We start from the raw sequence: 72089 nt of genomic DNA, 5'->3' as shown, positions 1-72089 counted from the left end.
AAGAAACTTACTTACTTACTTACTTACTTACTTCCTTACTGGCTTTTAAGGAACCCGGAGGTTCATTGCCGCCCTCTCATAAGCCCGCCATTGGTCCCTATCCTGAGCAAGATTAATCCAGTCTCTACCATCATATCCTACCTCCCTCAAATCCATTTTAATATTATCTTCCCATCTAAGTCTCGGCCTCCCCAAAGGTCTTTCTCCATCCGGCCTCCCAACTAACACTCTATATGCATTTCTGGATTCGCCCATACGTGCTACATGTCCTGCCCATCTCAAACGTCTGGATTTTATGTTCCTAATTATGTCAGGTGAAGTATACAATGCGTGCAGCTCTGCGTTGTGTAACTTTCTCCATTCTCCTGTAACTTCATCCCTCTTAGCCCCAAATATTTTCCTAAGAACCTTATTCTCAAACATCCTTAATCTCTGTTCCTCTCTCAAAGTGAGAGTCCAAGTTTCACAACCATACAGAACAACCGGTAATATAACTGTTTTATAAATTCTAACTTTCAGACTTTTTGACAGGAGACTAGATGACAAAAGCTTCTCAACCGAATAATAACAGGCATTTCCCATATTTATTCTGCGTTTAATTTCCTCCCGAGTGTCATTTAGATTTGTTACTGTTGCTCCAAGATATTTGAATTGTTCCACCTCTTCGAAGGATAAATCTCCAATTTTTATAGTTCAATTTCGTACAATATTCTGGTCACGAGACATAATCATATACTTAGTCTTTTCGGGATTTACTTCCAACCCTATCTCTCTACTTGCTTCAACAAGAATTTCCGCGTTTTCCCTAATTGTTTGTGGGTTTTCTCCTAACATATTCACGTCATCTGCATAGACAAGAAGCTGATGTAACCCGTTCAATTCCAAACCCTCTGTGTTATCTTGAACTTTCCTAATGGCATATTCTAGAGCGAAGTTAAAAAGTAAAGGTGATAGTGCATCATTCCCAAGAAACTAGTTCGATTAATTAAAAATGTGTTTCAATGAAACTTACAGCAGAGTCCGTACAGGCCAGTTTCCATTTGATGCTTTTCCAATTCCAAGCAAGGAGATCCACTATCACCTTTACTTTTTAACTTTGCTCTAGAATATGCCATTAGGAAAGTTCAGAATAACAGACAGGGTTTGGAATTGAACGGGTTACATCAGCTGTTTGTCTATGCGGATGATGTGAATATGATAAGGGAAAATGCACAAACGATTAGGGAAAACACGGGAATTTTACTTGAAGCAAGTAAAGAGATAGGTTTGGAAGTAAATCCCGAAAAGACAAAGTATATGATTATGTCTCGTGACCAGAATATTGTACGAAATGAGAACATAAAAATTGAAGATTCATCCTTCGAAGAGATGGAAAAATCCAAATACCTTGGAGCAACAGTAACAAATATAATTGATTAAAGTTCTCGTTAACACTTTGTTAAAAACATAAAATTTACTCTGTCACACGTTAAAAGTGTTAAAATTGTTAAAAAGGTATTTACCTTCGACAGACGGCCCGTTTCGACGCTATTTGTCGTCGTCTTCAGTGTCTCTTGAACCACTCTTGACGACAAATAACGTCGAAACGGGCCGTCTGTCGAAGGTAAATACCTTTTTAACAATTTTAACACTTTTAACGTGTGACAGAGTAAATTTTATGTTTTTAACAAATATAAATAGCACTCGGGAGAAAATTAAACGCAGAATAAATATGGGAAATGGCTGTTATTATTTGGCTGAGAAGCTTTTGTCATGTAGTCTGCTGTCAAAAAATCTGAAAGTTAGAATTTACAAAAACAGTTATATTACCGGTTTTTCTGTATGATTGTGAACCTTGGACTCTAACTTTGAGAGAGGAACAGAGATTACGGGTGTTTGAGAATAAGGTTCTTAGGAAAATATTTGGGGCTAAGAGGGATGAAGTTACAGGAGAATGGAGAAAGTTACACAACGCAGAACTGCACGCATTGTTTTCTTCACGTGACGTAATTAGGAACATTAAATCCAGACGTTTGAGATGGGCAGGGCATGTAGCACGTATGGGCGAATCCGGAAATGTATAAAAAGTGTTAATTTGGAGACCGGAGGGAAAAAGACCTTTGAAGAGGCCGAGACGAAAATGGGAAGGTAATATTAAAATGAATTTGAGGGAGGTGGAATATGATGATAGAGACTGGATTAATCTTGCACAGGATAGGGGCCGATGGCGGGCTTATGAGAGGGCGGCAATGAACCTATGGGTTCCTTAAAAGCCATTTGTAAGTAAGTATTTTAAATACCTCAAAGAGTAACAGCCTGAAATTAGTGACATTATTTTCGGTATAGCCTGTAGGCCTATATGGTACATTGCTTGTGACATAACTTTCCAGCTCTCCCTCATTTCATCTATCATCTTCAATAATAAAAATAAGCTGGGATGAAATCTGAGGGTAGTACAGGTTTCCGTCCACACCTGTGGAGGAACGGTCAGCGCGTCTGGCCGCGAAACCAGGTGGCCCGGGTTGGAATCCCGGTCGGGGTAAGTTACCTGGTTGAGGTTTTCTCCGGGGTTTTCCTTCAACCCAATACGAGCAAATGCTGGGTAACTTTCGGTGCTGGACCCCGGACTCATTTCACCGGCATCATTACCTTCATTTCATTCACACGCTAAATAACTTAGATGTTGATAAAGCGTCGTAAATTAAACCATTAAAATAATAAATAAATAAATAAATAAATAAATAAATAAATAAATAAATAAATAAATAAATAAATAAATAAATAAATAAATAAATAAATAAATAAATAAATAAATAAATGTTTCCGATGCTGATATAGGAAGGGCTTGTGGTTCAAGGCCCCTGGGGCTTATCAGTCTGCTCGTCCGCGAAATGGGACCTGGCTATATCAGAGGCTGAGGCAGGATGGCTCAACTGTCAGCGTCGGGTTCACGAATGCCACTTAAACCACCTGTTGGTCTTGGGTAATCTTTGCATACATAGGGCGTACAATGAACCAAAGCGTACCAAGTATACGGACTCGTTCTGGGGTTCAGTCCTCGTAAAGCCAGCTAGCTTACGTCATAACGACAATGACCTTTCGTTTCAATAAATGAAGGACTGCTCATCGATGCATCAAAATGATTCTGCCCCAATTAGATTACAGATGCTGTAAAAATATGGTTTAGAGGTAGACGTCAGATTAGGTTTACCATGGCCTAAAAGTAATAAAATGGTAGCGTTCTAATAAATTTGCTGGCCAGTAAGAATATTGCGACGGCCGGCCGACAAAGAAAAGTAATATCTAATTGGTATCATTAATCGTTTTAAACCAAATTATTACAAGAAGTTAAACACGCTTTGCGGCTTGTACAAAGAATCTGACAAATTGCTCTCGCAATAGAACACAAAGTCTTTTACAGTTCTGTAACACGAAATTCTTCATAAAAGCTCGGCATCTCGGACAGCTGCCATCAATGATTCAAGAGAAATTTCAGCTTCAATATTTTACTGATCAGAAACTTGAACCACAGATAGTGGTAATATTTATTTAACGGCTATTTTAACTGCAGAGATTTTTCAACCTCCAAATTCAATGTGCGCGTTCAATGGTCGAAAAATGTTTGAGTTTTCTACACCCGTTCGAAACAGAATCTCAGATCGAATATATTACTGTACCGGTCAGAAGACAGAACCGGCTATCGTCGTTTAATAATTAGTTTAACGATGCTTTCAAGTATAGAGGTTATTTAGCATCCATCTTCAAAGCAGAAGAGAAATAACCTAAAATTTTGCCTGTAGTTCTCAATTGGACCACATTTTGCAGAAAGGAATCAACCCACAAACAAATTTAATGTCTCAATAATTCAATAATTCGAAGGATCTCTATTTTTAACAGATATTAAATTTCGGAACATGTATGATAAGACTTTCTTGTGTTAAATTCTAACGTACCTTGTTTACATGTTTCGACCTATTTATGGGTCATCCTCAGAACTGGTCGTTGTTGGCCTTGGCGCTTCTTGTTCTGTTTCCTGTGAGGGTGCGTTCGTGTGGTATAGTGTAGAGTCAAAGAGTGTGTGTGTTCTGAAATAGAGTTGTGTGTTGAGAATTTCATTGGGGTGTGTTTTCGTGTGTCTGTATATTTCATATTGTTCTAGTGTGTTTAGTTTCTGGCTTTTTGGTTGGATGTGTAGTATTTCCATGTCTGTGTTGATGTCTCTGTGGGTGTGGTTAGCATTTGTCGTGTGTTCTGAATATGTGGAGGTGTTTTGTAATTTTGTTATGGCTGTGATGTGTTCTTTGTAAAATGTTTGAAATGATCTGCCTGTCTGTCCTATGTAGAAGTTGTTGCAGGTGTTACATTTGAGTTTGTATACGCCTGTGTGGCTGTATTTGTTTGTTTGTGTTGTTTGTGTGTTGAGATGTTTTTGTAGAGTGTTATTTGTTCTGTATGTGATGTTGTAGTTTAATTTCTTGAATGAGGTTGCAATTTTATGTGTGTCTTTGTTTTCGTATGTTAGTGTGATGTATTTTTTGTGTTCTTGTGTTTGTGTTGTATTCTTATGTTTTTTGTAATTATGTTTTGTCTTACATATTATGTTGTCTATTATGTTAGGGTTGTAACCGTTTTCTTGTGCTATGTATTTGATTGTGTTTAGCTCTTCGTTGTAATCCTGTTGGTTCATTGGTATGATGAGTAATCTGTGTACCATTGTTCGGAATGCAGCTTGTTTGTGTTGTGTTGGGTGGTTGGATGTGTTGTGTATGTGTGTTGTTGTTGTGGGATTTCTGTATACTTTGAATGTGTGTTTGTTGTCTACTTTTGTTATTGTGATGTCTAGAAAATTTATGGATTTGTTGTTTTCAATTTCTAATGTGTAGTGTAGCTTTGGGTGTATTTGGTTTATGTGTTTATGCAGATTTTGGATCTGCCAAGACCAACAACGACCAGTTCTGAGGATGACCCATAAATAGGTCGAAACATGTAAACAAGGTACGTTAGAATTTAACACAAGAAAGTCTTATCATACATATTCCGAAGTGATACAGTGTTAAAATTTGTGTAATCAAGATGTATAATATTAAATTATTATTTTTTTTATTTAACGACGCTTGCAGAAGTGTGACAGTTGCACAATGTCCAACACACTTTGTGCAGAGGTGCACTCATTACGGGTGACTAAGTGGTCGGGATCCGACGGAATGAGTGCACCTCTGCACAGAGTATTTTGGACATTGTGTCACTGTCACACATCAGTGACACAGTGTATGAGGGTTGACCACTAAAGAGAAACTGAGAGACGAAATTTAAACTGAAAGGATTCAATCTGCCATCGGAACTGGAATCGGTGTGGCTTAGTGGATAAAGCGTCAGAACGTAGAGCTGAAAACCCGGGTTCGAGTTCCGATGCCGGAGAGAATTTTTCTCCGCTCCACCCATATAACGCAGAATTTTTGCACGGAAATATCATATGAGCCGTTGAGAACAGAAGTAGTGTAAGTCAAAAATGGGTAATGAGGGTTAAAGTAAACATTCTGTAAAATACAGCGCAAAATAGCAATTAATATTCATTTTATTTAAACTATTACAGTCTTACTAATAAACCGTGTATAGTTTTTATACGAAACTTATGCAGAGTTGAGACAGAAAACGTTACTAATAAACCGTGAATAAGCTATGGAAGTATAAACAGGCTGTAACTATACAATGGGAATTGCTTTGCAGTAGTTATATACACGAAACCCCTTGTTTAAGCGTTGTATATAGGGAAAAAATGGCCGCCCCTCTAACAGCTGTTCGTATCGACTGTCATTTTATGATGATGTTTACCTTGTAACCACAGAAGAACAAAGCAAAGATCATAGAATTATTAGAATAATATTGCTGCAGCTTGTACTCTTTGACCAAAATGTAGTGTGGTAATCGATTAGAGCCAGTTGTACTATCGATATTTAACATGCCACACTAGAGCGCTCTACCGGATGCAGTAGAGAACCTCAGATATTCTATTACCTTTCGTAACGAAGGTAATGACGAAACTATGACGTAGCTGTGTAATAGTTGTACTGTTATACACGACGTATGTAGTGATTATTAGTAAGGAATTTACACACGACTTATAAACAAGCTACTCATTGTATAAGTATAAGACAGTTAAACGTCTGTATATAGAGTTTTTATTAGTAAGACCGTTAGTAGTCAGTGGATAGCACGAAGAACATATTAATAGCTACTTTGCGCTGTATTTTACAGAATTTTTACTTTAAACCTCATTACCCAATTCTGACTTACACCACTTATGCTCTGAACGGCTCATAGCCTATGTACTTCGGTACACTACAATAACATGGTATTAAAGAAATCTACGTGCAATGCTCTAGAGTCGAGGCGAATAACGGCAATTTAAGGACTCTGCCATAGCATAATAACATATCCTCATATAAACTGACTCACAGATACAGAATATGAACAAAATCTAACCATAATTAAGGAGAAATCGTTGTATATATTAAGGATGAGAGGCAGACAGATAAGTAGCATAACTATAACCAATGATTTTTTTTTTCTGGAAAAAAGTTTACCGGAACTCTATCACTCGATCACATTATACAACAAAAACGTAGGTTTAAAAATATTAGGCCTACATACCTTATATTACAATAAGTTCCAAACGGAGTTAATCGATTTTAAGCATAACGGAAATTTTGCGATTTCGAGCTATAGTTTCAGGATCAATAACGGAAGATGGCAGCACTATAGTCCCGTCGCTCTAATTTCCAGCAGCCAATTGCGTTGCAGGTCGGCTACATTTAAACGTGTGCGTATTGTGATTCGCTGATTCATTTCTTAAGGCTCGATAAATACTTAATATAATCGCCCGCCATTTTAGCTCTTTAGTTGGCGTTCGTAGAAAGCACACGAAGACATTATTTGCCGCTCAATTATTTGCTGAATTCCATTGCGTTTGATTTATTAGTCTATCATAGGAGTTACGATATGATAATGTTTAACTTTGTTGCAAATAGATTCCTCGTATGGTAGCTCGGGAACGTAAGAACAAAAATGGCGAATAATACTACCTACCTAGACTTTATAGAGCCTTCACTTTCTAAGACGTAAGCAAAGAGGCGGAGTCACGCCGGAAATAACAGCGTCGGGACTATAGATTGCATGAGTTACTTTTGCATCAACGATAATGATGAGAAAATGTAAACCTTTGGACTCGGCAGTGGCGGCAGTTTTAATTTTAATTTTCGCTTATAAAATATATCGCGTTGAAATTTCTAATGGCAAAAAGTTTACCGGAACGCGTTCCGGACCGTTCCGGCTGAAAAAAGCGCTGATAACAACGTTTACAGCATCAGATATTGTTTTTGAGAAGTTTTCGTTTGATAAAAATTAAAACTTGCGTGTTGGTACAGAGTTCGGAAGAGGAACGAGGACTATAAACAATTGTTGGCTATTGACTCAAGAATTTCCTTTCTCAAAATGATTACGTGAGACCGTAGTTCTTGAAAAAGAGTCCTTTGAATACCTCTTCATATCTCCTGCATACGTAATCCATAGAGCGGCGTAGCATAGCCTATCCTATGGAATATTGTTGTCTGGGGTATGCACGGTTCTTCTTCTCCATGTTGGTTTTTTCTTTAGTGCTGAACCACTTTCTTGGAAGATGGTACCCATATTTTAATCGAATGAGCTAATGTGACAGGATCGTGGCGCCATAAACTGGAATGACCACAAAATTCATCCTAGCAGCCTCAAAACTACAGTTCTATTAGAGCTGAGACGAGATGTTATGGCACCAACATGCGCGAAGTTTTAAATTGCCGGCCAGCAGGGTAGAGGAGTGGGGGTTGTTTGGGTTACGGTTCTCAAGCTCAGAGCGGCAGGCATATCCGTGTCATCTCTTTCCAAAAACATTCGTCTTACCTTAGTATCACCACTTTCCTACTCAAGAGTCCGAAGATACCTAATGGAATTACGCCCGCTATTCCATCTTTATATTCTTATTCTCCGTCCGAATCAGACGACTGATCTGTGCTGGAATCAGATGTCCCTAAGTTTATGGAAATGTTCTCCAAAATACTGTCCATCGCGTGCTCACTTTCAATGTAATTGTTCTCTACTTTCTTCACATAATCATACATTGATATCCATTCTTGGAAGAAGCGATTGCAGAGTCGGCCTCTGCTTATGCGTAGCGTAGAAGTTATAGAGGAGTCTTCTTATGACTTCCTCATCAAAACTGTCTACAGCTGCAACAATTTTCTTCTTCGGCTGTGATTTTTCCGGACTGGAGAAAGATCTGCTGTTCCTGCCTCAATATTTTTCCCTTCTTTCCTGATTCTTGCCAAGATTCGCTTTGAAATACCAATGGCAGCCAGTACCCTTGCACACACGCTTTTCAATGGAATTGGTATTCCGTTTACAGCCTCTTCTGACATGAATTTGCATACATTGTATGCTATTTCATGTCCTTGACTATGAACTACTCTATGATTTCACACCTTAGACAATGCCATAATGAGGGCGGTCAGAAGGAGAATGTTTTCAGTATTAGCAGTAGCGGTAGTAGCAGAACGATCTGAACACTCGGAATGCTAGTAACCAACTAACCCAACACCCCTCCAGTTTAGTGTGAGGGCGAGTCCAAGCAAACGAACTAAAATGCGTCCCTCGCGCCGATGCCATAACTTCTCGTCCGGGCTCTAAAAAGCTTTTAATTGCAAAACCACGTTGTGCACGACTTCACCTTCCATGATGACTAAGGCCCGGTTTTATAAATAAGGCTAATCTAAAGATTATGTTAAACCTAAGTTAAACTTAACCATGAGTTTAACTCAACGTGTCGTATTACAGAGTTTAGGTTAAGGTAAACCATTGTGGAATACGATTGGTATTACTGCTAGGAAAGAAAAGAAGACGATCGCAACTGTTTAATTATATTATTGATTTAAAATAGTCGACGCTCGTGCAGAATCTTCATTAAGAAACATCTTTGTTCTTCGATATCAGAGAGAGTATCATAAAAAAACTAAAAAGGACCAATACCGCGTACTTCAGTATGCTTGTCAGACTTAACCTCAAATAGTTTCTTAACGCTGGCTACTAACGTTATACCCCCAAACACAATGCAGCCAAACTAAACCTTGCATGACCATCCGCAACGTAACTCCATGCAGAATCAACTGAGTAAGGAATAATAATATTAGTGTGTGTATTTTATGTGTTGTCTAGAATATTTGAAGAGTCCACAGCAAGAATGATGGATGTAATTTGAAATAAATTTTTTCAGGAGAAGCAATTGAAAGTTTGAAATGCTTAGTGCGCAAAGCTTAACTGTGATTTTCCGATCATTACTGGACAAAGACTAGTGGGCGGTTTCATCAACCTTCGTTATCATTATAACGTCTCGTTTAATAATTTAACGACACGTTAGTCAATTTTTGTGTTTCACCAAACATCGTTATTGCTAACGCATCTATAAACTCATCGTTAATTTATTAGGACCTAATTCGTCGCGTTAAAGCAGTAACGATGGGTTAAGAAGTCAACAACATGGCGGACGTATTCGATGTTGAAGTTCCGCAACATAATGACGAACTTCTATGTGTTGTAATAACACTTGGAATAATCATTTTGAAGATTTAAGTGATAAAGAATTTCACGAAAGCCACACATTAAGGAAATAGGTAATAAGAATGATTCTAGAAGTAACTGAATATAGGTTAGAATACGACAGATAGGAATCACCCACCTAATACCTTTGCAACAGATTCTTCTCGCTTTAAGATAATGTTACGGGAAGTTTTGAAATAGTAATTGGTGATATGAACGGGATGTCAAAAGATGTATTGTCTAGATAGACTATGTGAATAAAGTATCAGATGTATCAACATTACGACCACAATACATTCATTATCTTTATAATAGGCCTACAGCTAAATTTCCTGTCGTCATTGACAACGATAGAGTGTGTAGGCTACATGTTCCAATTATATCTCCTGTCAGTAATATGGCCAAAAGATTCCGCAACAGAAGATCCTATTTTTCATTCAATATTCAAACAGTTTCATTTGTAAAGTTCCGCATAAAAATTGTGACTAAACTATCGCTGAGGTAGTTTCCTTCGTGCTCTGCTTATACATCTTGCACATATGAAACTGTGACAGGTTAGGTTTGGTTAGTTTAGGTTTTTGTTATGCCTTGTATATACGATCAATTGCATCTCCACAAAAATATAAATAAATAAATAAAATTCAACGATTTTCAATTCCGAAATCAGCAGAATTACCTCAGCGCTAGTTTATTAAAATTGTAATAGGTTAGAATACGACAGATAGGAATCACCCACTTAATGCCTCTTCAACAGATTCTTCTCGTTTTAAGATAATGTTACGGTCAGTACACGATAGCACAAAATTCCAAAGATGTAAGAAGATGCCTTTTTAAATGGAAAGATTGCAAAGAGATTTTGCTTTTAGGATGCAATGGATAATGGATACCCCTTAAAATCCAATTTAATGACACCGCTTCTGAATTCTACCACACAAGCAGGGAAAAATTGTTACAGGGTACATAAATCTACATCAAATACAGTATAAAAGTAGTATGCAATTTATGGAAGAGTCGATTTCCCATCCTAAATTTAGGCCTAATAATAACTATTGTGGCATCGATTCTGAAGCTGTTTACCTTATCGTCCGCAAAATTTTTTTTATATTTCCTTTAGAAGTTACAAATTAACTGCTATACATTCCTATTTAAATTTGGAAGCATCTGGTTTTTAAATTACGGTATGACAACATACTGTATTTAAGAAAAATATCAAGAATAAGAACTATTAGATGTTCTTAAAATTACAGCCTCTTACACATTTGCCTATGATTGCGTCCTCATGCCAAACAAAGTCAGCCGTGATCATATGTAACCAATGAAATTCGCGATTTCGAAGCCATGGTCGTATGAGAAATAAAACATGCAAGATATAAGTACAAAATCCCCAGGTTAGTAAACGCACGTTAATTTTAAAGAAACGAGGCATGGTGAAACAGTCAACTTTTAAAGATCTCTTTAAAATTAAATGCTCCGTTTATTGACAAGTCGTTTGTGCTAATTTAAAGGAGATTGGTGAAACCGGCCATAGGCCTATAAGTGTTAATCCCATACAAGTCTCTATGTACATTCTATATGTCTTAAGTTATACATTGACAGTCTTGGTTCATTTTCGACAAGAAAGTGACATCCATCATTCTTGAAGTGGACTCTTCATTTATGAAACAGAATTCAGTCAAACAATAAAATTATTTTTACGAGTCTAGTAAAATTAGGTAATACTATTAGTGTGTTTATAAATCAGGCCCCATAGTAAATTTTACCAGGAGACTGTCTGCCACACACAGTAGGACAATGCGCAATAGATTTATAGTAGATTTACGGACATTTCCGAAATCTTCTGTCCTTTTCAGTATGCCTACTACCGGAGGAAAAATAGCGCAGCGTAACTAGTAACTGATGAGAGATTCAACAGAATGTTTTCCAAAATAAAAAAGAAACCATTTATCTTTTCAAATAATCTTTAAATTCAAACCCTAAAACACATATTTTTGCACTTTCTCGTTTTTCTGTTGCATGTTGTATCCGAGTTTCAATTTTTCGAAACAAGGTTAGGACTATAAGCCTAATTCTGAAGGTTAGGACTGTCTGCTTCGAAAGCCTCAATCTGTTTTAAAACTTATGTTCATTTATGTATATTTCAAAGTGGTGCACTCTATTTCGAAAAATTCTTGGCCGCCGTGGAATATTAATCACTCACATATAGTTCTTGGAAAATATCTGCAATATCCATGGGTATTGCGGGAACTGCTATCTTGCACTGTTGAGCCTTGAACTGCACTTTAAACGGCAGAGAACTGCCGATGAAATTAAACTTAAGTTAACTCAAGATTAACTGGTAGTTAAGGTTTATAATACGAAGCAGAACGAAAAACTTAAGTTTAAACTGAACGTAAGGTTTAAACGGTGTTTATGTTCGACCATGCCGAAATGTAGTAATTATACACCTGGTAGCAGTCCTTTAATGCATGTCATTAAAGTACACCTATTCATTAAAGTTCAGGTTTTCGATTATTCTCGGATATGCAATCGAAAGACAATTAGGGAAATGTCACGGAGGCTGGAAATCCAATACCGTCGCAGAAGGTTATGTTCTGTTACTATAATAATTAGCGTTAATTGTAAATAATGTACAAATAAATTCAATTTTTCATCTCGTTTTTCAATTCTAAATCAATTTCCAGGTTATATCAAGACTAATGTTCTCTAGGTTATATCAAGGTCAATGATATTCGTGCCTCGGAAAAAATCAATACATTCGCGTCTGCGCACATCTCACAATAAAGGTCAGTTCCGTTCGTCACTTAACATAACCATAACATGAAAACTTATGAATAATTTCAAGTTAGAAATATGGTCGAGCATAAAAAGTCGTATGAAACTTGCCTATAATGGTAATTAAGACGCTCGTATGAAAATTATGAAACTCGCTTGCGCTCGTTTCATAAACAAACATACGTGCGTCTTAATTACTACCATTATAGGCTCGTTGCATAATGTACTATTATAATACTGGCCCTTAATGGCATTTTATTGGCAACATAATGTACAGAATATTTATCACCCCTCGGCTGTGGTGTGAGAGATACACGCTCCTTAAAATTTCCCGTTCCTCTGTCGGACTCTATATAAAAAATGGCTCTAATATATTATGGTCGACGATGCATGTCCAGAGATTAACACCGTATATAAACTTAAGCTTCAAATTCTAGCACTGATTTTCAATGTTGCTGTAATAATTATTCCAGCAGGAGTTGTTAATTAGCGTAGTGACAAGCTAAGCGATGTTTAATTTGCGCTATTAATCGTATTTTATGAATTTTCTATGCATGCGATTTGAGGAATAGGATTGCCTGTTCAATTATAACCTCTTTACGTCGCTTAAAATAATATAGAAAATATTTGGTGCATTATTAAAAAAATATATAATATATCTCGGGCTATAATGAAATATGCATAGCACCACGAGATCTGAAAGACTTATAGATCATAGCGAAAACGAGCTTAAAATATGATGTACAAACAGCTATGATTTTGATCCGATCTTTATGTCTGAGTTCGTTCATAAATCCGTTGGTTGCTAATGAAACGCGCTGCGATGCGTTTTTGTTCCCAGGTTGATATGGTCGTCACTGTATAGCGAACCCGCATGCTGCCCGGACCATCTCAATGTGGGAGGAGGGGCCCATGGTCTATATATATCTACCGCGGCGCGAATCAACAAACAGTTCTCGCGTTCGAGAGCGTCGGCACATTGTTGGACTTGGGATGGCACGCCTCATTCTGAAGGTAACGTCTGTCAACTGCTTTTGTAATATCGGCGTGTTTCGTAATTTTGTTATAGTTCGTGCTGGTATAATGATTTGTGGCTCTCTCCATTATTTCAGAGAAGTGTTGTTAGTTCTACACATTTATAGCAATATTTATTAGTGTTTTCGGGGGGAGGGGTAATTAAGAAGATTCGAATAGGTCTACTTAAATTACTAGTTAAATACGAAAATATCGTTCAAAGATATTAATTCAAATAATTTGCCAAAATAAATGGGATTCATTAAAAACGAGTGTAGAAAAATGTGCATTTTTATAAATTTGTGCAGTACACTAAAATATTTTCAGTTTACAGAATAATGTCATTCATCTGAATATGACTTTATGACTTTCGAAGGACAAGATATGAATAATTAAAGAAATCTGTTCCAAAATATGACACGAAAATAAAAATAAAAAAAATATATGAAATAAAAATTCCATGGTATTTTTGTTCCTGTGCGTAAATATATTTCTACATGACAAACTAATATTACGAACGTTTCATACTTAATATAAATAGTATACATTTTGTTAAATAGAATGTTTAAATACGTAAATTATATTAATCAGACAAACGCTTTCGAAAAATTGTACGCTAATTAATCAAATAAAAAATGATGTATGCAAATTTATGGAGACGAAACAAAACTATATAAATTATATTAGAAAAATGTTCCATTTTTGCTAATTATAAGTTACATACAACGAAATAATATAACAAGACATTTTTCGACAGAAAAATAGTCCATGATATTTTATTATTGTGGGCAAATATATTTGTACATGACAAATTAATATTTCAAGTGTAATAATAATAATAATAATAATAATAATAATAATAATAATAATAATAATAATACTTTATTGTCAGAACAAAGATACATATTATTTTTTTAATATAAAAACACTCTAGGACCCCAAAAAGAGTAAGTTACTCAGGGGGCATTCCACATAATGTTAAGATATTTTATTAAATAACAGAGTAAAAAGTAAAAAAAGAAACAGGTATCACAATAATTGAACTTTAAATTTTCTCTGTTAACAGCAATATTTTAATTGAGTTTTTGTAATAAGGAGCATAATATGGAATATTATTCCATATAGATATATATGGTAAATTAGTATTTAAACACGTTAATTATATTGATCTAATAAATATAAATATCTGAAGACAAAACAAAATATAAATTATATTAACGAACTTTTCAATGTATCTTAATAGCTACATACAACAAAATAATATCAGAAATTTTCGAAAAGTAAAATGTTTGACTGTTTTTGGTAAATATATTTCCTCGTGGAAAATTAATATCACCGGTGCCCAACTTCATACATGTCTATTTCAGTAATACAGCATTTAAACACGTAAATTATATTGATCTGACAAATGCTTTTCAAAAATAATATCTTAATCATTAATTAAAATTTAAAATGCTATATGAAAACTTATGAAGACTAAATAAAAAAATATAAACGATATTCATAAACGTTTGAATGATTGCTAATTGTCAAATGTAACAGATTAATGACACAAGAAACTGACATAATATTGTTTTATTAATTTGATACAAAACATATAAATGATATTGTTCAGAAGAATAATTTCGAAGGAAAACGCACGAAGTAGGCTAAATGAAATGTACTAAATATCCCATGCAAATTTGACAGAAAACAAGACAACAAATAACAATGTGCTGATGTTTATTTTAATGAGTGAAAATATTCAAGTAACTAATTAATACTATATATATATATATATATATATATATATATATATATATATATATATGGGGCTGAGAGGGTTAAAGTTACAGGAGAATGGAGAAAGTTACACAACGCAGAACTGCACGCATTGTATCCTTCACTTGACATAATTAGGAACATTAAATCCAGACGTTTGAGATGGGCAGGGCATGTAGCACGTATGGGCGAATCCAGAAATGCATATAGAGTGTTAGTTGGGAGGCCAGAGGGGAAAGGACCTTTGGGGAACCCGAGACGTAGATGGGAAGATAATATTAAAATGGATTTGAGGGAGGTGGGATATGATGGTAGAGACTGGATTAATCTTGCTCAGGATAGGGACCAATGGCGGGCTTATGTGAGGGCGGCAATGAACCTCCGGGTTCCTTAAAAGCCAGTAAGTAAGTATATATATTAGATCATATATATATGTTAGATCATATATATATATATATATATTAGATCAATATATTAACAAAAATATAAATGACACTAAGCAGAAGATGAAATTCAAAGAGAACGTAAACAATTTATACAACATTTGAATAACACGACTCTAAAATTTCTTAAGAAAAGGCACTGGACAATATGATGGGTGAAAATAGTTATTTAAATAGTTAAATTTAATTCTTGTATATATGTAATGTGAATTTGATTGGTAACCTGGTCTGTCAGGCAGATGTCTCCATTCTTTATGAGAAATTATTATTAATATTTTTAATGTGTTAAATAATATAAGTTAAGCTAATTTATTTTGTAACAAAAATCACATTAATTTGAAGACGAACTTCAATAGAAAATTTATGAATAATTCATCTTTTTTCCCCATAATACGACAGAAACTTCATCAAGTCAATGCAACTACAAAGATTAATTGCTGATGGGTTTATAATGTTACTCCTGAATTTTACTCATGGTGAGTAAAACGTAGGAATCATTCTATATAGCTGTCCTGTTTCTAATCTTATATATAAAAAACTTTCCGTAAGAACGAAAGTTGTCCACCGCTGTGCAGTACCGGTTAGCATGCCTGACAGTGGAACGAGCGCGCCAAGGTTCATATCCTGGTTGGTACAAGTTACCTGGTTGAGGTTTTTCCGGGGTTTTCTCTCAAATCATTAAGAGGAAATGCTGGGTAACTTTTAGCGCTGGATACTGGACTCATTTCGCCGGCATTACCACCTTCATTTCATGCAGGCGCTACATAACATTTGTAGCTGATAAAGCGTCGTAAAATAAATCACTAAAAAAACGAAAGTTTATAGGGGACAAATAGTGGAATATTTTCAACGTGTTTTTAAAAGCTATGCTTTTCACTTATAAATGCTGTGTCAATGAGTTTGTTTCTTAAATACAACTATCTATTTTTTTTCTCTCTGTTTTTGGATTCTTCAGGTTACGAAACGTAAAAAAGTAATGTCACTTTTTCCATTCATAAGTTTCAATTCGTAAAAATTTCCTCAAAATTGTGACCTCAACGTATATGTTTATAAGAAAGAGAAATACTTCATTGTATCAATTTATCACTTTGGAGAACATGGAGGCCAAGAATTAAATAATCATGCATAAAACCTAATTAACAGGGAACGGATTTATATGGACTAAAAATATATGAAATATGTAAATATATATGTAGTTATTTTTACCAAAATATGGAATTAAATATGGATTTTTACCAAAATATGGAATTAAATATGGACTTAAAATTATAAAAAAATGACTATGTACGTTAAATATTGGTACATTTTAATCAAACTAAACAAAAAATATAATGGACGTACCTTATCTTCCAATGTAGTTTCAACAAAACACAATTTTTATTGTCTGTTACCATAACAATAGGTTACAAACATTTCTTTCAAGTGCTGAAAAGTGAATCTTCTTCTATTGTCTCTGAGGATAGATTTATACTGACTAAAAGAGCGTTCGACGTCACAAGAAGTAACTGGTACATAATTCAATTTCACAATGTCTGCTGGGGATAAGTCCAAGTTAATCTTCACTGTTGATTCACCACTCATCACAGCAACAACCTTTTGTAGTTCTTCATATCCAGGGTTTTTTGAAAGTACAGTGTCCACCTTAGCTCTTACTGCATCTGCAACTTTACCTCTACCACGATTCAGTTGTTCCACAGTACTATTTATAATTTCAAAACTTTCAGATAGTGAAAGGTGCCTATTTTGGAGACTTTTGAGCGTTTTTATGATGCATGAAAATGTATGCTGAATGTGAGCTAAGTCATTCTTCACACTTATGTCACAGGTAACTGTTTTCGCAGTATCAATTGAGACTGCATCTTCAGAGTCCAATGCAAGGAGAACATTGTTAATAGAGTCTATATGTTCGGCATAATATTCAACTGCTTCTAGCCATGTACCCCATCTAGTTAAAATTGGCTTTGGTGGCAATGGAATTTCAGGGTACATTTCTTTCAACACGTTAACTCTACTGGGAGCTTTGAGAAATACTTTTTTCACTGATGAAATCAACAAATCTACTTTAGGGAAATTGTCTCTGACCACTTCTGCCACACGATGAAATGCATGCGCCACACAAGTAAAATGAGTCAATTTAGGATATACAACAGATAATGCTTGTCCAGCTTTGACCATATAAGGGGCAGCATCGCTAATAAAGAATAACACATTATCGTACATAATACCCTTTGGCCACAGGATACCCATAGCTTCGTTGAACAGTTTAACTATAGTTTTGTTATTGCACTTTTCTAGAACATCACAATGTAAAAGAATTCGTTCAGAATATTGTTCACTTAACAAACCGATAACTACATTACCAACAAGTCTACCTTCTTTGTCGGGAGTCTCATCAATGGAAACCCAAATTGAACTATCTTTAATTTCATCTCTTATCTTCTGTATTGTCTCATCGTAGATGGATGGAGCATACGTCTTCCTAAGTGTTGACTCATCCGGGATTGTATGTTGAGTATATTTTTCAAGGAATTCCCTGAAGACCTTATTCTTTAGTTTGTAGAGAGGAATATCAGCAGAGATGAGAGAACGGCACAGGTCGATGTTAAACTCAGATCTTACATTCGATGTTGTTGGTTGTGTTAAAAACAATTGTCTCTGCTTGGAATTTAGTTGTTTGTTGGCCTGATGTTTACTAGTTGTAATGTGTTGTTGCACCAGGAACTTTTGTGTAGATGATACTGCACACTGACACAAATTACAAAATAATATTTTATTGTCAGTTGATAAACCATCTTCTTTAAATTCTGAAATGTAACTTGTTAGTTTTGATTTTAAATTGACTGAATGACGTACTTTTGGCATATTTACCGTCTTTATAGTATGATTTACAAAACTGAACCTATGTGTACTCTGACTGGCATTTAACTGTTGAGCTGCACAACTGAAGTCTGTTAAAAATTTTAAATTAAATTAATACAGTTTTGTAACTTACTTTCCCATTGTTGATAGGACTGCTAATTTTCAAATAACTCTGATGTTAAAGGGATTACTGAACATGTGTTTAAATCTCTATTGTTGAAATGTATTTTCAAAAGTTAATGGAATTTTGTTTTGTTTTATTGTTAAACCTAATATAATATGGACTGTTTTATATGAAATATGGAAAATATATGGAAATTAACGAAAATATGTACTAAACTCTAAAATATGGAAAAATATGGAAAATAAAAGTAGGATTTTTCAACCCTACACATTGTGAAACATAAAGATAATGCAAAATATAAATTATATTAGCTTTATAAGTAAATATGTATTTACATATAAATCCTTTCCCTGCTAATTAAATACAGCAGAGTCCGTATAGGTCAGTTTCTGTCAGATGTGTTTCCACTTCACTGTGGGCTAAAGCAAGAAGATGCACTAACACCTTTACTTTTTAACTTTGCTCTAGAATATGCCATTGGGAAAGTCCAGAATAACTGAGATGGCTTGGAATTGACCGGGTTACATCAGCTTCTTGTCTGTGCGGATGACGTGAATATGTTAGGAGAAAATCCACAAACGATTAAGAACAATACGGGAATTTTACTTGAAGCAAGTAAAGAGATAGGTTTGAAGTCAATCCTGAAAAGACAAATTTATGATTATGTCTCGTGACGAGAATATTGTACGAAATGGAAATATAAAAATTGGAAATTAATCCTTTGAAGAAGTGGAAAAATTCAAATACCTTGGAGCAACAGTAACAAATATAAATGATACTCGGGAGGAAATTAAACACAGAATAAATATGGGAAATGCCTCTTATTATTCGGTTGAGAAGCTTTTATCATCCAGTCTGCTGTCAAAAAATCACAAAGTTAGAATTTATAAAACAGTTATATTACCGGTAGTTCTTTATGGTTGTGAAACTTGGACTCTCACTTTGAGAGAGGAATATAGGTTAAGGGTGTATGAGAATAAGTTGCTTAGGAAAATATTTGGGGCTGAGAAGGATGAAGTTACAGGAGAATGGAGAAAGTTACACAACACAGAACTGCAAGCATTGTATTCTTCACCTGACATAATTAGAAACATTAAATCCAGACGTTTGAGATGGGCAGGGCATGTTGCACGTATGGGCGAATCCAGAAATGCATATAGAGTGTTAGTTGGGAGGCCGGAGGGAAAAAGACTTTTGGGGAGGTCGAGACGTAGATGGGAAGATAATATTAAACTGGACTTGAGGGAGGCAGTATATGATGATAGAGACTGGATTAATCTTGCTCAGAATAGGGACCAATGGCGGGCTTATGTGAGGTCGGCAATGAACCTCCGGGTTCCTTAAAAGCCAGTAAGTAAAACCTAAAATAATATTCATTAAACTGGGTTTTTGAATTCATTAATACCAGCATGCTTAGGCCATACAAACATACATACATACGTACACGCATACACATATAGGTACATACACAAACGATGACTAAAGACATTAAATTGTTTCGGTATTGAAGAATGGGATTTTTTGCTCAAGGGTTTGTTGTTACGTCAGTGATTCTAAATGGCCTTGTATTCAGTCTGGTTTCATAAACAAATGCGTCCCCGTATCTGCCATCTCGAGTAGCCCCACCTTCGAAACAGCCCATTTCTAACATTTTTCTTGGAAGCTTCGGAATGCTGGCTTGCTGTTTTTTTTTTATTGATACGCCGAAGCAGAAGAAAAAAAGAGTCGCAGTTCCTCGAGTCGTGAGTGAACGCAGATCTCGTAATATTGGGGATAACGTATAGAAAATATAGTAAGGATAAGGTGATCGTACTGCATCAGTCAAGCAGAATTATTTGATGACAGCTCTAGGTAAAAAAATACCCGCATCACAGAAAAGCAATGAATATTAATGTGATGTAAGATCATAACACACTATACGTGGCCTCTATGTTATCATATATATATATATATATATATATATATATAATTTGAACTGGTAATGGAAATTACGGGAAAACGGCTGGATGGATTTTAATAAATGACCCCTCATTTTGAAGCTTGGAACTCAAAGTTCTTCAGAAAAATAGTAGTTTTCATTGAAATGTCAATTTTTTAACATAATTTTCCTATTTTCCAAGATCCATCTGTCGTCAGTTTTGAGAACTAGTTAATTGTATTTCAGAATAAAACAAAACACAAACTACAGTAAACAATATTACACGAAGGCCATGATCTGCAAGAATGCTGACATATTTAGAGCTCAATTTAAATTGGTTAGCCTATTAAAAACTTAACTTACTAAAAATAATTTACAGGTTCGATTCTGTGGTGTGTAATTTTCTGGGTACAGCTGTGTACTGGGTATTAAAAACTACAAAACTTGAGATGGTTTGATGACATTATTACCATTATAAATGAAATATTACTGTAGTTAACGCCATGATGTGACTATTTTTCATTAATTATACATATTAATGCTATATTGATGATATGAAAGTGAAACGTTTTGGGGTTATATAAGTAGATGTAGAGAATAACTTAAATTAGATTTTGATTTCTATATTTTACTGAGTGGCGGCTATATAGTATATATAGTATATGTTACTGAAAGCTATAACACTTACGTAAGATAATAATATTATTAAAAATCAAATATTTTTATAGTTATTAATCAAGTGGGATTGAGTCTTTTTCATATACTTAATGGTGGTGTGGTGTAGATATTTATATGCGGTGTTCTCTTCAGTATTGGCTCGAGAGAGAGTATCTTTTATTATTATGGTAGCAAATAACTTTCAGAATGTCTGGTATTCTTCATTGAAATTAAGTCTGAAAAATGTTTATTTGAACGTCTAATGGACTTAGTTTGCAGCATTTGCTGCACAAGCTACTAGTTTTATTATAATTTTATTGTTGGAAGTTATGAATATTCCTAATGCGCAAAGAGAGTTTTTAAGAAACAGGTGGGTAATTTAAATCTGAAGTAATACAGCTCATTGTACTTCAATTTGTGATTTTCTATAAAGTTTATTGAAATAACTGACGTTTCGAAGATGCATTGTAGGTTGATCTTCGGAAAATGAAAAATGAACATGCCCGTTCTCATTAACTCAAGAACAACATTTGAGTGTAGTGTAGCCAGTTTTGGCTCGAAAATTTCCTCGGCCAAACAGGAAAAAATTACTCAAAATTTCCTCACCATGTCTGCGAATTTTGAATTGGCATAGGAAAAGCCGGAATGCCGTGTAACAAATGGTTTGATCGGAAGCAAAACTGCTGTTTTGTCCATTATAATACCATAGTCTAGTATATACAGTCACGAAGCTCAATACTTAATAAATATGCATCCATAGATAGTTGCTAACCGCCAGGATTGCTACTATCGCCTCATCACAGACCCTTTCCCTAGCAGACGATAAATTTATTGTACCGCTACTTTCAATGTCGTGTTCTTTTGAAAAAATTAACGCTTTCCTTCCACTATTGAAATATGAAATACATAAGGTTTATGTATTATTCGTATTTTCATAGTGTATATAATATTTTATAAACTCGTGTTCTTGGATCTTTCGGAAGAAGGATAATTCTGACCTCATTTTCTTACAATTTATAGTATTACAAACGTCTCCTTATCCCATATTATTATTCAAATTATTGTATTTTAGCCATTTACAGTTATTACAACCGATAACGAACATTTCACACTTTACACAACTTTTCACAACAATGCGAAATACGGCACAGTCAATGCCTTTTCGATCTAGACCAGGCCGTTCGTAATGTATGTTCGGGTTTTCCATTTCAGTGTATGGAGCTCAGTGAAATATTATATTATAACTTTATTGCGTATGATTGCTAAGTTTTATTTAGTATAATGTGTCCGTAAGTCCCGTTTACTTCTTGTTGCATAAAATGTTGCAGAAGTAATTTTACAAAATTGTGTTATTTTAATGAGAAGAGAATTTTACATGTTAACATAATCTGTTCGCATCAACATTTTAAGTTTAGAATGGAAGCTATTTTCAGGTTTAATAAAGAAGAGTTTATATTGTAATTTTAATTTACCACATCTACCTTCCTCACTTGTAGACAGAAAATTTACCATGCCACTCCTATGAAATTAGTGCACGTACGATTGTGTTACTTCGTCTCTTAGGTAGTAGATAAATACAATAATTCAGTACTCAATTTGTTTTAGTATTAAGATACAGACAAATTGAATGTCCAGGATATCATACATGACATTATGTTTAATTATAATGTATAATTGCGAATATAGGAATATACGTTAAATATAGTAAACATAACCTATAATTTCCATATGACATAACATACATATCATGTAATGGCAGGGCATTGGAGACCACTAAAATTAGACAGAAAGGGGCAATTGGTACAGTAAACATAACCTATAATTTCAACATATTTAAATATCCGTGCGGTGCAACTGAAAATTACTGAATCGTGCATAAATGTATGTACAAGAATTTTGCTATATTTAATCGAGAAAAGGCAGGTATTACTAATACGAACAATGTAATTTTCGCACCAAAAATAATATTACACCTTAACTCACAAGTGAATTATGTCTGAAGTGTCTCATAATCATTGTTTTAAATTTTATTAATGCAATTACATTACATTTTAGAGAAATATATGTTACTCTTTATGTCTTTATGCATCCCAACTAATTTATATGGTTGAAACGCCGCCCTTCATAATCGGGTTAAGCGAGTCGCATGGACTGCCTTACGGCCTGTATTAGATCACGATGGCAGTGGCACAGTCTGTTGTTCCTAGTACTCACAGCGCTCCAAGCGGCTAGCAACTATCGCGAGAAATGCAAAAAATCATCTCAAGCTTCGTAATTGTACATTACTAGACTGTGATAATACCATAAAACTTCCATCGTCTCCCTCTCTTTTTAGGATAGAAAGGGATTGCGATAATGCACTTGTGGGTTAGTGATCGCAATTTGAAACAGAAATGCGCATCTTGTGATGTCGGAAATAAATAAAATTGTAGTTAATTTTTACTGACATCATTTGTCTTCCATTAAAATAACAATCCTGAAAATAAATCATTACAGCACATGGTTTTATTTACATGTAATTTTAGACTGAAAAATGTTATATTAACGTAAATGTCAATGCAGAAAGTGAAGGACAAATTACGTCACTGCCCGATCTCTTACCTTCCCCTCCCCCTCTTCTGTACTCAGCCACAAACACGCGACACTGCGCTGCGTTGCAAAATTTATTTTAACGATTTTCGCAATTATTTAATTTAAATTCAGTAGAGCAGTAGAGCGTTGCAAACATTGGGCAAAGTTTATTTTTTCCCTTCTTATTGGTGCTCCATTCAAGCAAAAGTGTAATAAAAGTTTTGTTATATTTAAAATATAGAATCACCTCTTAAATTTTGGTGAATCGATCCTCTTCCACCCTGTATACAAAAAAAAACTAATAACTAATACTTGGAGGCAGAGTGTTAATAAGCAGAGCATCAATGTCATTGTTCTAAGCATGTTCTAAGAATATCGTATATAAAAAAGAGACCAAAAATAAAGTAAAGTAGAAAGCATAAATCTGACAGTATAAAAAACGCAACGTAATCAAATGCATTTCAATATAAATAAACGTGCATATTATATAGCACAGCACGAGGAAAAATTATTTTTAAAAATGTCAAAACTGTTCTGCCATCTGGTGACAAAATAAGAAAGAAATAAAGTCACTTTTAACACTTTTTAAAAAATATTGGCATTATTCGATTGTTTATATACTATCAGGCCATCACTGGACTTTTCCTTCTTAAAGAAGTACAGTGGACTCTCCTAAGTTCGATAAAACAGAATTGAAAGTTCAGTCCAATAAGGATAGTGGGTATAGCAGGTGAAATGAGAACAAATTCTTATTGGTTATCCATCAACGAATACAGTACTGTACTTGCATTTCCTGCCCGCCCAGAGACTTGTGTATCCGCTTCTAGTACCACAGTGGGTTTCGACAGTTCCGTCCCACAAACGGCACAATTCTCAAACAGAAAAAGGAGAATTCATTAATTTAAAATCAGTGATTAAATATGGATGTCCTAATCAATAAAATATTCTGTTTTCAAGTATCACTACAAGACACAGAACCAATTCCCAATCAAATGGCAAACCCAATTCTTAGTGCCCGTATAGGGGAGTGTCTAATTCTCCTACGTAAGCAGTCGAACTATAGGATGTCGAACTTGATTTCTGTCGAACTTAAGAGCTTCCACTGTAATTCACTGAGTAATACATGAAGCAATTCAAAATTAAACACATCATGGAATCAAGCAGCCCACTAAAAGTGGATGTTGTTTCATTAAAAGTGTCAGACCACTAGGATATATGAAACAAGTAAGAGGCGACTTCTTGAAGCAATGAAATTAAGTGTTCTTTAAATATGGAGTAAGGATTTATGTTGTAGACATTTTAGGTATAATTATATTCACGAAGTATTTGTGTGTTTAAAGTTCATAAAGCTGTACATTTCTTGTAGGGCAGGATAGTCTGTATCTCTCATAGTTCTGCAAATTGCTAGTTGAATACTATCAAATCTTTGAATGTAGAATCTATGTGCATGTGCCCAAACCTGACAGGCATATGAATTGAATTGGTTATTTGAGAAACCACACATGTCCTTAAATATAACTTTTTGAGAAAACTGCAAATAACTGTCTGCAGTTTAGTTATGTACGTTCTTATATTTTTAGCATAAATTTCTCATATGAATTGCAATACTTCTAGATGTTTTAAAGAAACGTTTAATTATATTAAAGAGTGTTAGGGTGTCCTGAAGTCCGTGGACATGTGTTTTTCTCAAATACACGAAATGTTTTCAATAACAAATTACAAGAGTTTGTATTCATTTTGTGTGTAACTAGACACTAAAAGTTATTTAAGTACAAATATAGTACATAATATATTTTGTCCGTCATATTACAAAATGAAAAAAATCTAAAAGGTTTCAAACTGAAAAAAAAAAACAGATAATTTATTGAAGTTCTTCAGATGCACCTCGAACCCACGCCCGAGCGCAACTCCGGATCAGAAGTCAAGCGCCTCTGCCGACTGGGCTACATCAGTGGCCACTGTTGTATTGTGGCAAAAGATGACGTGCATAACTTAATATTTTTCTCTCTAACCCATTGTTATGAAACATGATTACTTACTATGATTTTATACAGTCGTTCTAAATACAGTATGAATGCTCGCTCCTGAGAAACTGCAAATATATCATATTTTGTCTTGAAGACATAGAAACCTAAATAAAAAGTCTTAATAAAGTTTGTTCGAATCTCAGTAGTTGCCGCGTAATTGACTATAAAGTCTGAATCCAAGTGTTTTCAGAAAACATAGTAGTTTCAACTATAATATTGCAAAAGACAACTGAATTTATGTTCAGAAAAACAAACGAATAATCTGATGTTATTTTTGGCTGATTGCGTCATAAATCGTCGTAAGTAAATAAAAATTAATAAATTAATTTGTAGCCTGTTAATTATTTAATATTGTCTCTGTTTTTAAGTTAAAAATCTGTTTATTTGTTTATAAATTAAGACCACATTTAATTATTACAATTACTATTGAGTTATAAGATTTCAGTTTTTAGCTATTGATATCAATAACGTACTGAATTCTCTCTCTTAGATGGTTGTTTTCTGCTTTAATGTGTGGTTTAAAAATTATTTATTAATAATATAAAAACAATATGCTTCTGAAGAATTTAAAATTATATTTTCTGTTCTGAAAACATGAAAACCTTTTGTTTATAGTTTAAACTTAAGAATTTCGAAAAATTATGCGACTTTTTTTTTTTGTAATATTTCCAGTATCTACCGTTTACATCCAGTAGCGTCTATAATAAGAGAGGAGTTGAGGCAATGAAATCGGACATGGCCCACCTGAATGGGTAATCAAGTAAACATTTACGTCACATTTGTTTCTAGTTAAATATATGAAGGGTTGGCGGTAAGAACGATGAGGGTCCATAAAATAAATTTTTTTAGTTAGAGGTGCCATCTATTGGATTATGTTGAGAACTAATGGAGGCTTACATGGTTATTACAAAATCTTCAGGTGCAATAAAAAAATTAAAAGTAAATAACATTACGCATACGTATTGAAGCAGTGTTTTAGAATTTAAAATTCATTTTTCTCTAAAGTTTGTTATTTGGACCCTCATCGTTCTTCCCGCCAACCCTTCATAATATGTTAATGGATTTTCCTTCTTCTTTATTCGTAAAATATCTCCAAATGAAATAAAACTATGTACAATACTATCTTAATGAATTATGCTTGTATAACATAATATTATACAAATATGTATCAATATTGCTTAATATCTGTAACATCTTTAGTAGTGATTTATTTTTCCATATCCTAGTTACTGAATTCTATCAAATCATTACATTAATTACTATTGGCGTTGCAATCACATAAGAATTTCATAGATTTTAAATGCAAAATAGACATAATTTTGTTACAGAAAAATAATAAATGTATTATATCATTGACTCAGCTGTTAGCATTAATTAATATAATATTTATTTTTTTTATTTTTATAGCTACCTATAGTATTTTATCAGTGTTGAATAAGGAGAATCTATTACCTTGTGTTTACTAGAAGCAAAGCCACTGATGTGTTTACTCATACTTACTTACTTACTTACTTACAAATGGCTTTTAAGGAACCCGAAGGTTCATTGCCGCCCTCACATAAGCCCGCCAGCGGTCCCTATCCTGTGCAAGATTAATCCAGTCTCTATCATCATACCCCACCTCCCTCAGATCCATTTTAATATTATCCTCCCATCTACGTCTCGGCCTCCCTAAAGGTCTTTTTCCCTCCGGTCTCCCAACTAACACTCTATATGCATTTCTGGATTCGCCCATACGTGCTACATGCCCTGCCCATCTCAAACGTCTGGATTTAATGTTCCTAATTATGTCAGGTGAAGAATACAATGCGTGCAGTTCTGTGTTGTGTAACTTTCTCCATCCTCCTGTAACTTCATCCCGCTTAGCCCCAAATATTTTCCTTAGCACCTTATTCTCAAACACCCTGAACCTATGTTCCTCTCTCAGAGTGAGAGTCCAAGTTTCACAACCATACAGAAGAACCGGTAATATAACTGTTTTATAAATTCTAACTTTCAGATTTTTCGACAGCAGACTGGATGATAAGAGCTTCTCAACCGAATAATAACACGCATTTCCCATATTTATTCTGCGTTTAATTTCCTCCCGAGTGTCATTTATATTTGTTACTGTTGCTCCAAGATATTTGAATTTTTCCACCTCTTCGAAGGATAAATCTCCAATTTTTATATTTCCATTTCGTACAATATTCTGGTCACGAGACATAATCATATACTTTGTCTTTTCGGGATTTACTTCCAAACCGATCGCTCTACTTGCTTCAAGTAAAATTTCCGTGTTTTCCCTAATCGTTTGTGTATTTTCTCCTAACATATTCACGTCATCCGCATAGACAAGAAGCTGATGTAACCCGTTCAATTCCAAACCCTGCCTGTTATCCTGAACTTTCCTAATGGCATATTCTAGAGCGAAGTTAAAAAGTAAAGGTGATAGTGCATCTCCTTGCTTTAGCCCGCAGTGAATTGGAAAAGCATCAGATAGAAACTGACCTATACGGACTCTGCTGTACGTTTCACTGAGACTTACTCATAGCAGTCTTAATTTTATTTAAAATGGGCAGATAATTTTATTACTGGTTTCAATGGATCAGTTATCTATTATCTATTATTTTGCAATGGTTCTGTTCTGAAATCTATGCAGACAATACTCATATCCCTTCCTTTCATGCGGGTCCAAACCAACACCCTTCACTCCTCAGTCACTCCTTCTACTGACCAGACTATCTACCTATCGATTTAAGTTCTTCGTTATTTATGCGTCCGGTTTGAACAGCCACGGCTAACATTTGGATGCAGTTTCCGAGGCAAACCAGACAACCTATTGAGGTCCAACACAAGCCTCATTATCTGGTCGGTATCCAAGATTATAAATGTCGCGTAGATATTTGAGCCATAGGCTATTGATGTAGCACACTGGCCAACATTCTTTGCGAAAGTCGATGCTACAAGAAAAATTTCACCGCTGTGAATCCTGCTGGCCTTGAATTATCATTGAAGAATTTCTGAAAACTGCTTCGAGCAGCAAAAAGGCGAGATTATTCCGAAGGCCGTTGTTGCAATATTTTTAATTGTTGTCCGCCCTGAATTATTACCAAAGATAAGAACGCCGTTGAGAGAGCACTTGCATCGCGTCCTCTTCATTTCTGTCTGAGTATCATTTGTTAATGAAGTGCAGTAACAGACTGTATATTTAATGCTTGAACCATGAATGGAGACTCCTTAAGAGGAAAGTTAATTAAGAGCGAGTTTTGAAGTAACTGCAACTTAAAGTGTGTGTGACTTTTTTATTGGTGTGCAAAGTAATGGATTCGTAAACATATTACAAGAAACCAGATATACCGCCATATTTACTTGCATAATATTTCATGTGACTGATAAGCCCTAAGCTCTGTCATGAAATCTGTGACTTAAGGCTGGTTCACAATAAACCGGGAACGGAAACGACAACGAGAACGAGAACGGAAATAAAGTTAAAATAAATGTAAATAGTTAATTGCGAATGCTCACATTTAATAGTAATATGCATTACAAGAGCGGTATGTTGAAGTTTTCATGTTCGAGGAAAAGTTTGAAAAAGCGAAACGTAATTAAGCTTTTTTAATTTCCGAGAATTGAAAGAAAACATACCGCTCGTATATCGTACATTATTTTTTGCGAAGATCGTTTATTACATACCTGAAAGAGGAATTTCTAATTAGTTAGGATGAAATCTCCATCTTGGTTTCTGTTCAATGACGGCAAATTTGCAAAAAAAAAATATATATATATATCTATCTTCAACATTGTTGCTTTAAAATCTTTTCTGATCCACACCTGTGGAGTAACGGTCAGCGCGTCTGACTGCGAAACCAGGTGGCCCGGGTTCGATTCCCGGTCGGGGCAAGTTACCTGGTTGAGGTTTTTTCCGGGGTTTTCCCTCAACCCAATACGAGCAAATGCTGGGTAACTTTCGGTGCTGGACCCCGGATTCATTTCACCGGCATTATCACCTTCATTTCATTCAGACGCTAAATAACCTGAGATGTTGATACAGCGTCGTAAAATAACCCAATAAAATAAAAAAATAAAATCTTTTCTATGTTTACTATACTCCAGCAGGCCGTGATATACGTCTGTCTTTTTTCCCCCCCAGTCTATAAATGCGAACTTAAAACAAACGGTAAGGTTATGTAATTATTTATTTTTCATTTTAATATTTTAACAATATTATTTATATAACATATTGCAGTAATAACATCGGCATCTGGAATCTTGTTGATTTTTTCACGGCTTCCTTAATGTTACTTGCATCACGAATGCAATAACTTTAGTGGAGTTGTAGAGTTAACTTAATTTTTGCAAATATTTAAAAACAATAATTAACAGTGCAATTTAGGTGAAATTGCAGTGGTAAGTTTCCAATTTATAATTATTACTATATTGAACGTCTCTAAAAATAATATGTTAAAAGCCTAAAGCAGTAAAATCAATATGTCACTTAAGCGGTAAGAAGAGGGAAATTGTTATATGTGTTAGGTTGGGAATACTGAATGTGGAATTTTAGACTTATCGCGGATTACCGCAAATACGCACGATCTCGCACAAATATATTTATTTTAACAACATTTCCGTTCTCGGTCTCGTTGTCGTTTCCGTTCCCGGTTTATTGTGAACCAGCCTTTACTGTTAGAATTATGGAGTTCTGTGCAGAGGTCAATAATAACATAAATTATTGACAAAATTTCGGTATCGTTTCACACCACACAAGGAAGAAAAAACGTACAGTAGTGGCAAAAAAAACCGGACCGACCCTTGTAGCTGATTTCAGAGCCATGTTCACTCCAGAGAACGATAGACTGGTAACTAAGACTTTCGTGGTTCGAATCCTGCCTGGGAAGGAAACTTTTTTTTTGTTCCTTATTCAAATTTATTCCCAATACTTTTCGTTTGCAGCGATATTTTACTACTTAGTTAACTTATTATTCCCAGAACATGAATTTTACCAGCAACATGTATTAGCCTACTGTAAATTCCAACGTTATAAATGAAAATTTGCAAAGCCTCTTGATGTAATAGGGTCCAGGTCTTTAATACCTACCAAGACATGATCGAACTAAACTCTTTGCTTCTTTAAGTTTTTATCTCTTTTTGTACATTTTTTGTGTTCCAAGTTTTATATTGCATGTTTTACGCGAGGTCCATCAAATCGCCCACTCTTTGTCTCGCAAACCTGAATTCCTCGTCGATTTTCGCTCTATTTAACACCTGAGTGTAGCCCACTCGACTGGTAGCCTATATGTTTCGCACGTGATTGCTTGTTCAGATAAAATATAATAACAGCACAGTGACGGGCGTGTGGAACTTGTACACGTGTGAATGTGAGTGACATTTGTCAGTCTCCGCAGATCTCTAGAGATATCACACCATGAGGGGAGTGCCTGTGAGAAAAGATATTTATTTATTCAAGCATAATATTTACCCTATTGTCTCTTCGAGCCAGCCCCTTTAACTGCAGGATACTTCACTCCCACGGAGGTGTTTTCTAAGCAATCACGAATCTTTATCGACAATGTAAAGAGAATTTAGTTATTAAATAAACTAAAGTTCAATTTCTTTTTCTTCCTGCTCTATACAGAATAACACATAGGCTACATTCATTCATTCATAGTGTTCTTCCCAAGGACAGGTCTTTCACTGCAAATCCAGCATTCTCCAGTCTTTCCTATTTTCTGCCTTTCTCTTTGACTCTTCATATAACCCATATTCTGATATCTTCTTCTTACTCGAACTCTTCTCCCGTTCACCATTCCTTCCAGTGCATTCTTCACAAGGCAGTTTCTTCTCAGTCAGTGACCCAGCCAATTCCTTTTCCTCTTTCTGATCAATTTCAGCATCATTCTTTCTTCATCCACTCTTTCCAACACAGTTTCGTTTCTTATTCTGTCTTTCCAATTCACATGCTCAATCCTTCTCCATATCCACATTTCAAATGCTTCTAAGGTACCTGGGGGTATTAAGGCCCTACATGTTATAAGGCCCACTACCTAGTTTTGCCATTAGTTATACACTTTTGCAAAGAGAGCAACAGCTCTTAAGACCTATTTCTTCTTGCATTCGAGTGAGGCATAAAGAAATTAGATTCTCGTTCTTGTTTGTAACTGACTGGTGGCAACAAGTTATGTGTGATTATTTCTGCTTTCATTATAAAATTTTGCAAACTTTAAGTTGATATTTAATCCTTTTACTGTGTGTTATTAATATAATATTAAATGCACGTTATTGTGTAAACATTAAGAAGTTTGGGGCTACCGTGAAACTTTCGCTAATGAGAATATGAGCATTCCATAAATTAAAATTGGCGCGAAGTAACAGAGCAGAAAATAAGGACCGTGAAATAAATACGTAGAAACGTCCACAAGTTCATAGAAGTCCCTGAACTATAAAGTTCAAACTCTGAAGCACAATCTTTTGTGCAAGAAATGAAAGAAACGAAAGACTGACAATTCCTAATGTAGAAAGAACATTGGATGAACCATCAACTTCAGGATCTGTAAACATCCAGGGGGCGCGGATGTATTCTGTCTGCGAAGAGAATTGTTGTAGATATACATGTGTGTCTCTCTTGTGAATGTTGGGTGCACGATGAATGTGTAGGTCTCACTGAGGAAAAAACTGAAGACTTTGTATGCCCAAATTGTGTTCAATACTTATATTCCTTATTTTGGACCTTATTATCTGTCACAGCAGGATATAAGGCCCAGTGACATGATGTTAATTTTCATTGCTCACAGCATTTGTGTCTGTTTAAATATTTCTTTGAAGTAAAATATTATAGCATAACTATAAAAGTTGCATATAGAGTGTTAGTTGGGAGACCGGAGGGAAAAAGACCTTTAGGGAGGCCGAGACGTAGATGGGAGGATAATATTAAAATGGATTTGAGGGAGGTGGGGTATGATGATAGAGACTGGATTAATCTTGCACAGGATAGGGACCGCTGGCGGGCTTATGTGAGGGCGGCAATGAACCTTCGGGTTCCTTAAAAGCCATTTGTAAGTAAGTAAGTAACTATAAAAGTATGCTATTCCATTATTTTAAAATTGCTAAACGTCTTCATTTCAAAGAAAGAAGTTTTATTTCTCAGGTGGGTCTTATTACCCCCGGTTACCTCAGTCGCTTCTCTTTGCCTCGTAATGTCTATGTTTCTGCCGCATACAATGCTACACTCCACACGAAGCACTTCACTAGTCTCTTTCTAAGTTATTTCTCCAGAGTTCCGCGGAAGATGTTCCTTTTTCTATTAAAAGCTTCCTTTGCCATTGCTAATCTCCTTTTGACTTCTTGGCATCAGCTCATGTTACTGATTATAGTACACTCCAAGTTCATACTCTACAAATTTCTAATAGGCCTACGTACAGCAATAAAAAGGAAAGTTTTATTATAGCTTGCAATAATACAGTCTTGATTTCCCTTCTTAAAATTTGAATTGACAATTGAAGAGTGCACTAAGATGGACTGTAATAACTAATTTCTGACGTGTAGCATCTATATTCGACTTGTACTAATGCAAAAAATTCAAAGATTTTGTGGAACGGAAATTCGACTTCGGTTGCCATGGAAATGCCTACGTCATATCCGACAAAATGACAATAAAAATAAGTCCATTCCAATATACAATTTCAAAGAAGTATCATTCAGTTCTGCTTTGACATGGAAGCGAAACAGACGCATGCACAATACATGAGTAACTACAGAAAGTTAATACAAGATTGTTATTACTTATACGCAAATGGATAAATAACAGTAACATATTTTATGTCACAGTATCATATGCTTATACATAGTGTACCAGTTAATTATTATTAGTCCCAGCTCACAACAAATCTTTCACTATGGTTCATTTAAAGTCTATCGCAGTTGCCAATTATCACTTTAAGATTGCAGAACTCGCGATTACAAATCAAATGAGTGGTCGCATTGGTCTGTAGCTGCTCTCGATGCCGAGATATTACTGAGAAAGATAGCGCTAAGCGGTTAATTTTATAGGAAACTTCATCGTCCTTACGCCTGTAGCGAGGGAAGGTAGTGTCATTGGCGTAATCACACAAGTTGGATTATAGCCTTAACTACTAATAGAATTAGAATTCGCCTTTATCTCGTAGCATTGTTACAGTAAACGTTTGAAATTCTGACTTTTTTTTTTATTCACCACGGGTCCCGGAACGACGTATTTTTCGTCAAGAATCTACCGTCACGGCAGATCATTTGTGAACCTAACGTATTACTATTTTCCTTGTCCAAAGTTTAAGATTACATATGAAAATAAATGTAGGTACTTCTACTAATTTCTCATCAGACGCATTTTTTTATTTGTATTGACATTTTTATCCTCTTTAAGAAAATGTGTTGTGGGCTTTCTTTTTCACCCTTTTATTACTACTTCGAAACGTCCGCCGCTGTGAAGTAACGGCTAACATGCCTGGCCGTGAAACGAGCGGGCCCGGGTTCAAATCCTGGCTGGTACAAGTTGAGGTTTTTCCGAGGTTTTCCCCTCAACCCATTAAAAGCAAATTTTCACCTTTGTCCACCTGGCGTTTGGATTAGTAATACATGAGTCATAATCAAGTTCAAGTGTAATAAGTGTAGCCTACAGTTTGTTTGTTTTATATTTTCAATTCTGAAAATGAGTAGCACTAAAGGTATGAGATTGCAACGAAAAACTTGAAATTATCAAAGATGTGGAGGAACATGCAAAACGTGATGCATACTATTAATGTGCAGTATATCGGATAACCGATTAAGCAAGACAACTGATATGTGTGTAGTGCGTGCGCATGCGATGGGTTTGAAATGCGTCCTGTTCCAAAATTTATTTATTTATTTATTTATTTATTGTTAATTGAACTGTATTTATGTTGAATTTGTCGTGAATATATTTGTAGAACGTTTTATTTTTGTAAAATTTATGTTTGCTATATTTTTGTTTTATTTTTTAATTCTATCTATCTATCTATCTATCTATCTATCTATCTATCTATCTATCTATCTATCTATCTATCTATCTATCTATCTATCTATCTATCTATCTATCTATCTATCTATCTATCTATCTATCTATCTATCTATCTATCTATCTATCTATCTATCTATCTATCCATCCATCCATCCATCCATCCATCCATCCATCCATCCATCCATCCATCCATCCATCCATCCATCCATCCATCCATCCATCCATCCATCCATCCATCCATCCATCCATCCATCCATCCATCCATCCATCCATCCATCCATCCATCCATCCATCCATCCATCTATCTATCTATCTATCTATCTATCTATCTATCTATCTATCTATCTATCTATCTATCTATTCAGTCAGTCAGTCAGATTTTTTTATTTTTATTCATTTATTTTATTATTTATTTTTGCCTTTCAAAAGTGGGATGCGCAACTTACTAGAGGGCGTTGGGCATTAGAGGAACTACGGTAATTTATTTAACAATAATTTCAACTATAAAGATTTTGAGGCGTCTAAATTCTATGTCGATGAGAAAGCGCCGACAAATTTTGTCTCAAACTCTATTTGTAACCGAGTTCTTTTACATGCCGTAAATTTACGACATGGAAGCCAAAGCTCTATTTCCTTCCCGGTAGAAGCCATGACGATTTTATCGCCCAATAAAATTAATCGCTTTCGATAGTTTTTGAACCCGCTGTTCTCGAATCAGCAATAGTGAGTTTACAGTAAAAGTTAATGCAGAGGTATTCAGAGGAAATCTTCCACACACTCCGCACAAAGTTTCACTTCAAACTGTCCACATTTATACCAGCTTCAAGTTTAGTTTCTTTGTTGAGAACCGGCAGTTAACTAACTGAGCTATGGCAAGTCCGAGACATCAACTATATCTAGACCTCCAAGTTAGCAAACCTCGCGTATTAAATTTCATGACGCGTGGGTTGGAGTTATTTGTCGGGAGAGCTGATGCGGTAATATGTGCATAAACGTAGGAAACAATTTATTCTATCTTATACAGTCTGCCCTGACAACCTGTCATGGGAGAAGGCTGCTTTCCTAAAAGGAAACAAGCTGTCTGCGACGGTCATTTCCTTATTTGTCCATGAAAATTACGTGAAACGGAAAGCAAAATGCTCACTAAAATATAGTAGTAACTACAGTAGATAGTGTTTTCTTATCAGGAGACTGACGTTTCTACAAACTGCATAAACACCGGGTCGAAATTTTAACTATACATAGCTACCATGTTGGATTAGTTCCGAAAGTGCCCACCGCTTTGGAGTAGACCTAACGGTTAGCACGTTTGATCGCGAACGAGCGGGCCAGGGTTCAAATTCTGGTTGGACCAGTTATAGTGATGAAAATCTTCCGAGGTTTTCTCTCAACCAATCGAAGGGCTCTCGGATTCATTCATTTATTCATTCATTCGCTATCATAATTATACTTCCCTCTTTCACCATCACCTCCGTTTCTTTCCTAGGTTTCGGGCTTGCTCCGATGTAAAATCGACTGCAGGCTCCATGGATATGTGGTCATTCGTTGTTGGTGGTAGCGCTATACTCATGGGCTCATGGTAACCCGTGGGACTGTAGTAGATGAACCACGGTGAGGTGGAAAGATTAAGGGATCATGTAGTCTTAGGGGAGTTCCCAGCTGGCGCACAGGGGGATCTGTAGCGCGGGGAACTTTAGGGAATGCACAATATTCCATCCCGGGTAGTACAGTGGGCCAACCCGAGCGGCCTGCGTGCGAGAACAGTCCCAGTCCATGCCCTCCTCTAAAGAGGGACTAATATAATAGTTCCGAAAGTAGATGTAGTAGGATTTGGTTTTCCACGTGCTACTTCCGTTTCTCTTCATGATAACTTCTCACAAAAGGGAAAAGCAGTGCTTAAAAAAATAATAGGTCAGACAACATGTGTTTTGCAATTCTGCACGTATCTACAGCAGCTGGCTATGAAACTGGAGAGGTCTCATTCAGAAATGTAATAGAAGTAGCATTTGAATGTGAAATGCACGAATGTCAAAGGGCAGCCTTGCCATTGTAACTTGATCGCATTGCTCACTTTGCTATTGGTTTGGTTATTTTATTAACATTCCATATCTACAAAATTAGGAATACATGGTATAGCCTACACTTTCCTCATTATTCATTCATTTCCTGTCCATTAAGAATATTTTCGCAATTGTATTTCCCTTCAAAACGAATCAAAACCGTCGTTGAATTTTTAGATTTAGACGGCGCTGCAGGTAAACGGTTGACTTGACACGGGAAAGACCATCACCACGAGACTCAGCGCCCTCAAATTACCAAGGTGATACAGATTTCATCTCAGAGTGTTCAGACTCGGAGCCATCGTATTTCAGCAAAAATTTATCCACGAGTAGATTTTGCAAATAATCAATGCTTATAGCACTTTCGACGACGATATACACTTAGGTCTAAATACAGCAATTTTATATCTAAACCTACAACATTATTTACACTAGCTGTAGTCGAGGTTTTATGATTTATGTTAAAGTTTTAACATGTAAAATTGTTCACAACTGTTCATATAACAGTCCTTTGTTAAAGTTACTGTTAAATTAGTGTAATAATTTGTTAAATTTTAATATCTGTAGGCGAAACAAGCCCTAAATATATTGGAACAAAACTGAAGAGTCCCGACAACTTTTATTCTCGTATTCCTTTCGAAAATTAGCTATCGCGCACAGATTTGAATAGTTTTTTACTGGACATTTTGTACGTTATGCAGTATATCTTACATTTACGAACGTGTGTCGGCGCTCGTTATATCATGCTTTGCGCAAGGTGACCTCATGGGGACTTATAATTTTCGATATTAATCAATTATTTAACAAGACTGTATCAACTCGCTTCAAATACTCCGGGTGTACTATAAGCAGTAACATGAACTGCTACCAAGAAGTCAAAAGGAGAACAGCAATGGCAAAGGAAGCTTTTAAAGTATATGTACACCCACAAAACACAAAAAATGATGACAAATTAGAAATTTCAAAATATAACTCTTCTAATAGAGAATTTTCCCCCTTTAATTTGATATAAGAATTTTCGATTTATGCCTTATGGTTTTTCAGATAAGTTCCATTTTCCAAAATGCTGCGTCATCAGCCACGGTCACTTAACTACTTTTGGAGTGCATTACTTTTGGAGTGATCTTCGTAGCAGTCAATCCCCTCGTCCAGCATTGCTTGTAAAATAAACTTCTTTCTAGTCCCGAAATAGGTGCATAGATATCTGGGCATGATCATTAGACTGAAAAAACCTTTTTTACATAATGAAGTAATTTATAACCTTTCACTGTTAGTCATGAAACTGTAAATTTGTGTGTCAATGATGTTGTACGTCATTTTAATAAGAGTCCAAAAGTATAAATTACAATTCTGAGGAGGATGGCCATAAACCCTGGGACAAACACCATCGCAGGATTTGTTGCATCAATAGAAATAGGGACAAAAATGCCAAAAAAAAACATTCAACACCTGAAGTTAAAACAAGGCGGAGGTATTTGAGAGGCAGAAAGAAGCTGAAACTCGACCGAATAAAGCTGCTTAAGGGGTGACATATGATGATGGAGTCTTCTAGGCTCTGAAAGTTTGTGGCTCATTTCCTGTAAATAGTAATTTTAGATTATTTAATTCTTTCAAACATGATATCTCAGTCAAATATGGTGATACCAAGAATGTATTGGTGTCATTTTGAAGCTTGAAATGTCCCCCAGTGCGTGGTAATGAGTAAAATAACATTAATATAGTTAATAATAATTATCTATGGATTTTTACATGATTTATGCAACATAAAATATTATTGTAAGTTACATATATGCTAATATTTAATTAATGTAAATAAAAATAAAAAATAGCTCTATGTCAGGCACTAAAGAATAGTTTTAGCTATAAAACAGTGAAAAAACTGTGGCTCTATCTTAAAAACTGCATGAGTTATCATGTTTCAAATTGCATGTCAAAATTATAAACAAAATAATTTTTAAAAACAATTTAGACATAATTTAAAGGGATCTGTGCACTTCATTCTCTTTCTGGTACCATTCTCAATTGTATAAAAATTTTACAGAGCAAAATTATACAAAATAAAATGTTTTGTATGTAAAGGTGTACATATACCTTAATAGAAAAAGGAGCATCTTTTGCGGACCTCTGGAAAAAGAACTAAGTAAGAGACTAGTGAAGTGCTTTGTGTGGAGTGTAGCATTGTATATGGCAGAAACATGGATGTTACGGCGAAGTGAAGAGAAGAGAATAGAAGCATTTGAAATGTGGATATGGAGAAGGATGGAGTGTGTGAAACAGAGTAAGAAACGAGGCTGTGTTGGAAAGAGTGGATGAAGAAAGAATGATGCTGAAACTAATCAGAAAGAGGAAAATGAATTGGCTCGGTCACTGGTTGAGAAGAAACTACCTTCTGAAGGATGCACTGGAAGGAATGGTGAACGGGAGAAGAGTTCGGGGCAGAAGAAGATATCAGATGATAGTCGATATTAAGATATATGGATCATATGAGGAGACAAAGAGGAAGGCTGGGTTTGGAGTGGAAGACCAGCCCTTGGGTAGAACACTATGAATGAATGTACAGTATCAACTCCAAAGTTACCTAGCGTCAATAGAATTGGCGATACGAAGGCGGTATTTTGGCAAGGTGAGACCACGGATTCTTAAAACGCATTAGCTGATACTGGCCTTATAGGTGGGGGGAAAATCTAAAGAAAACCCCACAATGTAGACTAAGCCTAACCACGCTGGAACGCAGCTTCGGATCAGCTGACCATATCCTGATTCTTAAGACAGGACGGGTGATTGGTAAACATCAGGTTTGTAGTGGTCGAGATAAATATTCCAAACGTACTTATGTATTCCATACAATCTCTAACTAATAAAATCCACTATCACTTCACCGATATCGCTCTTTGAAAAAGTGCCAGGCTTCGCCAGACAGCACAACAAATTGCAGTGTAGGGGCTTATATGATCACCTCTGTAAACTGAGAACGAGATCATAAGAAACGTATTGGAAAGTATGTCTGGTAGGAAAACTGTACATGCAAAAGTAAATTATTACTTCATCGACATTGTTGTTCTGACCGGTTTGAACACGGTCCAGACCTTGTTATGACGCCTGGGCATGGAGACTTCAACAACCAATAAAGGAGGTTAGTGCAAACATTCGATTCCATGTACAGATTGGCAAATAAAGGATGCATTTGATATGCGATTTCAGTCATCATTAACATCTACGGATTTTAGGATTATTTTACATGTAATGAAACCAGTTATTTATATTGTGACACGAAACCGTGATAAACTTTGAGGTACCGAAGAACGCAGTCACTGGGATTTCGGACCATCTAATGCTGCTAAGATATAAAAGAATTAGGTTAAACAAGCGTTCAGGTACTTCCCAAGTCCAATTTTGAATATAATAATAATAATAATAATAATAATAATAATAATAATAATAATAATAATAATATTATTATTATTAATAAAATAATAATTATTATTTATTTTAGCTAGCAGAGTTAAGGCCGTAAGGCCTTCTCTTCCACTCAACCAGCAAAAAGTATACATACATATGTATCAACTTACAAAGAATTCAACAATTTGATTTAGATAAGTGCTACATGTATACAAGAGTTATTTACGAATTAAACAACAAAATACTATGAACTATTAATTAAACACTGAAATACAAACTATGTAGCAGAATTAAGCTAAAATACATAGAATGTTAATATATTTCAAATAATGCTAGATAAAAGAAAGAGATTATTATGAGACAATTTTGAAAATACAGCACTATCAGGATGCATGTTTAAAGGAAGGAGTAACAATGTACACAGTGACAGTTTAAGTCAGTATGATTGGAGTGAAATGCTAAGAAGGTTATCTTTTAAGTTGTTTTTAAAAGTGTTTATTGTCTTGCAGCCCCTAATACTTTGTGACAGGGAATTCCATTGTCGCGAGGTGGATACTGTAAAAGATGATAAATAACGAGATGTTCTATGAACAGGTATATATGCCTATTGTACTCTATTAAACCAAGTAATGAACAATCATATTAATACGACTTACGGCTTCTTCATACTGCATGATAAATAAATTCTGAAAACTTTTTTTTTGATTGGAAATGTTGAATATTGCAAATAATTTTTATATAATGGCAATGGAGGTATGACAGTCCCTGTTCCTCAAATTGTAACATATTACTCTTAACATGCATGAAAATGTATTCACACTTCTGTGTATTATAGTATTTGAGAAAAGTTACATTAAAAACTAATGTTATAACTTACGTAAATAACAACGCAGTTTAAAAGAACTCATTAATTTAGCTAAACTATTCATTCGATTAGAATGAAATTAATGGCTTATACAAGACACATATAAACTTTTTTTTTAATTCGATCATTATTGGTAGAGCAGTTTCGAAGATAAAAAAAATTAAACAGTAACCTGTCAGATTGCTCATTCCAATATATAACTTCCCCTTCAATCTTACAACAAATTGTATTTAATTGTCCTAACTCAATTATCCTATTTCCTGTATAGACATCAGAGAGATGCATTGGAGTTAAATCGCTCGCTTGAACTCGGTCGAGTGTCGCACCCTCGAGTGAGATACGATCGGTCGTGATACGCTCTCGTAATAAATAGAAGCACAGTACAAGGTCATCTCACCGACATGTCTTATCATGTATAGAAGGCGACAGATAAGATACACATATGTTTTGCTCACACGGTAAAAATAAGGCTTTATTTTCTGCGTTTATGACAAACGTTTAATGGAACAGTCAATGGGAAGTACCAAAACAGGAACATGAAGTTATAAATAAAATAGTATGAAAAACTTCGATGTACAGTTATTATTGCTAATTAATAATTATTCAATATTTGATTTACCACATATATAATACGATAGGTTCATACACAGTGTTCCGCATATATACTGCGACAATGTAGAAACGTTTTAGAAAATATTATTGATTTAGTAGTAGATTAATAACAGTATTAGTACAGGGATAACGTCACAGAAAATATAATAAAACGAATAATCATGCTGCACAACTGTTACAGACGCAAAGATTGATACACTAATTATTAGAGATTATTATTATTATTATTATTATTACTAGAAAACTTGATACAGTTCTTACATTATGGTGATTGTGTTCTCCGTTTATAATAATTACATTTACATCCAATAACATCTATCAGATGTGGCAAAAAGAAAATCACTCCTGTGTGGAAAAAAATAAAACATTTACCTACAACATTTATATTACATTTTAAAGCAAGTTTTGTAGTTGTACTATGGAGACAGTAGTTAAACACTGCAAAGTTTTGAAATGATAAACATCTATGATGTTCCTACACAGTTCATCACTGTAACAAGGACGAATGTCTAACGCTCGGCTTATACCGTTCGAGGATTTATCGCTCGTGACAATTTTACCCATCATGTATGTGCGCTACCTATCGGATTATGCTATGAACTACTTGGCGCTCGAGCGAAAACGTCCGATGCAGACCTCTGATAGACGTTAAACGCAATCATAAAGTTTATCTCAAATTTCAAATCCAAGTTTTATTTTTCCTCTGTCATAAATACATTACTGTGTGGGAATTGAGTCTAAGAATCCGTGGTTTTACTGTATGATTTTAGAGATGGTCCACTCCTAACTCTCATAGTGAGGATTGAAATCAGTTTCGCTTCTAGCAGAGTGTAGTCTACTGCGTTGTTCATATCGGAGTTACTCTCGGTTGAGTTATGTTTCTGTATTGAGAGTTTGCCATTGCTACGAGACGTGAATATTCAAACGCAGAAAAGAGAGCTTTGCCTTTTGCTTCATTATAAATCAATTTCTTCGAAAGCGAGGGGCGGCGGCTCTAGTCTGAGATAAATTAAGATATGGGGAGAAGATCCACATTTGTTATCGCCTTACACACGCAAGAGATCCTGCGCACAGATACATGAATGAGTCTACGTTTGGAAGCTATTATCCTTCATAATAACATTTCCTTTTCACACACTGAATATAAACACTTTGAGATCAGAACATCCATTCTCCGACTTTTAAATATCACTAGTACTGTATTCCATTATTTAAAATGCAGGGCAATGAACGTTAAGATCCATTAACACCATACAAAACACAATAAAATAAGTATTAGATGAAGAAAAATGGATATAGTAAAGGAAACTGAAAATAAATCACTGAAATTTTTCTTCGCCTTGTTCGCTTCTCCTATTATATCATATTTGATTTTGACACCTGTATCTTCTTTTGTGCGAGATCGTGCGTATTTGCTTGTTTTCCGCACAGAACCAATACGCGGTAAGTGTGAAATACCACATTCAGTATTCCCAACGTAACACACATAACAATTTCCCTCTTCTTATCGCTTAAACGCGACATTCATTTTACTGCTTTAGGCTTTTAACATATTATTTTTAGAGACGTTTAACATAGTAATAATTATAAATTGGAAACTTACCACTGCAATTTCACCTAAATTGCAATGTTAATTATGGTTTTTAAATATTTGCAAAAATTAAGTAAAGTCTACTACTCCACGAAACTTATTGCATTCCTGATACAAGTAACATTAAGGAAGCCGTGAAAAAATCAACAAGATTCCAGATGCCGATGTTATTACTGCAATATGTTATATAAATAATATTGTTAAAATATTAAAATGAAAAATAAATCATTACATAACCTTACCGTTTGTTTTAAGTTCGCATTTACAAACTGGGGAAAAAAAGACAGACGTATATCACGGCCTGCTGGAGTATAGTAAACACAGAAAACATTTTATAGCAACAATGTTGAAGAAAGATATTTTGGTGTTCCGAAGTTTCCGAAGAAACCAAGATGGAGATTTCACTGCAACTGATTAGAAATTCGTCTTTCAGGTATGTAATAAACGATCTTCGCACAAAATAATGTACGATACACGAGCGGTATGTTTGTTTTCATGTTCTCGGAAATTAAAAAAGCTCAACTACGTTTCGCTTTTTCAATCTTTTCCTCGACCATGAAAACGTCAACATACCGCTCTTGTAACATATATTACTATTATCGTTCACATTTTCATTGTCTTTTTCGTCAACTTAAGTCATGTTCAGCACGTAACTGATAAACGTTTGTTTATTATTCTCGAACAGCTGCTAAACACTTATCTTTTCGTCGCCTTTGTCTACCAAACAGTGTTTCTCAACATTATCTATCAACTTGTCACCTTAGTCGTGTAAGGGAGTGTTTTATTCCATAAATTCGAGTTTGAATAAGTTGCTAGATATATGCTTTTATTTCCATTTAATTAATTATCAACAGCAATCTCACTAGAGGTTTCGATATATCTAGAGAAAATCAAAACTCGAGTGAGATTTAATTGACTATTACACGATTAGAAGAAAGTATATACAGATTAGAAGAAATAAAGTACTCTAATACAATAAAATATTAACTGACTTACTGAAATTCTATTTCACTAATGTTAGCTTCACCAAAGCGTTTGAACGGAGCCGCCATTTTTAGTTGACTGTCTATGCTGTAAACAAATGACGATCACAAATCATGTTTTATAGTACCGTAAAGAATTTGCGGTTTTAAATGTTGGCAAACAAAGAAACAAATGGTAGGAAGGTGATAAAAACAAGAGAAAGTATATAAAGATTAGACGAAATAAAGTACCGTACTCTAATACAATAAAATAGGTATTAGTTGGCTTACTAAAATTCTATTTCACTAATGTTAACTTCACCAAAATGTCTAAACGGAGCCGCTATTTTCAGTATGCTATCTGTGCGGGAAACAAATTACGATCGCAAAGCATATTTTATAGTACCGTAAAGAATTTGCAGTTTGAAATGTTGGCAAACAAAGAAACAAATGCTAGGGTAGTGATGAAAACAAACAAATGCTAGGGAAGCGATAAAATTGAACAAATGCTAAGGAAGCGATAAAATTGTGCGACAAGCAGCCATGATTGGTTGAAAGACGCCCTTTCGTACCGTTTTATTGGTCAAAAGTAGTATGACGTAGTAAAAGTGTAATAGTCGTAATAATTCAGTTGTGTTGTATATTATTAACTCATTTCTGAGAAGGCGTATATAAATATAAGAATTCTGACTAAGCTGTCTTACTTCTTTTGTAAATTGTGTTATTACTGTTGTAAATTCATTTTAATTTAATTTTAGTTCCTTGCTTCTATTTACTTGTATTTTTATTTCTGGTGATATGAAAGAAACGGCTCATTGACCTTAACTGTAACAGAATAAATAAATAAATAAATAAATAAATAAATAAATAAATAAATAAATAAATAAACATTAGTAAATAAATAAATACCAGTAAATAAATAAATAAAAACGGTACGAGTAAATAAATAAATAAATAAACAAATAAATAAATAAATAAATAAATAAATAAATAGAAATCGGTTCAGGAATTATCGCGTAAAAATGATAACAAACATACAGGCAAACAATAAAAAATTTCAAAACTGAGATTTTGGTCTCAGGACAGTTCATTATACTCGCACATGCCAACACCAATTATTTTTGTAAATGCCAAAATTACCAAAAATATCTGTACGTTACAGTTTTATTATTAGTATAGATGATGATGATGATGATGATTATTATTATTATTATTATTATTATTATTATTATTATTATTTGCTACTAAAAACTCAAAAGGAAGATAGCAATGGCCAAGGAAGCTTTTAATAGAAAAGAGAGCATCTTCTGCGGACCTCTGAAAAAAAAACTAAGGAAGAGACTAGTGAAGTTCTTTATATGGAATGTGTCATTGTATGGGGCAGAAACATGGACATTACGACGAACTGAAGAGAAGCGAATAGAAGCATTTGAAATATGGATATGGAGAAGAATGGAACGTGAGAAGTGGGAAGACAGAATAAGAAATAAAGCTGTGTTGGAAAGAGTGGGTGAAGAAAGAATGATGCTGAAACTGATCAGGAAGAGGAAAAGGAACTGGCTGGGTCACTGGCTGAGAAGAAACTGTCTACTGAAGGATGCACTGGAAGGAATGGTGAACGGGAGAAGAGTTCGGGGTAGAAAAAGATATCAGGTGTTAGACGACATTAAGATACATGGATCATATGAGCAAACAAAGAGAAAGGCAGAAAATAGGAAAGACTGGAGAAAGCTAAGTTTGCACTGAAAGACCTACCCTTGAGCAGAACACTAAATGAATGAATTATCATTATATTATTATTATTATTTTTATTATTATTATTATTACTATTAATATTTGTTTCTTGCTTTCTCTTCTTTCCTTTCGATATCTTCTAGCATCCCGCATTTGTAATGACTGCGTAGCCAAAACCAAAATTTGCAATCCACTTAACAGCCTTGATGTTTTTACCAACAAGTAACATTCCGTGGTACCAGACAACGCTACAGATATCCAAGACTTGAACAAATACGCAGTTGCTGTAGGAGTATGCTATAGCTCCAATACCCTCGTTCGTAATCGAAACCGGTCCATTTATTTGGTAGCTGCGTGTTTAATGTAGTGTGAGTCACTAATAGAAGGCGGTCGGTTATTGGAGGGATATCTATGTAGCCATAAAGACATAATATCACAGCGAGTGAGTGGGAAGTGCCATCGTGTGGGTCGTGAGTGGACGTACAGGAGCCAAGAGCTTTGAAGTGTTGCTATAGTAACTCATACCTAAGCCACGCTCTTAGTTTAGGATTTCATCTCAAGTACCTATGCCTTGAACAAGAGTCATAATGTCTCCCACTTATCTTTCCATCAGCCCATCAGTCTGTCCCAACAATGGCCAAATGTAACATAGTATACAGACTGTTCGCATAGTCAATTCGGGAATCATCTCTTCATGATACCCGGTGCAGGCATAGCTGCCCGGAGATCGAAACTTTAGCACACGTCTTGGGATTCTGTGAACAGGGATTGCTCTTGAGGAACTCTAGACACCATCTTATAAGGTCCAAAATTGCTGCCGCATTAAGAAATAAGGGCTCGACAGAAGAAGAGGAAAATCGAAAAATCGAAAGAGGAGAATTGGGAGGACAAATTTAAAAGGTACGCAAACGCGTCCTTGCAAGGGGTTGGGGGCTATACGAAACTAAATATGTGAGCTCCAAGCCTGTTGGCCACTAGTCTCACTCCGGGTTACGCTGCTCCACTGAAGGAGTTCTAGAAAATTTTGAAAGGGAAAACCGAAAATGGACGTAACCTCTTAGGTACCACATACGCGAGGGGGACGGAAATGTGATCAAGTGATCACGGGACGGGACGAGGAGGCTGGTGTAAATCTGCACATTGAAATGAACGGTATCACTTCGCAGTGCTGGAGGAGTCGAGAAGACTCTGTCGTCTGTTGTTCGATGACAAGGCAAGTGAAGACCGCCAGGAGAGACGTCGTGAATTCTGAATCTGCAATTTGGAAGGTTCCCTGTCCTTTAGCATTGCGACTACATGAGTGACCTTGCACATGTATTTAGTAATTTTATAAACTCTGAACTAGGGCATTAAGTCGTTTGTTAGAAGGGTATATAGGGGAAGGGCATATAGGTCCGTGGCCCATTTCTTTTAGGGCTCATCCCGACATTTGTCTTAATGCCTTAGGAAAACCATGGAAATACCTTAGGCAGGATGAGTTGTCTCAATATAAGAGACTAGCCAATTTGGCTTTTAAGTAATAGATCGATTGACTTATTGATTTATGATAGATGTAATTATTAATTAATTTAGAATAATTAAGGGGTCATGGGAATGTGAATGCAGATCCGTGGCCCATTTCTTTTAGGGCTCATCCCGACATTTGTCTTAGCGCCTTAGGAAAACCACGGAAAACCCTTAGGCAGGATGAGTTGTCTCAATTTCAGAGACTAGCCAGCTGGCTAGTCTCTGAAGAAGAAGAAGAAGAAGAAGAAGAAGAAGAAGAAGAAGAAGAAGAAGAAGAAGAAGAAGAAATCTCTTGTATAGCTGAAAATGGGTCAACGAGACGAGTCGATATTTTAGCGTACAATGCTGACACTAAACGGGGCATCATTGTGGACCCTACGATACATTTTGAAGTAGGATATCATCAGTCAGCCGAGGTCCACCATGAGAAGAAATCAATCTATGAGCCTACAGTCAACTATTTCAAGCTGAAATATGTCTTAATTCACGTTGAGGTATTCGGCTTGCTCATAGGTGCTCGAGGGACTATACCAGCTTTTTTCGAAGAATTTCGATGGAAATCTGCTCTGCCAACATCTCTGAGGGATGACATTGTGATAATTGTGTTTAAAAAATCCTGTCAAATTCTGATTAATCACATGGTGCCCCAGCGAATAGGGATTATAAAGAATGGACACTGAGCGAATTTTCCTGTGTTTAGTTCTACTTTCAAGCGCTAGAGGTTAGTGTAATTTAGCATAGGCTAAGATAATAATTGAGAATAGACTTGAGACACAGGATTCAAACATCGCCTACCTTATTGCATAATCCAGTAACGCTTTGCTTCAAATAAATTCAAGTTAACAGCTTTTCCTTATTTCTCAGTGACGAACTAGTTGTAATAATATTTTTTTATATTATACAATAATATAATACATTATAAAATTATGTATCAAATTCGTTTAATATTTGTATGCAATATAATATAGGTATATGGTTTTACTTCTCATAAGAGTTTTGTTTTTCCATTTTCAGTGCTATCAAATCATTACATATTTTAATTGTTGTTGGGGTCAACGTCTCAACTCTCATTATAAAGGAACTCTAAAGTCTAGACATTACAGTTAATGACGGATTTAATATTTTATGGATCCAATTTATTTTGAGTACATAATGTACCTAGATGTATTAATTATGTGTGTTATATTTCCGCTGTATCGACTGCTAACTGGTGTGATGTCAGCGCCAACTCTAGAGAGGAAGCAGAATCTCACGCTCAAACTGGTTTGAAGGTCATTGAAATCAGTCCGGCTACATCAAAGGTACCGACGCGAAGTGTCCATTCTTTATAATCCCTATTCGCTGGTGCCACATTAATAGCAATTATAATTTTTCATGCTCTTTTCTTTGTTTCTTCTTTTTAAATTTAATTATCTACGCATGCTTGCATATGTAGTCTATAGCCTATTTATTTTTTTGAGGATATACTGAGTCCGTAAGGGCTACCCTCAATGGAGGGCAGTTTGTAATTAATTATTTAGGAATAATAATGTTTCATTAGAATTACTTTGTAATAGTGTTGCCAACTAGCCGCTACTTCACTAGTACGGCCGGAAATTTGGAGGATCTCAACATTAAACCGGTGACCGGTATCAACCTCTTACTGGCCCTATTTGTGCTCGGTAATTTTATTAAATGAGTGTGAGAACTTGTGAGAACAGCTTTTATCATATATGCTAAAACGATTTTTCTCTATTTCGTGGGACATTTTAACCGTGAATTCAGAACAGCTGAAGATAATATGGGAATTTTTAAGTAGGAAATTCTTCAGTCTAAATACTTGATGTTGTACATCAAAAGTGGAAGAAATTTTAAGCATAGACAAATAAATTTTAAATATTAAACAAAAACTAAGGTTGCAACTAAATGAAGATATGCTCTTTGATGAACTATGCTTGTTAAATGTCGCGGATTCTTTCTTTGTGAAAGAAGCACATGTGACAAGTTTTATAAAATAGTGTAAATATTTTCAGGATAGGGATGCCTCAGAGAAATCTCTACAAATAAGAATGGTAATTCAACACGTGTTTGCTATTCCTGCAAGCAATTTTTTTTGTGTGTGAAGCGTGCATTCAGTATCATGAATACCTTGTGGAATAATAGAGGAATCGTTTAGCTGTGAAAATAGTAAAAGATGAATTGTGTACTTGGGAAAATCTTAAATTTAGTTGTGTAAAAATTGTATCGCTTTATAGGAAAAGAAAAACAAGTTCTTAAGGGTATGGTATCAAGCTGTAAATACAAAATTAAAAAGTGCATTTTTGAACACTGAAGCAAGATTGTTTCTCTATTTATTATTATTATTATTATTATTATTATTATTATTATTATTATTATTATTATTATTATTATTATTATTATTATTAGGCCTGTTATTATTTTGCTCATATCTAGGTTTCCCAGACATATTGGAAAAAAATACGGGACACTTATCAGTTATCACTAAGTAAGTTTAGTATGCGCAATCAAATATGCCAATCTTTCAAAGTGTGGTTTACTATACAAACACTTTACTAAGGGTAAGTAAAAAATAGTAAACAAAATTGTTAGGGAGCATATTTGCGTTAAGTTATAACTTCTTTATGTAAGTTGCCTTGAAATTGTTTTTTAATATGTTATTACAGAAATAGCTACAAAATACATTAGTCATGGCCTTGCAAAGTTTTTCCCTGAAGAATGAATTCCACTTAACAATAACTGTTTATTTTGAATAATAGTGTCATGAAAAGCAACACAATCCTCACTGAAGAATGATTTTACAACAAGCATTGATTTTAGTGTTTTTACAGACAATTTATTTTTCTCATCAGTCCATAGAGCGCTTATGCGAGAAAATAATCTTTCCACACACGCATTTGTTCCAGGGATATACATAATGAACTCCACTACCCTTTTCAAATTTGAGAGTTCTCCTTCAGTACTTTTAAAACGATCCTCCCAGACTTCATCTAAACGTTTGTTATTGCCATCACTCGCCTTGAGAAATTAATAACTCACAATAATATTGTTTCATAATAGTCCATCTACAGTCACCTGCAATGATGAAGTGCGATGTTTGTAATTTGTAATATGGAACAGACATTGTAACTTTTACATTTTTTCTCAGTTTAGAATTCTAAAATACGCGACGGAAAGCTGTCCTGAAGACTTTTCTTGGGACAACGGGACGCATTAGCTAAAAACGGTGGGAACCCTACTCAAATCATATAGCAGGTTCTGTATTTAGTACATTATATATAGGCCTATTCATTTGTGATTAGATTTGTTGGTTGATTACACAGTTTTATTAATGAATTTATTATTTCATTTTGTTTATTATAAATATTTTCGTGAATTATAATTTCTATATTATTGATTATTATATCTGTGTTAATAATAATCAGTGTTAATGTCTATAATTGCAATTATAGTTATTATTATTTTTATGCTCGACCATGCCGAAATGTAGTAATTATATACCTGGTAGCAGTCCTTTAATGCAAGTCATTAAAGTACACCTACTCATTAAAGTACAGGTCTTCAGTCAATGACAAGTCAGCTTTGTACCGTTATATCGATTATTCTCCGATATGCAATCGACAGACAATTAGCGGAAAGTCACGGAGGCTGGAAATCCAATACTGTCGCAGAAGTTTATGTTCTGTTACTATAATAATTAGCGTTAATTGTAAATAATATTCAAGTAAATTCAATTTCTCATCTCGTTTTTCAATTCTAAATCAATTTCCAGGTTATATCAGACTAATGTTCATTCTTATTCTGTGCTAAGGTCAATGACATTCGGCCTCGGAAAAAATCAATACTTTTGCGTCTGCGCACATCTCACAATTCAGGTCAGTTCGCACATAACCATAAAAAGACCTAATTTTCAATACTTTCAAGTTAGAAATATGGTCGAGCATGTAAAGTCGTATGAAACTTGCCTATAATGGTAATTAAAATCCTCGTATGAAAATTATGAAACTCGCTTGCGCTCGTTTCATAAACAATCATACTTGCGTCTTAATTACTACCATTATAGGCTCGTTGCATAATGTACTATTATTGATATAGAAAATATTTTATTTCCAAACTTGTGTGTGTAAAATGCCCGGTAATTTTATTTATCAGAGTTGGCAACCCTACTTTGTAAAGATGGAATTTCAACACAAATATACAGAAACCTTAGTTCATTTTAGCACTCGGGCGCGATGTGTAATGTCTTACTGTGGATTCCGACTCGGGTCAAATTTGGAAATGAATTGCATGCAATTAATAAAGTAAAAGAAGCTGCGTGGGCTAGCTCTCTCGACCGGGAGTGTTGCTCCCAGCAGGGCACACGGCACATCATCTCGCGGCGGGGCATTGGTCTCCGCAGAACCGCCATTTTCACGACCGTTATGAGAAGACACTTGATTGCCATCCATGTTTCTGTCAGCTTGTAACATTACTAATTTATTTTTAACATGACTGGCAGGCGAAGGAATCTTTATTATATTCACATAATATATCATCGCAAGTACATTCAATGCCTTGACATTGACACTTTCCTCTAAAGCAGTCTTTGACCCATTGCTATGAAGCACATTCCAAGGATTTTAGTTGGTTGTCAATCGCTTGGCAGTAGCAGCAGCAGCAGCAGCAGCAGCAGTAGTAGTAGTAGTAGTAGTAGTAGTAGTAGTAGTAGTAGTAGTAGGTCCAGTAGTCAGTGGCGCCAACTTATATTGGCCAATGGGGTCCGAGCTCACCCAAAAATTATTATTATTATTATTATTATTATTATTATTATTATTATTATTATTATTACTTACTTTTAAGGAACCCGGAGGTTCATTGCCGCCCTCACATAAGCCCGCCATTTATCCCTATCCTGAGCAAGATTAATCCAGTCTCTATCATCATACCCCACCTCCCTCAAATCCATTTTAATATTATCTTCCCATCTACGTCTCGGCCTCCCCAAAGGTCTATTTCCCGCCGGCCTCCCAACTAACACTCTATATGCATTTCTGGATTCGCCCATACGTGCTACATGCCCTGTCCATCTCAAACTTCTGGATTTAATGTTCCTAATTATGTCAGGTGAAGAATACAACGCGTGAACCTCTGTGTTGTGTAACTTTCTCCATTCTCCTGTAACTTCATCCCTCTTAGCCCCAAATATTTTCCTAAGCACCTTATTCTCAAACACCCTTAATCTGTGTTCCTCTCTCAAAGTGAGAGTCAAAGTTTCACAACATTATTATTATTATTATCTGTTGTGAAACGTGCTGAATTGGTTATTGAAATCAATAACAGATCCTTTTAAAGGAGTAAGGATGCATTGCTGGTGTGCACTTCATTCATCTCTCCTACCACTAATAGGGTACCATGTAAGAACAGTGTTGAAAGTTGGACTTTGAAGATTTTTGTGACAAGTTTGTAGGCGATGTGTAGTCAGGAGAAACATTTGCGACACACCGTGCTACATAATGGAGAGACCACGTATATATTTTTATTTTCGAAAGAAGTCAAGTTAAAAAAATGTTAACATACGGTACCTAATTATAACGTTCTATTTAATTGCTATAATTGACTAATTATGCAGAACAGCTACGCACAAAATATTGCGGAGATTTTTTGTTTATAGTTACTACTATGGGAAAGGAATTTTTATTTGATGGTTGAAATTGATATTCACAGAAAATATTTAAAAAATGTTACCTACAAGTAGGCTAAATGGAACTCACTATACAGCCTATACTAACCACATACAGGAAGCCTACATTTAGGGTTGCCAACCTTTTTTTAAAGAAAATACGGGAGACTAAGGAATCGACAAAATTTCACATAGAAAATAGACAAATTATTCAGTTCAGTTACTAAAAAACAACTATGTATGTATGTATGTATGTATGTATGTATGTATGTATGTATGTATGTATGTATGTATGTATGTATGTATGTATGTATGTATGTGTGTGTGTATGTATGTATGTATGTATGTATGTATGTATGTATGTATGTATGTATGTGTGTATGTATGTATGTATTTATTCACACTGCAAATGGGTATGTACTCGGTGGCAGTGGTAAATAATTACACTCAATAATGTCAATTGATAATAAACACATTTAATAAAAAATAAAATTAATAATAATAATAATAAAAATAATAATAATAATAATAATAATAATAAAAATAATAATAATAATAATAATAATAATAATAATAATAATAATATTCTACACTTCGGCATTTAGGCTTAAATTAAGAGTATTTTAAGGCAGGTTTTTTCTCGCGTAATAATTGAAGTAGACTGCAGTTTTGAGCTCTGATTTGTTAAATGTGTCGTGCTCATGTTTCGAACATCTGCACAATTATTGTTCATGAGATGAAATACCATCTTTGTATGTGCATTTTTTTCTCTCTTGTACAGAGGAGAGACCAGAAGGCTTACACTGCAGCTAAAACAAAACTACTCACTTTTTCAAAATTCGTAAAATTAACATTGTTTGATTTGAGCACTAAACCCATTTCTGGCAAGCATTACTTTCTATAAACACTGCATGTTTTAATGCATATCTTGAACAATAAAATTCATCATATAAATCATTCACGGCCAAAATCAAATGTTTAGAATAAAAAAATTACATTACGCAAAAATAAGGAAGAAAATTGTTCGAAGAGAAAAATAATACGGGAACCGGGAGATTGTTAAAAATTAGAGAAAAATACGGGAGATCCCGGGAAATTCGGGAGAGTTGGCAACCATAAGTACACTTCAAAATTGTTCTCAGATCTCCATTTTGTTATTTTTAGCATTCTACTATATATATATATATATATATATATATATATATATATATATATATATATATATACTATCCTTAGTCATATCAATATTATGAAAATGTATATCATTACATGGAAGGGAGGATTTACGATATTTTTTTATGTGAACTTATAACTCAAGTGTTTTGAGCCCAACCAATTTTTTCAAAAGTTGGCGCCACTTGTGGTAATAGTGGTAGTGGTAGTAGTAGCAGGAGTAGTAGTAGTAGTAGTAGTAGTAGTAGTAGTAGTAGTAGCAGGAGTAGTAGTAGTAGTAGTAGTAGCAGGAGTAGTAGTAGTAGTAGTAGTAGTAGTAGCAGGAGTAGTAGTAGTAGTAGTAGTAGTAGTAGTAGCAGGAGTAGTAGTAGTAGTAGTAGTAGTAGTAGTAGTAGCAGGAGTAGTAGTAGTAGTAGTAGTAGTAGTAGTAGTAGTAGTAGCAGGAGTAGTAGTAGTAGTAGTAGTAGCAGGAGTAGTAGTAGTAGTAGTAGTAGTAGTAGCAGGAGTAGTAGTAGTAGTAGTAGTAGTAGTAGTAGTAGCAGGAGTAGTAGTAGTAGTAGTAGTAGTAGTAGTAGTAGCAGGAGTAGTAGTAGTAGTAGTAGTAGTAGTAGTAGTAGCAGGAGTAGTAGTAGTAGTAGTAGTAGTAGTAGTAGTAGCAGGAGTAGTAGTAGTAGTAGTAGTAGTAGTAGTAGTAGTAGTAGTAGTAGTAGTAGTAGTAGCAGGAGTAGTAGTAGTAGTAGTAGTAGTAGTAGTAGCAGGAGTAGTAGTAGTAGTAGTAGTAGTAGTAGTAGTAGTAGTAGCAGGAGTAGTAGTAGTAGTAGTAGTAGTAGTAGTAGTAGTAGTAGTAGTAGATTCTCTTACAGTGGTCGACAATGATCTCATAAAACGCAGACCGCAAAACGCAGCAAAGGGGAAGGGAAGGTAGAAGGAGGGAAGTATAGGAAAAGGCGGGTATAACATTAAGCCTCAGGCTGCAGTGCAACGCTTCGGGCCCCTCCTCCGTACGAGAGAGAGAGAGAGAGAACACTTTCACCATTGCAAGTTTTCACAACGCAGAGACGGACAGTAAATATACCCGAACTAAGGAAAAGTTCAATGAAGTTTGGGTCAAGGTATTCATTTCTTTTTCATTTCTGTTTGATGTTATTTCTTTTTCTGTTATTTTATACATAATTAAACATTATTATGGATGTGCAATTAACCCATTAAAAATTAGATTCAAGTTGCATTTAGTCAGTTTTAACCGAGACCATTTCTGTTCCTTTTTTACAATTATTAATATTATTTTCGTAATAGAATAGTTATTGTTAGAACATTTTACTGTTTTTGTAGTTTCCTTATGATTGTTAGTCGTTTCCATGCACTTATCTTTTGAGTAGACATTTTTCTTAAATTGCTAAATTATAACATTTTTTTCAGCGAGTTATATTTTGATTGTATGTTTTTTAAATTTTCTATATTATTACTTGTAATGTTAATTACACGTTTTCCCTTCCACGTCCTATTCTTACTGTTATTGTTTTATTTGTAGGATTAATATCTGTGCAAATCATATTACAGTATTTAGTATGACTAGGAATAAAACGTAACATTTGTCACCCTACATTTTCTAACTCTGAAGATGTGGGCTTCAAAATGAACTCTGTATCGCCTTTAGGTGAATGATTGAAAGATCCGAATTTCTATGAACATTTTAAAGAACTGAAGATTATAGTAGCAATTATTTCTGTAGCAATTAATCTACGGTCGTATTTAGTCTGCTACAAGAGTTTAGTTGCAATTTTTACCCCGTAATGAAGTATTTTAGTTAAAATTTATCAAGTTTGAATGTATTAAAAGTCTTTAAAGATAATCTAAAAAAAAGGCATCAAGCATGTTTTCTGCGTTTCTCGAGGATATGCCCTAACATATTCTGATGACGTCCATTATTTTTTGCAGTTTCCGAAGAAAAAGTGGTGGCGGATAAATGTTCACAATTAAATAACATATCGGCCTTAAGAATATGACTGTAGCACGATATTCCTGATATATAATGTTATTTAAAAAAAACGATTTATCAATTTTTACTCATAAACAAATACATTCAGAAATAAAATTTCAGGATTCTATGGTGCACAACGTAAAGTAAAATCAACTGTTGCACTGTACAACATTATCATAAACCTAACATTACCACCATTATGTCATAAAATGTGAAAATAAAATCATTGATATTGCTTATACCGTATTATAGTTTTGAAGGTGTTATGGTGACGACTGAATTTTTTTTAATTGTTTAAAAGGAAATAACGAAAAACTCAAAACATTTATACCTTTTCCAGTTTTTTATTCCTTTACACTGAATTGTTCATTGTCTTTACGGCAGGTGTCAGCAGTGTTGCTCGTTCTGGCGGGAGTTTCTGAGAGCGCACCATCTATCGGCAGACTTTCAGAAGCTCAGTGGGAGAGTTACCACGAAATGGATCATCGTGTAAGAATAATTCCATTATTTACCTTATCACAATATGACTTTTATTATAAGTTAAAGCGACAATAAATAATTAAAAAAATAAATAAATAACACATTGATCTTATTCTTATTTTAAGAAACGTTTATTTTTCAAGTTTTAAAATGTTAATTTACTTTTGTAGTCTAGTATTTGCTCGACAATTTGACTTTTAAATTAGATTATTATATAATATAAATTATTTAAATAAAACCACAATTCAAGATATGCAATAATATAATTATTCAATATAAAGGGGCAACAAAAAATCATTGCATTATTACCATAAATCTGCATTACACTACCACATAAAAATACGAGTAATATAAATAAATAAATAAATAAATAAATAAATAAATAAATAAATAACAATCCACAGTAGGACAGAAGCAAATGATACACAAAAGCTCCTATTAATAGTTGGTGATTTGTAGGGGGAGCTGTTCTGGGGACAGGTTATGAGAATGCCTACAGGAAATCTACATACACAGAGAACGTTAATGCAATCAACTAATATGGATGAGAACGAGTCAAATTGCGAGTGAAGGTGTAACATTTCACATTTTATGGACATTTCGCTATAGCTTGACTTTTCAGGATGATGATGATGATGATGATGATGATGATGATGATGGTGGTGACGACGACGACGATATAGCATAATTATATTAGCATGGGATTTATTGATCGTAACTGAATTAGTTACTTCAAATTTTTATATAGAAAATCTGAAATTGTACAGACGAACTCTAAAGTAATTTACAGTACGAGAAAATAGGATGACTCTAAAAAATCTTCGTCATTCATAATAACAGTGAGTAAATTTAATACGAATTCGCAAAGCTAGAACATTTTATTTTTCTCAACAAAATTTGAGAATACGATTTTATTATTTTTTTATATTGCTGCCTTCATTTCAAGGCAGCCAAATGACAAAGTTAGTTTGATAACAATTTGAAATAGGATGACAAAATTACAAAAATTATTGCCAACAATGAAAAAAAATATATAAGCCAGCATCAGATTTTTAATGCCACCCGATTTTCTATCGATATTTCCGGTCTTTTCTCCTGGTAGTAGCTTAAAATGTGTACAGTAGTGGCCAAAAAAAAAAACCGGACAGATGCGACGGAATAATCAAAGTCTCCGAAATGAGCCACTGCGCATGCCACGCCCGCATTCACAAGATAGCGAGTAATCTATTGAAATTTTTGTAGTTTCTACTGCTGACGTAGCCCATTTCGAAATCCATTAGAAAATAAGTTGGTAAAATTCATGTTCTGGGAATAATAAGTTAATAACTACTAAAATATCGCTGCAATCGAAAAGTATTGGGAATAAATTTGAATAAGGAAGAAAAATAAATTTCCTTCCCAGGCAGGACAGTCTTAGTTACCAGTATAACGTGCTGTCACTGTGAACAAGGCTATGAAATCAGCTACAAGGATCGGTCCGGTTTTTTTTGTCACTACTATACAAAATACAAGACAAGTCTATTTACAAACAAATCATACCTAACATAAACAAACTCAAAATAACACAGACATAAATACGAATATATCAAAATGCCCATCGATCCCTTCAGCGCTGATAAGTCAGTCTGCTTAATGGTATCACTGGATATGCCCAACTTGTGATACATCTTCGCGAAACACGAGGTTATACTCGTAGTTCCACGAGCACCAATCAAAAGTCGAGGTTAAGGTATTTATTTCTCTTTGTAAAATGGCACTGTTGGCGGGTAAATATTCCTTTCATTGTTAACTTCCGTAGGTTGAGCTTGACTGGCTACAAAACGGATGGTTGAATATGATTAATTCGACAATTCACTCGATTGTTGTGAATTCCATAGTTGTTTCGTATAGAATTTTTTTTTCGATAATTAACTACAAAATTATATTTTTCTTACACATTTATCACAAAAAACTGTTACAAATCACGCCACTCTTGTCAATTCTTTAATACTGTACATTAGGATGCATAATTAAACTGTATCAAATTTTGACAGATGATTCAGTTCCAAAACGCAATTATAAGAACAATTTACGAATTATATAACCACAATATTATCAAAATTACTATCGGATCAGAACATACCGAATGGAAACCGATAAACTGTGGAGTTCGTCAAGGATGCCCCCTTTCACCACTTTTATTCAATATATCTTACATCAACTCCATCATCAGACATTGGCGACTAACAATTCATGGAAACATCCCTATCTTCCGAAATTGTACTCTAGATATATTATTATATGCAGACGATCAGGTTCTTTTTGCTACAAATGAAGACGAGCTGCAATACACAATATATCATTTAAATATAATAGCACAAAATTTCAATATGAAAATTTCCCTAAACAAAACAAAAATTATGGCGTTCCAAGGTAAATAGCCAGTTAGGAGTAAAATTTGCATCGGAACCCATACGTTAGAACAGGTAAACTCATTTAAATATTTAGGTTATAATTTGACATATTTACCTGTTACTGATCTGAAAATATTCAACATTTTAATGGGGCCTTAAAAACCATCAATCAGGTTTTCACAGCCACGAAAACCCAAGAACATACCAGATTAAAAGCATATAAAGTTCTATCAAGACCTGTCTTCATGTATGGTAGTGAGCCTGGACTATCCGAAACTCAGATGTTCAACGCCTATTCTAAGGAGGACTGGCGGCTACAGCTTGGTTGACCACAAAAGGAATGAACTAATTACAAAAGAATTGCAAATTACACCTATTTATGAACATCTCAACCACTATCGACAAAAATGGCTTAACCATGTCAATAGGATGGATCGTTCCAGACTCCCAAGACAAATTCTTCGCTACATACCACATGGAAGACGATCTTTGGGACGCCCCCTGAAAAGATGGATGGAGACTGTAACAGGCCACTAGGCCTAATACCTGCAAGGACGATGATGATGATGATGATGATGATGATGATGACGACGAATTAATCTGTAAAGAATCAAGTTCCTAAAGTCGTATGATTTGTAACAATTGTGATAAAATCGTAAGAATAATGCTATTTTTAGTTAAAAATGTAAAAACCAAATCTGTACAAAGCAATTACCAACACATTTTTAGCTTCAGAATACTAGCTAATTAAGGAAATGATACTTCTGAATAGTTCATTCTCTGTTTGTAATATTCTTTTACCCTTAAAACTATAGAAAAAAGGTATTTTACTAACAATTTCAAATTAGTGTAACTCTATAAGAAATATTGAGATTAGGACACAATGTTCATATGACATTTTTGCTCGGAATTGCTTCGGAAATAAGCTCCGTAAATGGCGGTAAATCCTCGTGATTACTCTATACATAATGCACATTACACGGCACTACGATCGATAAAGAAGATTTGCTTGGTAGTATGTCTCTGAACTGAAGTTTTTATATGTCTGCGGTTTCATAAAAATGATTTGAAATATTTGTGCTATGTTACTTTATTATTTTTAAATATTATATGTTGAATCATAGTTGTGGTTATAAGAATAATATCCAATAACATAGACCCGTCCAAAAGGTTAATAATTGAGTTTTTTATCATATTAGGTTTATCATGATGTATTCGTATGTTCGTAGACCTGGAGTCCGGAAATTAATTATAACGTAAAGTTTCATTTTCCGTACTGGTTTGGAGTACGGAAAGAAGTAAAATTCATTGTATTATAAAACAAATATATTTTTTCACCTCTATGTTTTTGTATATAGAATTAGCTTATAAAATTAAAAATAGAAAAGCTGCAAGCAGTGTTACATACTTTAATATAGGTCAATATAGAAATTAAAATTTATTTCAAGTTCAATTTAAAATGTTAATGGAAGATATATTAATACGCTGAACATAGTACGAATGTAATCCTCCGTATGCTATTCCAGGGTCCCGGCACGTACGCCTTCGGCTACGATGTCGAAGATCCCGCCAACGGTAACATGCAGTTTCGGCAGGAGGAGCGCCATCCCAACGGTACGGTGACTGGCAGTTACGGCGTCGTGGAACCCAATGGGAATATCCGCGTTGTCCACTACGTGTCCGATGACAAGGGCTACAGGTTGGTAGCAACGAATAGTTGACACAGCGATATTTATTCTTTTTTCAATATCCTTCTTTTATTTTCTTCTCCTCCGCTTATGAGGTAAGCTCGTTTATAAGTCGTGTGTAAATTTCTGACTAACAGGTAATAAGTTTGCTGATGATATGGCGTTGTTAGCAGAAGAGGAAATGATACTAAAGGATATACTACTGGAGCTAAATGACAGCTGTGAGCAGTACGGAATGAAGATAAATGCAAAAGACGAAGAGCATGATCATAGAAAGAAAAATACAGAAGCTAAACTTGCGAATTCTAAATGAGGCAGTAGAGCAAGTGGAGAGCTTCAAATATACTATAAGCAGTAACATGAGCTGCTGCCAGGAAGTCAAAAGGAGGATAACAATGGCCAAGAAAGCTTTTAAAACAAAAAGAAGCATTTTCTGCGGTCCTCTTGAAAAATAACTAAGGAAGAGACTAGTGAAATGCTTTGTATGGAGTGTGGCACTGTATGGGGCAGAAACATGGACATTAAGACGAAGTGAAGAGTAGCGAATAGAAGCATTTGAAATGTGGATATGGAGAAGAATGGAAGGTGTGAAATGGACAAACAGAGGAAGAAATGAAGATGTGTTGGAAAGAGTGGATGAAGAAAGAATGATGTTGAAACTGATCAGGAAGAGGAAAAGGAATTGGTTGGGTCACTGGCTGAGAAGAAACTACCTACTGAAGAAGGCACGGGAAGGAATGGTGAACGGGAGAAGACTTCGGGGTAGAAGAAGATATCAGATGATAGACGATACAGTAAAACCCCGATTATCCGTCACCCTATTAACCGATTGGTGGATTATCCGTCTGTCTTTCTCTTTCGCAGAAAAATAGATGAAGTACTGTACATTATATTATTATTTTCTACAGAGTGTTTTTTATAAACCTTTACCCTTACGCATTATGGCCTACTCTTCGAGTGGCCGTACTGCTTATCTTCTAGGCAAAATGCCTTCTACAAGTGTCAAAAGAAAAACCTGTTGTCCTACAGAAAAGAAGTGCAAGTAATTGAGTGGTTTTTGGAAAAGAAAAATGTGGTTCATCTCACATCACAATACGAGATATGAATTACAACTGTAAGCGATTTAGGCTAATGAAAATTAAAATATCAACTGTATAAAATTTGTAAATCTACAACATGAGACCTCTACTATTCCTATCTTTCCACAGACAGTCGTCATAAGTTTTCTTGGCCATCTTGGCCGTTGAAAATCAGACATAAGTACAATAAATAATGTTTTAATAAGTGACTTATCGGAAAATCAAACATGAATTGTAAAAAAAAAAGACAGACTTAAATTAGTGAACTTCTGATCCACTACCTAGCGTATTAAAAGAAAAGACCATGGAGGAAATTATGAAAATATTATGTACTTAGTTTATGACAACTTTCTATGGTACGGATTATCAGATTTTTCGATTAACCGTTCACTCCACCCCCCTTCATTACGACGGATAATAGAGGTTCTACTGTATTAAGATATGTGGATCATATTATGAGAAAACGAAGAGGAAGGCAGAAAATAGGAAAGATTAGAGAAAGCTGGGTATACAGTGAAAGACCTGCCCTTGGGCAGAACACTAAATGAATGAATCACTACATACGTCGCGTATAACAATACAACTGTTACGCAGCTACGTCACAGTTTCGTCATTATTTTATTACGAAAGATAACAGAATAACTGAGATTTTCTATTACGTCCGATGATGTGTACCAGTGTGACGCGCTAAGTATCGACAGTACAGTACAATTGGGCATGATCGATTACCACTCTATATTTTGATCAAAGAGTACAGCTACAGCAATATTATTCTAATTATTCTATGCTCTTGTTTTGTTCTTCTTTGGTTACAAGACAACCATCGTCATAAAATGACAATCGATACGAACAGCTCGTAAAAAGCGGCCATTTTTTCTCCACACAACACTTGAACAGGGGGTTTCGTGAGTATAACTACTGTGTAGCAATTTCCATGTATAGCTACATGGTGATTATACATCCATCACTTATGCATGGTTTATTAGTAACGTTTTGTATCCCAACTGTGCATAAGTCTAGTATAAAAATTATGCATGGTTTATTAGTAATACCGTATATATTTATCAGCGTAAACCGAAATCGTGGTCTTAGTGAGTACAATCTTATTTGCTACACGCTGTATAATGTACCTACGTCAGATTGGTGAAGTGGTCATTAAATGGTACGCCCAGAAATTAATGACTGTAACATAAAACTCAATTAAGGACAATTATACAAAAAATTAAATACATAAGAAAACACTTGGATGTATTACAAGGTTCTACGTAATGGACACAAAAAGTAAACAGTTCTGTCTACATGGCAACCATGACGTACAGTCCTAAACGAATAATGAAGACAAATGAATGTGGCTTCTAGTGAATGAATTGTTAGTGTATGCTCACAAGAAGATGTAGTTGAACTATTTGCATTAATTACAGAAACAATTAAATTAATGCAGACAGAACAGCGTACAAGATTACGGAGCTGCTGTTAGGAAATCTGGCCAATTAACTTTCATTTTAATTTCAGCCTTATAAATTAGGAAGGAACAAAGTTTCTACATTTTCTGTCCTTAATCAGGAGGCTTGACGACGAAATTTATACATAACTTTCACTGTTTTCTTTCAACTAATTTTTATCTTCTTCCCGTTCTATTGTGGGAGCAAGAAGTTTCGAAGTCAGAGAACACGAATATTGATTGAGCTTATCGTGACGTATTTTTCATGTAAAAGAGATGAAGTGCATAAGAAATATGTTCGATATACTGATCCAATATTTTTTTCTCTCAGTAAACTTCGCATTAATTTACTATCACAATTAAATCAATGCAGACAAGGACAGGATAAAAGAACAAGAAAATCTGCGACAAAAAAATCGACCCAATTACCATTTAATTCGATTTTAAATTACAATTTAACATGAAAAGAATGTCTAAATTCTTTGTGTTTGCAGTTCAAGATCGCTTTTTCCTTCTTTGACAAATGAACTTTTGAATAAAAAAAACAAATTGAGACTGATTTCCGAAATATGGTCGCATGGAAAAGTTAAAATTCTAAATTGTTTCTTTTATTGTCGTCCTGGTCTTTACTTAAAATAATTTAGACACCACGATGAAAGATTCCGGGCGTAAAATATCGCCCCAATCGGATGTCCGAGAGAGGTATACTGAGAAAGGACATACGAGCTGTTGAGAGCAGAAGTGGTGTAAGTCAAAAATGGGTAATGAGGGTTAAAGTAAACATTCTGTAAAATACAGCGCAAAGCACCAATCAATATTCAATTTATTTAAAATATTAGTAGTCAGTGGACAGCACGAAGGACATATTAACTGCTACTTTGCGCTGTGTTTGACAAAATTTTTACTTTAAACATTACCCAATTTTGACTTGCACCACTTCTGCTCTGAAGGGATCATATTATGAAGCAACCCAACCGAGATAGACGACGTTAAGATATAGGAATCATACGAGGAGACTAAGAGGAAGCAGGAAATAGAGAAACCTGTCCTTGGGGAGAAAACTATGAATAATGAATCTGTTTCTTCGTCAATTGATAACTCGAAACTAAGTAATAATTAAATTAATTTAAAATTTTACTACAGACGATTTTCTTTTTGATGATTCCTTTTATATACGCATATGAAAACTAAAGGGTTATTTGATGAGAAATGTTTGATTCGTTTCATGCTAACATGTCGGCTCTTTCATTTCCATTTATACCAGAATGTGCTGGAATTCATGTGAAATTATGTTTTTAATTGAATTTTGAATTTGTTTCATTATATTAAGGGTTTCCTTAATTTTTTTTTGGACATGTGACACATGCTATTGCTTTAACTACAGCCTTATAATGTGAAAATATTACAATTTTCTCATAGTATTGCAACCACATAAATATGTTTTATAGAGATGTAAAAACTTCTTCAGTTTCACCATGGAAATTTGTTGTGTGTTCACCTACTTTATTGTAAAAAGAGAAAACTGACAAGTTCCACCTGTGTGAGATCCTCCAACTTCATCTGAGACAGAATCGTCAGTATATACTTGATTCCATTCAGTTTACGAATAAATAATAATTTGTATTAGGCCTAATTGTTTCTATTGTAAAGCTTTTGCTTCAGAAGCGAGTGTATATATCTCATTAACATTTTTAAGTCCTGATTGTAACTGATTAACATAGTATCAATTGGATTAATACTAGTCAATATATTTTCTTTTTTTTTTTCTATACTGGAATCTAAATTCTTTTTTAATTTGATTACTTCATGTATAAATCCAGCTTGCGTTTTTAATCTGTGTTTGGAATCTAGTTATCTAGCCCATGTATCACAGTCTGTTTGCCTAATTAATTTTTCGTAAGTTAATATGACTTGTTATACTACCGGTTGTTCTATATGGTTGTGAAACTTGGACTCTCACTTTGAGAGAGGAACAGAGATTAAGGGTGTTTGAGAATAAGGTTTTTAGGAAAATATTTGGGGCTAAGAGGGATGAAGTTACAAGAGAATGGAGAAAGTTACACAACGCAGAACTGCACTCGTTGCATTCCTCACCTGACATAATTAGGAACATTAACTCCAGACGTTTGAGGTGGGCAGGACATGTAGCATGTATGGGCGAATCCAGAAATGCATACAGAGTTTAGTTGGGAGGCCGGAGAGAAAAAGACCTTTGGGGAGGCCGAGACGTAGATGGTAGGATAATATTAAAATGGATTTGAGGGAGGTGGGATATGATTGTGGAGACTGGATTAATTTTGCTCAGGATAGGGACCGATGGCGGGCTTATGTGCGGGCGTCAATGAACCTCCGGGTTCCTTAAAATCAATAAGTAAGTAAGTAAATATGACTTGCTTGTCAAATTCTAAATTTTATTCACTTACAAAGATTCTCGTGGGAGTAGATTAAAAAGTTAATTGTTTTTCTTTCACAATGTTAATAATTTCAAAACAAGTGATTATACAAATTTTGGTCATTTCAGCACAATTACGAGGGCCTGCCAGAAAGTAAGTTTCCCTGGGTCGTTTACAGAAAGAAGACACATTTTCATGTAAAGATTTATTTGAACAGATACAGCAAATGTTGAGTTATTTCTCAACATATTCCCCACCAGAATTGAGACATTCAACAATATCTGTATCTATTCCATGAAATTGTATTATCTTTATGTAAACTACCTTCAGGGAAACTTAACTGCTCCAATAGGAGTAGTTTTAATTGTCTCAGTTATTAAGCGAAGGACTTGACTTTGCATTTTTTCAAGGGATTCCCTTTGTTCTTTGGGTGCTGCTATGAACACTTCTGAACAATATTTTAGTATCGGTGTTATATGCATATTATAGGTCGTGATATGAATGTCCATATAATATTGTTTCATCTCTTCTTATGTTCACAGGGTAACAATAGAGAACAGCAACGCGCACAAAAACGCCAATTCCGACACCAAAGTTGTTCCAAACTTCTTTAACTCCATACCACCATCTCATTTATCTGGAAAGCCACAGGTGTTTGTTCAACTTCGCCCACAACGCACAAATGTTTACTCACAAAGCAATGTACCAGTATATAGGAATCAGTATGCACCTTCACAAACACTACGACCATTTTACCAAGTAACATCAAACAATTATTAGGATGTTGTAAGTAACATTTCAGGAACATTTTTGGGGTTATCAACTCCATTCTTCATATCAGTGATGTCAAACTCAGTCTCTGGTGATGGCTGTTTTTCCAGTTTCCCCGATTCCTGACCTCCGAGTAAACCTAGCTTCAATCTTTGCATTCATTTAATTGATACACAAATGATCGCATGTTTTTTGTCACTTCATCATAGCGGGCCACGTGTAATTAAATAATTATACTTGTGAGGGAAAGGAGCTTCAAACAGTAGCATTGGTTGTAGGTATTTTCCGATCTTTATATATCGTTTTTAGATTATCAGTTTCCTGTTTTGTTTTTGTAGGGGGATATTTTAGAACCTCAAGCATACTATACTAATGTGTAATGAGTAAAGACTGTATTTTTGACAATAGCATCTAAAAATTCCATATTTAAGCGAAACAAACTCGTTATCATTATCGAAATATGTTAATAACCACGAAATATAGTCCCTCTATCGCAAAAACTACAAATATGCACCAAAATTTTGTCCAATATTGTAATATTGTTGGTAAATGTTGTTTCAGTTAATTTGTCATCTCTTGCTACAGCAAAAATTTCTGTATTTTCTCTACGGATATTGTGTATAGGCTACTTACTTTTACCATAGTCTAGTATATACAGTCACGAAGCTCAATACGTAGTAAATATGCATCCATAGATAGTTGCTGACCACTAGGCTCGCTAATATTGCCTCATTACAGACAATGCGACATAGTACCGGCACAGTCTATTGTTCCTAGCACCCTCACAACTCAAGCTTCGTGGCTGTACATATTAGTCTGAGCTTTTACTATGTACGTATAGCTACGGCTATCGAAAAAATATCGATTTTTATAGTATACTTACTGGAAAAAGATTGAAGAACTTGATGTTAATTGTTTGCAAGAACTGTAGTTCCCTACATCTAATGTGGACTATAAGGGGGACTTCTCGGTACACGGAAATATTCACTGACTGCCGCACATCTTCGTACGGACAATGTATGTAGTTTATATGTCCCTATATCGCAAAAACTAAGAAATAGGTATGCACCAACATTTTGTCCAATATTGTATAATAATTAGACTTCGTTGAATTGCCACACGCAGCATGCAATCAGGTTGCCGATGTACGGTAGTCTAGAGGAGGTGAGCGGCCGCCCGGTCTCGTAGTATAAGCAGTTCATGTTAAGAGTTGTGACCGGTCCAAATAGACAAACCAGCTACAGCTAATTTATACCTATGTAAGCACTTGTTTTTGCATTACTGTGGTTGGAATAGTCAAAACTTAACATTTGTTCAGTGCAGACAAGAATTCACTCAAACATACTACAATGAGAGTGTTGCTGTTCCAAATAATTGCCCCTGGAATACCCTTACCCCCGCAGCCAGTCTTGACCCGTTGGGGAACGTGGTTGGATGCTGATAATTATTATGCAGAACATTACGGCAAAATAATGGAGGTAACTGATGGATTGGATAGCACAGACAGTTCCGCTGTTGCAGCTGTAAAAATCATTGCCTTCTGAACAGCTATTGGCAGATATTCTGTTCATTGATTCTAATTTTAAAATCGTGTCCAAAAGCATCATCCTGTTAGAATCGTCTAAACTACACCTCTCAGAAGTCCTTAATATAGCCTAGTGGATAAAGTATCACAAACTATTATCAAAAATAATAATTCACTAATTTCAGAAAAAGTGAAATGTAAGTTGAGAAACATTATTGATAAAAATTCTGCCTATTCACAACTTCGTATTATAAATAATGTACCATCAGGTCACAAGACATCTGAAGTTGGTGTACTAAAAAGTAGTGACTTTCCGTTCTTCAAATATGTACGTATTACATCATGTGATGTTGAACGTACACTTTCCCAAAATGAAAACTGTTTAAGTGACCATCGGAGGAGGTTACTTTGCAGTCGCTCAAAATGCACTTAACTCTTCACTGCAATGCACATATTCAAGGATGATGTATCTTACATTAAATTTTAAGAGTTAATATATCTCACTATAAAATAATTGTGTATTTACATGTTTAGACATTTCCTACTTCAATGATCATTCGTCATACTTCTTGAATGCAGGATACAGGTTTTATTGTAACCGCAGTATACTGCTCAGTGTTTACATTAGAGGCATACTCCACCCGTTACACGCCCTCTTCTCATACAGTCTATACCGCGTGCGCAATAAACCTTGCGATTCTCGTGGCAATTCCACAAAGTCTAATAATAATTCTACAAGCCGTAAGGTCGTATGTTCAGTTCTTGACGTGAGTAATGAATTTCCTCCATTGATGTAATCCTTCTGGTAGCACTATGGTCCTGGGGTTTAATCACCTTCTAACAGAAATTAGTACTAGGGGCATTTCCTTGGGCCTAAAGGTTGCAGATATGTAGAATTGACATCCCTTCTGCCATTAATACGAGTTATTAACCTCCCACTTTCTGAGCCTTCTTGGACTGCAATGGGGTTATCTTTACCTTAATTTTACCAATTTTAATTACATCATGGAAACAACGTTCATCAATGACAATAATGATTATGTTATTCACCGCTAATGTTAGATTACAAGCTATAGCTGTAATTATGTGTTTTGGGTTTCTACAAGAACCAGAAAATATTATGTATAATATACGTACCGATACATAGAGTATCTACAATAACTAAAATGTCGGAAAAAAATAAGATCCTGCAAAGAAAAAAAAATTTGTTTTTTCTAATGATGTTTCTTCTGACTGCTTGGAATAAATATGCGTTTGACACCACTGGTTCATTTTAGTCCATTGAAAGGGATCCCTGAAGAATAGTGAATGAGAGACACATTCATCAACAGTTATTTCTACATATTTTCAAGGAAATAACTGACAAACGAAAGTACAAAGCCTGCATAAATGTGGTTACACTCTCTTTTATTGCTTCAGAGCTTATGATTATATACGTAATATACAAAGAACAATAAGTATGTAAATTAAAATATAATATTTATGGTTATGGAAATTATTATATATTTAAAACATCACAAATATCGGTAAATGTTTTGTCTTGGAGGATTTTTGCAGTCTTCAAGTGTTTTATCGTATTTACTATGTAAACTGTTTTACAAAGTTAATAAACTTGAGAATGTAACATGCGATTTTAATAATGATATATAGATGTCACCTTCTGAAACAAGAGCAATTCTAAGAAAATTTAACATAATATAAAGAGTCTTCCAATAAAACTGTCCTACTTTTAACATACTGTATAACAGCTGCCGCGTTAACGAAGTCATAGCATACGTCTTTTTTCCTATGGTTACAGTTGTTGACAAATAATCACGGAATGTTACACCACAGTCTAGTATATACAGTCACGAAGCTCAATACGTAGGAAATATGCATTCATAGACAGTTGCTAACCACTAGGATCGCTACTTTCGCCTCATCACAGACAATGCGAAATAGTACCTGCACAGTCTATTGTTCCTAGTACCCTCATCACCTCAAGCTTCGTATATACTAGACCGTGGTTACACCACTCCACAACGCGTAGAAATCGTTAAAATGTATTATCAAAACGGATCATCCGTTCGCCAAGCATTCCGTGCGTTACGTGAAATGTACGGTGTGCTAATCGTCCCTGCGATAGAAGAAAATTGCCGCTTTTGAGGCAAAGAGAATCCATTGGAGATTCAAGAATGACCACTTCGTCACCAGAAGATTACAGTCTGGTATGGATTTTGGTACTGCGAAATCATTGATCCATATTTTTTCCAAGATGAAAGAGGAGAGGCCACGATTTCATGATTACTTATGTCTTAAATTTTCCTGACAACTGTGTTATTTACGGCCGGTTTAGACGGTCATAAAATTGTGATCAGGAATAAAACAGGCTGTCATTCCGTGGATACTTATTTCTTAATGGCTCTTAGTTTAGACGGCCATGACATCTCATAACCTCTGCAACGTGAAATATTTATTTAACCTAATGTAAATTTGTGTTATCGTAGAAAAAAACATTGTATGCTACACTTTCGTAAAGTTATCTTTTTTTTTGGCCCCAGTGTCTGCCAAAATGAGAACCTATACGAACTTGTAGTATAAATAATTATTGTTTGTCTGGCCATTTTCCGCGTTTTCTACAGTTTAACCACATCCCTGCCTTCCTTGTTTTTCGAAGGACATTGTCATTGGTAGACAGTGTATGCGGGATGACTTAAGAAGTGAAGTTGTTTCGTATCAGAGTATATGGCACGTGCCGCGCCGTCCGTCTTTTGTGTACCTGGCAAGTACAGCAGCGTACAAAACGAAGGAACCCCGTTCATAGTGACATTACAACGCAATGTGTGCAGTTGTGTTATCCTGCTCAAGTATTTAGTACGAGTTGAATAGTGTAGTGCTGATCCATTCATAATGTCGAAGTCAAAACGTTGAATTCGCTTAGAGATACGAAATGCAATTAAGAAGTATGAGAGTGACATTTTATGTATTAACGAAGACAATATCGTCTGTATTGAAATAAAAACCAGAAGTCAGGCTATAGAGAAACATTGCAACAGTACATCGCACAGGAAATGCGTTGAAATGAAATCTGAGGAACCATCATCATCATCATCATCATCATCATCATCATCATCATCATCATCATTTAGTTGTGTGGGTCTAACGACACGTGCAACATGATGCTCAGTACAAATATTCCTCTAAAGAAATTGAGTGATCCTCATTTTAGAGGTTTTCTTCAGAAATTCTCTCGATACAAAAACTGTTTAAGCGATAGACGAAGACGACTCAGCTTCGACAGCTTACGAGAATATATCGTCGTTTACTGCAACGCTGGTAATTGCATCAATGACGACGAGGACTGAACTTGCAAGGTATGTACTACAGTACGTTATTTTTCTTTTCCTTCTGACTGTAGCATGTTGACGTCGTCTGTTTACGTTTAAAACCTGTTCAGCCAATGGTCTGAATGAAAAAAAAGTAACATATAGTAAATGGTCACTTACATTCAACGATAAGTCATCCCGCATCCACTGTCTAGTCACTGGGCATTTAAATATAATACTTCCCGGACAGATTTCTAGTCCGTCGCGAAAGATGAATGATGATACATAAAAGAGGGCAGTTCAGCGATTTATGACCATTTCGCAATTGTCACTTTCCCGGAATTTGTATGGAGAGCCATGGAAAACCACGAGAAACCCAAGCCAGGATAGCCGGCATTTGCGATCGAACCTCAGACTTCCAGAATACAATAAAGTAGACATCAAAGCAAGACACCATCATGCTCTGTAGTTCACTTCATTATAATTATATATTATTCAAAAACATGTTTCAATTATATACAACAAAATTCCCATATAAAGGTATACAAAATGATATCTGCTGTTAGATTAAGCTCTGTTCACAACCACTCTTTGTGACAAGACAAGGTGTAAAAGTAAAATTACATTAAAAAATATGCTCGTCAGTGAATGATTATGTTGACGTCGTAAACTCCGTCATCTGGCATTAAATTGAACAGAAGTCCAGGGTTTATGACCAGGCAATCACCTCTGGA

General features: G+C 34.9%; 1 protein-coding gene across 1 annotated transcript; it reads left to right on the top strand.

The window, feature by feature from the left end:
- The first annotated feature begins 13234 nt into the window (after positions 1 to 13234).
- LOC138716162 (uncharacterized) lies at positions 13235 to 69674 on the top strand. The gene is made up of 4 exons (XM_069848993.1): positions 13235 to 13389; positions 56665 to 56769; positions 60680 to 60852; positions 66297 to 69674. Exons 1-4 carry the CDS (start codon positions 13270 to 13272, stop codon positions 66532 to 66534), a joined length of 636 nt encoding a protein of 211 aa, XP_069705094.1. The 5' UTR covers positions 13235 to 13269; the 3' UTR covers positions 66535 to 69674.
- Positions 69675 to 72089: the final 2415 nt, after the last annotated feature.

This window comes from Periplaneta americana, chromosome 16 (genome assembly GCF_040183065.1).
Source record: "Periplaneta americana isolate PAMFEO1 chromosome 16, P.americana_PAMFEO1_priV1, whole genome shotgun sequence".
Lineage (NCBI taxonomy): Eukaryota > Metazoa > Arthropoda > Insecta > Blattodea > Blattidae > Periplaneta > Periplaneta americana.
This window is presented reverse-complemented; position numbering and strand designations above follow the sequence as displayed.

Bases quoted from the DNA above. Each gene is read 5' to 3' on its own strand.
- LOC138716162 (XM_069848993.1), top strand. From the start codon at position 13,270: ATGTGGGAGGAGGGGCCCATGGTCTATATATATCTACCGCGGCGCGAA. The intron at 56,770-60,679 runs GTAAGAATAATT...ATGCTATTCCAG, and splicing joins ACCACGAAATGGATCATCGT to GGTCCCGGCACGTACGCCTT. The intron at 60,853-66,296 runs GTTGGTAGCAAC...TTATGTTCACAG, and splicing joins TCCGATGACAAGGGCTACAG to GGTAACAATAGAGAACAGCA.